Consider the following 60948-nt stretch of genomic DNA (forward strand, 5'->3'; position numbering starts at 1 on the left):
ACATTTGTAAAGCCTTATTTTACATCAGATTAATAACGCGTCGACCAGCATTATACCTCATCTGAAACACACATCAAACTAAACATCCATATAATAACAGTGAGCATTCGATGATCTGAAAAATATATAACAGTTTAAAGCTACTCCATCGCCGACATCGTTCGATCAATTACTCGTTTAATCGTTTATATATGTGTCTAATTAACACAAACATAAATATAAAATAATTCAGTTGGCTTTTGATGTGTGCGCAATTAGTACTGGATTCCATGCATGATATAGTGCCATGGATTTTTTTTCGGGACGCAATTTATCTTGAAGTAATATAAGAAGCTTAAAGCTTTCAATAGTGGTAATGATGTAAAGTAAGTAATTTTTGTAACATTTTTAACGTTTTGTATATTTGAAGAAAATTACTGATTCATCTTCTCTTTTATTAGAGGAAAATACCATTCATGAGCGGTGTACATGTAGCATCTTTAAATAGGAATCGATCATGATTGATGATTTGAAGAAAGAAAATACTCTTAAATGTGAAATTGTTAAACATCAACCATACACGTTTGTAAATGTCTCACACAAGCGAATAACTTGCTACATACCATTGCTAATGACCGATAACTAATTACTTTGATGTTTAACTAATGTCGAATATGATTCCGGGAGTCATAGACAGGCTTAATAGCATAATTTGGATGTAAACAAGCACCACATGGGAAATACTTCTGGCCGGTACTAAAAGTTATCCGTTTCGCCACTTATAAACCTGATTTGCATTGAATTGTTCCGGAAGTTCCTAAAGGCGATTAGATGCTTAGAATATCGTGACCGTTGCAAGAGTTTGGATAAACGCCGCTTGAAGTTTCCACAAAACGAATGTGTTTAGCACTGTGTTATGTCACTGTTGTTAATTTATACTAGAACATCGCTGGCGGGTATGTCTTAGTATATATTTTTTGAAAGGTTTGTCATTAAATCACGGCGAAATTTATTAAACGGTATGAGATAATGACTTCCGGTATCGCGTGCGCAGTTTGAATTTGCGCATAGCGGATGTTCACAGACTCCACACACTACAAAAATAATAGTACGAGCATACTAAAAATTGTGTTTTAAACCGCCAATTTAGTATGTGTGTAGCATATTTGTTTCCTCGGCTCTGAATGGTTCTCGGAAATAAATTGAACAATCAACGCTTAGAAAACTTGTAGTACACACGTACTAACATGGTGGCTAGAGGCAAATTTTTCAATCTGAAATTTTAAAGGGGTTATTGGGCAAATGGATGATATATAGATTTAAACTAACATACCAGTAACTTTGTTTTCTATTTAACTTTTATTTTTATTAAGCTAAAGTGTTGACATGCAGTGGTTTTTGTGCTATCCATTAGAGCCCTATCGGAAAACGTCACGATGTCCAAGGTTTTCACATATTTCAGTTTTCTGACGTTTCTAGATACCAAGTGACATTTATACGGCATGATATAAATCGTATCATATACAAAATTGAAGATAAATTTATTGTTTGTCGATTGATAATATTTCCATTGTAACATCTTATACATCTTATTAAATATCTTGTTAATAATCATACTTTTTCTGAAATTGTTATATGGTCGACCGAGTTACAGACCTTGACACAATATTACATACATAGAGAGAAAAATGCCTATAGAGCCAAACGATACAGTATCAAATATATATAGATAAAAAATGTCTATAGAGACAAACGCCTGTGATTGGACGGGGCACTAGTAAGCTGATGTGTATATAGACAGTATGGTGCACAAGGATTACTCTATAACGTTGAGGAATAGTTCTCTATGTAATTAGCGAGGTAATCATAAACACGACATATTCTATCACCAAGGCCGTAATTGAACTAAGCACATTTCATCACTCCCACACACTCTGATCAATATGAAACCCCGGCAGAGTAAAATAACAGTAAAACAGATATATGCATCAGAAAATGTCAGAAACAAACGAATTGAATCAATAATTGCTAAATGTTTTTTTTTTTTTTGCAAACTAGCTGAATAATTAAATACACTATACAGTCATGTATAATCGCTAGACGCAGAAAGAATATTGTGCGTATCTCAAATTATTTCAATTATAAAGCGTCTTCATGTTAAAAACAAAACTCAATTTGAGCAAATTCATTACAAAGCCATATTGTGGTTCCCTGATGTTTTCCAGTGATAAAAATTGAACTATTGCGTTAAACATATAATGATTACGTAACAGATTGAGTTTCTTTGAGGCTGTTATATGTTAATTTACCCTGAAGTAATAAAGTCTTTAAAATGTATTTATATCTGATTAATCACAAGTATTAGATGTTCTATTTCTTTGGTATGCATTGGTATTAAATAATAACTGGGTTACATACTAATTCAACAAAATGCGCTTTGAATTTGCAGGTACAGTGTAGTTATATATGTATGGACGTTTACAACAAATACATTTTCTTTTGTGTTCTTAATAAAACCTTAACAAAATTAAGCGTTATTCCTTAATTAGATTTGAATACAGGTATTTGCTGTCCTGTATCTTGAAACGCATTGACCATGTACAATTATTGGGTTACATATATATTCAACAGGATCCAAGTTGAATTTAAAGCTAGTCATATCTACGTTTCACATTAATGAATATCAAAAATCTCATTTTCATTTCTCCTGGTAAAATGAAGCTCCAAGAGAATAAGAAAACGAGTAAAATACTGTAAACCAACTTTCTTTCGCGGCTTTTAAATTTCGGGATTTCAATTATAAATTAGCAAGTTCGCGAAATTAAATATTTGTGGATTAAACATTTTAATGCAATATAGATATAGATAATGTAGATATTATTTCGCGGGGATAAATTTTCGCGAATTGACTTAGATCGCGAAATTCACGAAAGTTAATCGCACGCGAATAAGAGTTGGTTTACAGTATCCAGTTAACTCGGATCGAATTTCCTAACGTGATCACTTCGTTTTGCCGTATACACCGTAGTAAACACAGTCCATTACACTGGGCTCCTATCAGGTGTTATTTAATCCTAGTTCGTTCATGCTTGTTACATGTCAACATTACTCCTGATTCACAACTTTTGATTTCCACTTCCTTCCATATCTCTGTATCAACAAAATACATCAACGGGTTCACCATGTCCAGTGCTACGCTACTTAAGATATTTCTACCGGTTCTTCATATGAATTCTCAAAACTCTCGACGTCCGTCTCCGTGGTTGGAATACTCACTGAAGATGCCGAGTCTAGAATTGGGTTAGGATCGAGATCGGAATGTCCTCTTTCAGGCAACTTTCCACGTTCTGTTACTTCACTAACCGCCGGTGTAAATAAAGGAGATATTGATTTTCTCGGTTTTGTATTGTTCAATTCCTGCAAACTTGTGTGAAACATTTCATCAATACAAACAAACAAGTTGAGTTTGTCTTCCTGCAATTCGGTTTGCACTGTTTGGACAACAAAGTCCTGAAATGTTGTGGCAGTTTGGTTGTTGGAAGCAATGTTTGCGAATTCTACAAAGAAGTATGCTTCGTGCAGAATCTGTGCGGCAATCTGATAAAACCGAAAGTGAAGAATGGTTGTAAACAGGTGGAGCATTTCCGGCAATATCAACTCAGTCACTGTTCTGTCTATGTCAAACTCTCTACTGAAGACTTCCATATCCATCAAAATGCGATCAATCAGGTCGGTAGATTGATAACCATAGTGATCGGCCATAAATGTGATGGCAATGACTGGGAAGGTAAGAAGTGTCTTCACTGTCGTAGTAAAGTGTGCTAACTCCTCGTCCTTGAACCCATCGAGCATATTGTTCCCAGTAATGAAATAATTTGGAAGAAATCTTGATGTTAAATATGTTAATAGTACATTCAGTAGGTACAGCAGACACCCAGCCCTATTGTACGTCCACAATTCAACTGGAATCTTTTCGCAACAAAAATATAGCACTGTCTTCAAATGTGTTGTACTTAGTCTTGAAGTGGCATTGAGTAAATGATAGTCTATAAGGCTTTTAAAAACCCAGAAGCAGTTCCGCATATCAGACGTCAATGCATCTAAGGCAAGCATACGTTCTGCACATGGAAACACATACTGCCACTCGACATCCGGGAAGCTGCTCCAACGATGAGCTCGGCCAATTACCAAACATCCTTCAGCCATTGCCAATTTAATTCTTTGCTTGCCTGGCCAGTTACTTGGTCGATGCCGTGACGCCCACTCCAACGAAATATCTGGCCACCGCGGACATCTAAGACCCTTAAGCATCTTTCCGTCATTTCGTGGTTCATCAACAGAATGTGAAAGACACGTCTTTCCGTCAGGTGTTATAGAAAGAGAGATTGGCAGCCACATTTGGGTTGAAACCGGCAACAATCGAAGGTATCCTGGAGGAGAGATCGTCGAGTCTGCCTTCAAGTCATATTTGGAAGCTACACTTTCTTCAGGCCCTCTTACAACATTTTCCTCTCTAATAGATGCTCCAGTGACTACAGTTGATGACATTATACTACAACAGGATTGGTCTAATTGTACATGGTGTAGGTACAGCCGCAGATGTTCAGCGCAACTTCCAAGATATTCAATAGTAATATGGGCGTTGATGACGTCAGAGGCATGTATATAAATGCAACCCATTCTACCAGAACATGGCAACAGCCGAGATCTTAGAAGATATTCAAGGTGTAAAATTGGTGTCTCACTTTCTTTGTCAACAGCTCTTCGATCATACAAAAACTTTACAACATCTGAAACGACAAGTGATCGTTGCTGTTTTTTATTTCTAAAACGAACATGTATAAGAATTATAACAAATCCATGCGTCGGCAGGCAAGCAGAGGGTCAAGCAGCAGCTCAATAGTTAATTCATGCACCCATGCAACAAAAGGCAACATTCATATCGTGTCAGTTAATAGTTCTGGGATCGATGTAAAGCATCGGGAATATAGGTAAGTATACAGTTCTGTTCTTAGGGATGATAATGTGCTGCTGTGGTGTAAGCCCAATGTAGGATTGGCTTCGCATTCTGATTGACTGAGGTGGGTCATTACGCCCTTGTTCCGGATATAACCGAGTGTATGACACATTTTATAATCGGTACTGTAGAATATAGTATGAATAATGTCTTTCTTTGTATTCAAAAGGTGCATCAGTTACTATTTATTTGATACGATACCTTTCCAATTATCATAAATTCTATAAACACTAACATTACGATGCATTCAAAATTGGGGAGGGGAGGGTACTTTTCGACAACGTTAAGCAGTACTCGGCAGAATTTTTAAATCTGATATTGCTCGGGGTATTACACTCACGTCATCAAACAAAACGAAGCAAAACTCATGTAAATGATTCTATCATAAATATGATTTGTTATAGATAAAACACTGTTTGATTTCAATGCTCAAAATGCACAATGGCAACAATTCTGTAAGCAAAGCTATTTTTTTCATTTTCTAAGTGAACTATTAAGCTGGTTTCGTTTTTAAAAATCAACATTTCACGTTTTTATTCATTAAATATCTTAATAGTAAGAAGCCGAACACCGTATTATGTATCGTTCTTTTCTTTTCCATGAGATTCTGGTCTGATTTCAAAAGTTCATAGTCACCTTGTGAACTTTGGTTTTCAAGATTAATTTGCTAGTGTGGTGAAATAAAGCATTAGCTATCTCGAAGTAGTGCTTGAAATAACATTTATTTCATGTTTGTTTCGAGAATAAATAGTAAGACCACAGGACTTGCACAACCATTGATAATGTCATCACTACATAAATATCTCTCGACCACCATATTAAATATCACAACATATGTTTTACCATATAACCTAAAATTCGAATATTATAAATTATAATAAATTGGGAAATGTCTGTACATTATATTGACTCTCAATTCCATTTTATTTGTCTGATACACAAATCGTGGCTTTACACTAGGCACTAAGGTTTCTTAATGCTTTGGTCACAAAACCTTCCGATTAGACTTAGGATGTACTCCCGGCATGGTTTTTAGTCATTTTGGTCTGGATCCCGGACGGACACCATATTCGGTGGAAACATTGTTGAAAGGATTACCGTCTTACTTTGTTTTAAATTAAACAACCTAACCTTTTTCAAATTGTTTGTTTGAGTTTTATATCCTATCGACAGCCAAGGTCATTGAGGGCCAAACCACAAGTCAAAGCATCAGTCCGTTCAAATTGTGACATTTGATAATTTTCATACACCACACATCTATTAGCCAATGAAATTGGTGCTCTAAAATGAAGTGAATGCTAACCGTCGAGTTTGGTACAAACTAGACCACCTTCTTTGATTCCAGCATCTCTAAACTATGTAATTTATTTTTGATCGATAAGGTAACAGTTTATTTTTAATTCATTGAGCTGCCAAAGTCTTTAATTTCAACCGTTCAACATCTTCTAATTCATGTGCTTCTATATAATTTGTTGGAACAAAACTCTTTTCCCTGGAATCACGCATATACAATCTGCTTTCCAGCGTTTTGATAAGAGCACTCTCTGTGTCTGTAGACCTATCATTAGCACGCACATGCAATAATGGTCTAAGCAGCGAGGAACTGTGACTAGAGGAAGGATCAACACCGTCTGCATACACTACACACACACAACCTTCCTTATCTTTCTCCTCTAGCTGTTTCACGATGCACATCTGATGACAATAAGAATTGAGTGCATCAACACGATGAGTTACATAAAGGAAAGCAAATGTAAATGAATCCAAAATTTTCGCTTTTCCAGAAAGTTTCGGTGTTCCAGCCGGCACTAAGTCATACATTAGTTTTGCTTTCACAGCGATGCCACGCTGTCCCGGATTTAAACGCATCTGCAGTGTCTGTAGATATTTGCAATACTCCTGTGCACCTCTCAAATCTTCATCACAACACAATATAACGATATCGCCAATGTCTTCTGTCAAAGGAAGTCTGGCTTTCCACTTGTTAATCTGTGTTATGTAACGGGCATATTCCTTACGTTCTATCGATGTAAACATTTGTTGGATGAAACTGTAGGTGCCAACTGTCGAGGGAATTCCTGCAAAAGTCAATGAGCAAAATTGGCCTTTCCCTACAAATCTGCTATTCGTCGTCATGAAAATGTTTCAATAATTACACAACTTGATATTTATATGATATAACAATATAAAATAACCAACATTTTGAAGAATCTCAAAATGCAAATATTCAATTAGTCTCAATGTCTTTAAATCTTGACGTCACGTAATAGTTTGCTCACGTCATTTCATGACGATTCAATAATTTCCAGCCAAAGAAAAGCGCTCCATGTTATTCCATGTTAACGGACGGACGGAAGGAAGGACGGGCCACGGACCACGGACGAAAGGCGATTTGAATAGCTCACCATCTCATAATGGTGGGCTAAAACTCGCATATACGGCTAGTCCTCTTATTCGAAATCATAAACCAAAAACATTGTCATAATTCATATGTTTTATCTGTAAACTTTATATAATTTTACATCGATTGCGAAATAAGTAATATAACTTATACAAATCACTTTCGAAGGGGCGTTCGTAAGCGTGCAAGAGATTTAGAGTGTGGGGGACCCACATTATCGGAAAGGTGACCCCTGACCTTTTCACGTCGTGGTTCGATCCCAGCAATCATAACACCACCCTACTATTATAGTTTCTGTATACATGTGCATGAGATGATCGAGTTAATTTGATGAAAGACAAAATATAACATATCCCTGGTATCTCTGGTATTCTGTGAGTAATGATTTTTTGCCAGTCCAGGGGATTATCAGTTTAACGTCCTATTAACAGCCAGGGTCATGATAGGACGTGTCAGGTTTCTTGGTAGAGCCGGAGTACCCAGAGTAAAACCATCCACCAGAGGTCAGTACCTGGCAACTGCTTCACGTGGAATTAGAACCCGCGAGACAGAGGTGGTGGGCTTGTGGTAATATGTCGAGACATTTAACCACTCAACCACCGCGGCCCCTTTTGCCAGTCCACGATGAAAGGTTCATAGCAACATCTCAAGACTCTTTACTTTAGTCCTAGATTATCACCAGTTTATACGACACATAATTTTATTATATATGCAGTATGCTTTCTCGTAAAAGCAGAAAAGGTTAATTAAATAAAATTGGTTATGCTACGCTTACATTTCAGTTATTGTCGCACAAAATGATTTCTAACAATATTGTCATATTAATTTTATTTTTCAATTATAGATTATCATCAATAATTGGAATCAAATTACACGTGCACAAACATTATATAATCACGTGTTGAGTTTCCTTTAAATATGTAATAAATAACGTTACGTAGGCATTGATCAGCAGCGTAAAATAATCTTTAAAATCCTCTGGATAGGATAGAGAAATGTATTCCCATATTTAGATACCCTTGTGCAGAGATTCAACTTCACAATGGTCTCAGATCTGTCATAAATGCATTAATATTAGACTTCCTTCCAAATATTATCACACATGTGACATGTGTACTATCCAAACTACCGTCACATTATGAAATAAGATAGAAATATTCTTCATTATCAACAGTAGGAACTGAGGAGATGTACAAATTCAAGCAAACACACTATATCTAACAGGGTCTAAAATAAAAAGTATATTTCAAACTCAACTCAATGCAGAAAGCAATCTGAAAGGAATAAGCGAATTCCATAAAAAATTAGTCGGGAGAGAAAGCATTGCCACACTTTTCTTTAAGCCAGAATTATTTCTGTGTAATAAATTAGTGTCTACGAACTCCAAGATGCCTCCTGATAAATTTTATGGGCTTCTTTTTCCCATGCAGACAACTTTTGCATAATAGCGTCGGCTCTCTTAGGATTTCCGAGCACTCTCCAGAGGGACTCCAATTTTAAATACGATTTGAAGTGTCCTCCTGTTCTGTCACACGATTCCTGAAAGTCGTCTATGTACTCCTGGATAAGACTTATCTGTCCCATCTTGGTGTAGCAGGTCATCAGGTGGCTAAAGACCACCAGCAGAGTCGAGTGTATTGTATATGCATCAACCAAACGCCGCTCGCCATGCTCCCAGTAGAAATCATTAACGTATTCCTTGACAGCATCGCCGCCTTGGATATATTCTTTGCCCTTAGATATGGCACTGCGAAGAAATTGTGCGCAGTCTTCTAGCCTTCCTTCGTTGAACTGGACAAATGCGTAGTTATCTAGATATTGTATCATAGAAATAACGTTGTCTTTCACTTGTTGTCCAACAAATACATCAGCATGGTCACCAGCTTCGTACTGTCCAACGATGTCCTTCAGGGTCAGAAACGATCCTGTTTTCCGTTGAAGAGAAAGCAGATTCGTCCCGAACTTCTTATCTAATTTGTTCATCAAAGTCAAAGTAGAACTATCGTTATTGTTACGGAGAATTCGTTTGAAAAACCTTTCCATGCGTTCAGTAGAATTATAGTCTTCTTGGTATTTTTCGAACGACCACTCTGAGTAGACATCGTGCATTATAGTACAAGCAGCATCGTAGGCCCCATCAGTCACTCGTCGTTTGGCCAGATTTACTAGCGAGGGAATAAATGCATGCTCTATTGTATGTGTGATATCATGAAGAGCGACAAACCTTTCACAGTCTTCAAATACATAACTAGACAGCCATTCATACTGGATGCCATGGCCGTCTGCAAGAAGGACTAAAGCTGTTAGTGGAAATTCCCGTAAGGCTTTCAACCTGCCCTCTAGTGTTTTTCTGTCAGTTATTGAAAAGTGGCTAATCATGTTGTTCTGTTGCACGAAATAATTGGCTAGTACACCAGAACTTATTCTCAAAATCAGTAGGTCCAGTAGGTGGAGTAAGCATCCAGCCGGTGAATTTCTCCACGCTGTTACTGGTAAGGTTTCGCACGCGCCATACATGACGGTTTTCAAATGTGTGGTTTTCAATCGGCAATTCAAGCAATGGGTATGGTAATCAACTATTACTTTAAACAAAGAGAAACAGGATTTCATTTCGGGTGTTAAAGCGTGGGCCAACAATATTTCCGCAAATGGAAATGTAACCTGCCACTCCTTTCCTGGTTGTTCGGTAAAAGGGTGGCTTCGGGACAGTAACACACAAGGTGTGCTTCTGATTTGCTGTACAATGAAGCTTCCAGGCCAGACATCAACATTATGATGGATATCCCAGTCATTTGCACACTGCGGCCACTGCTCATGTACTAAGCCAGACAATCCTAATGCATCAAACTTGAAGTATACAGCACCATCGTCATCTTTTCCAAGCACCTGACTTGGATACTTCATCAGTACAAAGCTTTTCTCTAGCGGCCGCATTACGATATACCCTGGATAAGAACCAGTTGTGTCTAAATAAAAGTCATCGTATCCTATAGTATGTCCGAAACCTTTTACAAGACATACCACGGTTCCTTTTCCTTTGAGCTTCACATGACTCTGTGTATTACCAGAATGCCTTTGACTGAAAGCTGCCCTCTTAAAAGCATGCACCAGTGCATTTTCATTGAAGTTTTTAAGTTCTACACAAAGTCCTTCAGCGACACTCCCAATGATATCAAGCTGTACCGAGGTGCTATTACCTCTACAGAGTATAGTTCTGTCCGCGGCGTCCAGTTCTACAGTCCTAATGTACGCGGGGGGTATCAGGTGTCTGATGAAAAACTGTAGATGTGGGCAGGGGATACCACTCGGCTTGTCTATGTCACAGCCACTAAGTAGGGGTAAACCTCCTGCAAGAAAACACATTTATAAACTAGAGAAAAATAAAAACAACAAAATAAGTCAAAGAGAAAATATTTTATTGTAGAATACATAAATCACACAAACAAATTCGATTATTTCAACATTAATCACCAATCAATAAGGACAATCAGTGGATTTTACATCCCTTATTTCGTCAAATTCCTTTACAGATTTACTGATAATTAATAACTACTGACGAATTTCTTTAAAAGGTTACAGTGTCCTCAATAAATTTCAAATATGGCATTGATTTCATAAAATGTTAAATATTTCTTTTATTAGTATACAATGCATTAATAATGCATATCATCCAAAACGAAAAATGAAAGTCAAAACAAAAATGATCAAAATACGTCTAATAGCATTTCCTTCTACTCAAAATTATGTAGAATTCAATAAAGAAAAGCATAACGAAAAAATAAGACATTAATTGGAAATCTCAATATTCTACTATATTCAATAGGGCATATGGCACAGTTTGTTCTTTAGCTGTAATGTAAATCATTGATAAGTAGCAGATATCACCTGTATGACCTTAGAATAAGGAACCGCTAAATAACGAACCATTCGCTTCTAAGGTGAAATCTAGCGAAGTTTTCTCTGTGTACTCGGGTTTCATCCATCCCTTATCTTTCATTCTAAACAAGAGGCCAAGAAACCTAAACGCTCAATTGATCAGTTCATTATTGCTCTTTGACAATTACAAAACAAATTAGACATTATGATAAAGTATTGCTTCTTCTATGATATTAATATTCATAATTAACTTTTTTTAATACGCCATAGTGACTACATATTTCATTCCTGTATCAAGCTAAGCTAAACAAGTCAATTTCTATTTTGCTATGATTATTTGTCACAAACTAGCTCATAGTGACCTATCTTAACTGGTATTGTTCAGCTCTGTCAATTTTCTTCATACGGGGATGATTTTTGGTCACCTAGGTGACAATACATGTCCCGAATGATATCCGCCACATTGATGGTAATTGACACAGACATTATTTCAAATGACCAATGGCCGATTTTACCCAAAGTTCGTGTACCTTTATAGTTCAATAAAAATTGATATTAAAGTTCAGTGCTTTATTCAGTTTACTCGTGTTATAGTTTTTGCTCTACGATACCTTTTCAATAACCTGCGTAATACACCGGCAATTAACACAATGACATGTCAAACAATAAAACTCATCTCACTATATAAATCGAAATATTACATAGAGAAAATGATAGGTACTAACGCAGACACAGGTCCATATGGAAACAAATACATCCTACCCCCAACTTGGTTGCAATGGGCATTTTTCAGTTTTATTAGGATACAAATGCATCATGATTTGAAGCTTGACAACTATATACGAAATTTCAATGTTTCAATGCAGTGTACCTACTGTACTTGCATATGTTCTAAATTGCACTAGGCTACAAATAAATTGCTAGAACAATGGAACGTATGCTAAACAGCACTCGATCACATATGGAAACTAGTTACATGCGGAACATTTTACACGTGTTAATCACGTGCTACCACGAAGACAAGTTGACGAGAATGTACATATCAGGAAGACTAGATAATGCTGATTGTTTAATGTTTACATTTAAAAAATAATTCATAATGTTATAAAGCATATCACAGCTCTCGGATCATTTCAAATTATAGAAAATAAAATATTATTATGCGACATAAAATATGTGAAAGTTAGTTATACAAAGACGTTTACATCTTTGTAATATGCGAATGTAATCATATACAAATAACTTTTAAAAATTTCCATCATATCACATGTGTATTCAACCCTAAAAGTCAAGTATTGAAAATATTAACTGACATCAATTACCCATTGTTGGTTTCATTGATCTGAATGACTATCGTTCCAAAGTAATTGACCAAATTTTGTTGCTCTTTGTCTCAGCATATAAGAAAATATAAGTTTTAGCCTGTTTATCTTTTAAAACACTCAAGGTCATTAAGTAAAGTAGACATATTACCCCTTCATCAAAACATGAAAGGTATTCAATTTTCTGGCATTAGTGATTTGCAATAGATTTTGTAGTAAAAACAAAGTGACTAAGAGTGAACCTCCGTGTCATACATGTGAACAAACTTGATATCCTCAGTCATACAATAATGTTAATTGTAAATATCTTGAACAAAACGTCACCTTCATTAAGTTACCTAAACCGTAAATTGATGAGAAACAACATATATTCGTGATATTTCTGAACAAGGGGTTTAAGGGCCTTAACGGACACCTGAGCTCCGATATAAAATTAGGCAATCGATGACAAATAAAAACTATATACAGTATTGACCTATTGTGCCCATCAGACTCTTGAAGTCAGTTATTTTATCAATTAGACCTTTTAATTTATGGAGAGTATTGATTTCATCACATCTCTGATTTGAAAAAAGGCTTTTGATATTTTAGTCATTTTGACCTATTTAGGTCCCAACTCTCTGGTCCCTGGGGGTCAGCCAAGACAAATATTGATATGAGGTTAAAATGCTATCATAGACTAATATCTTCTATGAAAATTCAGCAAAAATGAACTGTAGATACCCTAGGCCCAATTTTTTCTGAAGATCTTTTTTTTTTAATTTCAGTCAATTTTACACCTTTTGGCCCCTACCACAGCCCTCTGTAATTGTTTACGGATATACGACGGACAAAATACGAAGACGGATAAATAAGATGATTAGAATAGGTTACTGAGGTGACTTCATTTAAGGAGACCTAATTAAACAAAACTTTGTTATGATGGACATAAGCAATTTATTTCACAAAAATAGAAAGGCTTTCAATTTACTGTTAAATTCTCTACCTAATCAATGTCATCGTTCATATTTATATATATATTTGAAATTTAAATATAACACCAGTGATTTCACAAGTGAACATGATTATTATGTAACTAAGATTATGTTTCCTATATTTAATTTCAATGATTAAAAGGTAATATTCATCACAAAACCCATACTTAAGAATGGAAGGAAAATGGATTTCTGTTTAGGAAAGTTCGCGGGCTTGGTTTTATAAGGGGAATAAATGGGTTGCGAATGAGTGTTGAAGGTTCGGTTTTATGAGGGTTTTAGTGAGTGGCGGAAGAGGGTTGGGTTTATGAGGGTTATTAGGGGAGGATTTGGATGTTGAGGTCTGGATTTTATTAGGGGTTTGAGAGTGTAGGGGATGCAGATTGAGGACTATGATGTTTAGAATGTAGGGGGAAAGAACGTGTATTGTGGAAGGTGTTGTTATCGTTGTGTTATTTGGGGACGAAGGTTGAGGATAGTTTTTTGTGAGTGGTGTTATTGGGAAATTGACGGTTAACTTCTGTGGTGGGCGTTGGAATTGAGAATGAAGGTTGATGGTTGGATTTAATTTTGAATGAGGTTAAGATGTGAAAGGTGGTAAATAAGGAGAAGTTGATGTCTATAACAGAATGTAAGACGCATACCGGTATATCCCTTAGACCATGACAACTAAATATTCCTCCAATATGGTAACTATTATTGAAATATGTGACGTTTCAAATTCACAGACAAGATCAATCCAACAGCTATTGAGCTTATACAACACCTAACAATTATTGTAACTTGCTACAACCGAAATTTTGGCAAGCAGAAACCTATACATGGTCCCAAACAATGGTGTTTTGTTTCACTGAAATTGAGGCCAGGATGCGTTGTCTTGACCTTTTTTCTACGGACAGAGAGACATACAGACAGACAAGTATTAGAATGAAATAAGATTTCTATCGAAATTTAATTTCACATATACCTTAATTGTTTTCTCAAAGGTTAGTGAAAATGAAGTATACCCTTGTAGTGTCATATTGATTTGCACTCAGACATTTTCTGAATGTTTATACATTATTCAATATGATCCAGGTGTCATGCATATACTCTGATGAACTTGACAGTACTTTTAATTTACGCTTGGCTTCGTCTGACCTTTGTTTATTGCCAAGTGTCTGCCATATTTCTATTACATCTTTATAGAAATAGGTGGAACCAATCATATCACACAATTCTTCATAGTCCTCAATGATGTCACTAAACAACTCCACACTATAAAGGTATTGATAACATATATAAAGATGATTGTACATGGTTCCTATCAGGCAGTTGCGGTTATGCATCGCGGTATATGTTTGTTTAGCGATATCTTTCTTTACATTACAATCCATGATATCGCTGACATCGATCACACTAGACTCCCGATCACGGTGTCCTTTTTGGATCCCAGCTCGTAACACACTGACAGCTTGTTCAATGTTATTCTCTTTATACAACCGATAGGCACATGAATCAATGTAGGACAACTCCTTTTGGATATTACCATATACTCTGATTGGTATCGGTGTCAAGGCCATAGACCCAGCAGCCTCATTACCAATTAGATCACCAATGGTCTTCATGTCGGTTCCTTCATAGAGTTCCTTCATTAGTGAGGAACCAAGGCCCAAATCCAGATGATATGCAAGGAAATGTCGGTAATCGCCAGTTTCCTCTTTAACTAGTTTTTGGAGGATCTTTTGAAATCGAAGATATGCATCTTTCGTTCCTTGGGTGAACTCTGTTGTGTTTCTGTCTGCTTCTTCGGGAATCTGCATAAGAAACTCACTGTAAGCCTCTTGTGCTACTTCGTACCCTTCTTGGAGTTTGTTATTGTAGAAATATGACTTGGCTATCTGAAGCACAGACGGAACAAAAGCTTCGCACACTGATCTACACTGCCGTCTGTGTTTGTAAAACAGTGGGACATCGTCTAAAACCATGTTAGCAATCACGGAAAGGTCATGGTGTTCCGTCATGTAATAAAATGACATCACTGGAAATGTCCTTATTGCATCAATATATTCTAGAATCTTCTGCAGTGTTTCACCATCTAGATGATCCACCATGTTGTTCTCGTGAATGAAGTAATTTGGGATGTTCCTTGCGTGCAATTTTTCACAAAGGCTATCGAGAAGATAAAGCAAACATCCTCCGCTGTTATTTGCCCAGCTAGCCTGAGGAATTGTCTCACATGCATGGTACATCACTGATTTCAAGTGAGTTGTCCTTAGTCTTACCTCATTGTTCCTTAGGCTAAAATCTATCAAAAGTTTGAAAGCATTGAAGCAGTTTCGTTGGTCATCTGATAAGGCTTCCTTAGCAAGAATTTGTTCTGCCTTTGGAAACACAAACTGATATTCTATATTTGGTGAAAAAGATTGGGGATGAGGTCTTGACATCACAATGCATTTTGTGTTTGCAATTTTCTGGTTGATTTCATTTCCTGGCCATCCACTTGGACGATACCTGGAGAACCATTCCATGGCGCACTCTGGCCAATAAAGACATTTGTGTCCAGTAAACGTCTTGCTTCGCATCAAATCATAAACAGGCCCCTTATTCTGTGCTACTATCCCTAAGTGCTGTACAAAAGCCTTTCCTTCTATGTATGTCACTGATGGATGATACATCCCTGTGTTGATGGGAATCAGATGTACATACCCAGGGCGTGTCAGTGTTGTGTCTGCAATCAAATCCATTTCACTGACTTTTCCTTCGGATTCAGACCGAACATTCCCATTGCAGACACCGATAACCGTTGGTGTGTTTAAAGCAGGCGTGGATTGTTTACGATTAGAATAATCTATTAATCTAATGCATAACCCATCCGCCACACTACCTGCGATATATGTCTCAATTTCGGTACCTGAGAAAGTGGTAACATTTTCAGGACTTCCCACAAAAATATAACAAGATTTGACAAACTGTCTCAGAAGGAAGCTTAGATGAGGAAGAGGAATACCACTAGTGGCGTCAATGGCTACCGGATTTAACACATCTGACATGAGGTCAAAGTCACCTGAAACAGATACAGTAAAATACGCTTTATAACTAACTGATAGTAGTTTCAAATCTATTTCAAGAGGAAGGTAAAAGAATTCTCTTACTGCTTTACATTCATAGATCAAATCACTGTTTTCCATTTCACCAGAATCAATTCCCAAATTTTCAATATAAATTAAAATATCTTAAATTTCATACGAAAACTTATACTTTTTATGGAAAAGAATACTAGATTATTCACAGATCCCAAATCTGCTGTGAATATCCTGATACAAAATTAACTTTTAGTAAAAAAAGAATTCAAATAATTTGAGAATAGCTTTCTACATTCTGCGGAAAACTGTTGATATAAAACGTGTTTTACTGTATCAGTAGCCAAGAGATTTCTCCATCATTCTGACAACAGCATATATAGTATGAAGTCAGAATGTTTATCATGTGACATAACAAGATATCCGAAGCGTTTGTGATAAATTCATGGACACCAATGACACATATAACGAGAAATATCTGTGTGACACAAATACGGCTACATGTACATATCAAACTTGGACAAGACACAATGAACCAAGTCGTGATGAGTCGGTATGAACAGACATCGCTCTGGATTCCACTATAAGTACCAACTAATTTCATTGGAATGAAAGTATATATAAAGTTGTCAGCAACGATCCTGCATGGATACATCCAATGGAGTTATCTCCCTTGCAGGAGGTAGGTATCCATATAGACGTCATTATTTTGTGAGTGAACATTGATGCATGGAGGCAGAAAACAAATGTCTTCCTATTAACAAGTCAATATATTTAACTTATTAAAGAAGATTGATGTCACTATTTTTTATCAAATATGGAGTTCTCCATTCACCACAATAGTTTAAATACCAATTTAGGTTCAATCAAATTTAAGTGCCGGAGTCATCAGTTAGATATCGTCCTAGGTGCCACAAATGATGGCAATATCCCCCACACTCTGCAGTAGTATAAAAATGTTTCGGCGATAACAAAAAAAAATATTGAAAATGGGAGGCCTCCAATATTAAAAGGTACAACGTTAGCACAAGACTAATATCAATAGAAAGATACAAGAAGCATAGTTGAACAGTTTTCAAATATACATACAATTCATTACTTATTTTGTGACGTGTTATTTTACTAAAGAAATTGGAAAAATTCCTCAGCAACAGGCAAATTCAAGTATCTATTCTCTATTGTGTTTATTCATCTAACCACCCTGACGCCCTGATATCCGACATTATTTCAATATCACCCATTCATCAATGAGGTGTAATTGGGTCGTGTAACTGGATATATGACAGAATAACAATAATATCTGCATTCTCTTAGTCTTAAAGGACAATTTTATCAATTATATGAAGAAAGAAAAGTTTGTGACATTATATGTGTTTACAATTAACAAGATATACCCTGGTATACATTTGTATATGAATCACTGACATCAATAAAATATGTAAACCGTAACATGTTTATTATGCTAATGTTATGTTGATTGTGTTCCACCATCTGAAAATGTTATATGTATATTTGACCTCTTGTTACACACAGAAGTGTGTCCGAGTGCAATAAAGAAATCTGAATTTGAATAATTTACATATATCGCAATGTATGAAGTATAATGCTCTTTTTAACAATGGGAAAAGACAGTACTTTCACGTAACATAAATAGAAATATGTCTGTTAGACATTAAGTCCACGCTAACTACTTCCTTGGTAACAGGTGTACTAGCACTTTCGCTCATTATCCTTGGGACTATTGCCAGGAGATGGTTTACGCCTTTGGTATACTGTAATAAATACTTTTCTTTACTTCATCAAAACTTTAAATGTGAAATTACTTTGAACTTTGTTAATTTTGTTCTTTGTTACATAGAAGTGTGTTTATTAACATATTGATATTGATACGCTAGACTTTATTTGCTGTTCAAAATAGTCGTCTGGTAGAACACTGTCCAATCTTTGTGCACGTGGTGACTTACATGTGTCATGCCTGAACACCTTTCTGGGGTACATTAGATCTAGACCTCAGAAACTCAGACTGATATTTTATAATGGTTTTTTTATCTGTTTCTCATACGCAAGGCTTTTAGAAATATTTATCAGAACTGTAGCAAATGTGGTCTGTTGTCACAGGGTTTAGTAAACGATAATGCAACGTACACCTAGGACCTAGGATGATGTGAAATAAATTAAATATGTGGCCGGTACTTAAAGTTATCCGTTTTGTCATTTTCTTTTCTTGACTATATAAACCTGATTTGCATTGTTTTGTTCCAGAAGTTTCCAAAGTTGACCAGATGCTTAGAATATCATGACCGATGCAAGAGTACACAAAACAAATGCGTTTAGCACTGTGTAATGTCACTGTTCTTAATTTATAGTAGATTATCGCTGACAAGTGTATCTTATAATATATGTTTTTGAAAGGTTGGTATAACTAAATCACGACGAAATTGGTATAAGACACTGACTTCCTGTATCACGTGCGCAGTTGGAATCTGCGCATAGCGGACGTACACAGACTCTACACCCGACAAGGAAAATTATACTACACGTACACTCGCACTAAAAATAAACATACTTAATGATCAATAATGATGCTATTGTATTTCAAAATGTTCATAATTCACTAGTTAGTGAGAATAAATTCTTGCTGTTTGAAAAATCTTATAGTCATCCTATGTACTCATTAGTTATGTATGTACAGAAATCATGAACTTAATAATATAATTATATACAGTATAACTTGTCAAAACTGGTCCTTGTCTAATCCAGATCCCTGTCTATTCCGGCATAATTATATAACATTACATATATCTTTTAATTCATAGTAATTAAAACCTGTATAATCCGGAAACCTTGCAATAGTGGCCAAATAAGACAAGTTACACTATATATTTATACATGTTTTATCAACTTTTATATAAAGTTTTTATTGGCCACCTGGTAGCTTTTCTACAACTATGCAAGAAGACATTATCTGCTAGACAACTTACAAACATAGAAACCTTCCCTTGTTAAAGATGCTCCACCGGCGACAGAGCTTACATGATACTCATCATTTGAACAATAATTGTGTATACATATTCCTTATTTGCACTAAAATATGATATAAAATAATAATTCCATAAAGGACATAGTGTCACAGAATTTTTTCAGGATGCAGTAAATTATTTTTAATATTTTTTAATCTTGAAGTAAAACTGGAAACTCAAACTTTTCAATAGTGGTAATGGTGCAAAGTATTTTTTTGTAACTGAAGAAAAATACTAAATAATCTGCTCCTGTTTTTGATAGTGAAAAAATACCATTTGCCAGCGGTGGAGCATCTTTGGTCTCAAACTAATGGCACCAATCCTTGATATAAATATCTTCTAATTAATGCTAAATATTGTTAAAGACGGAAGAATGATAGATGTAAGTACTAGCAATGCATCATCAAGAAACCCCTCTGATGTAGTAAATATAAAAACATTTGGTTAAGAAGTCATAAACATACATGTAGTCAGATTTCTGCAAAAGTGGGAAATTCTTTAATCGGCCAAAAGATATAGTAGGCCGGGTACGTAAATTCATTCTAAAGGGATTTATACTGGAGTAAGATCTTTATTGAAACTGTCAATCTCTTCCCAAACAGAGCAAATCTAAAAATGTTACCTTTTAGGTGGATAAACAAGGTCCGGCCTGTCACATGTGATAATGTCAAAATCATGTTACAGTCATTGTGATTGGTTGAGGGAGAAAGCAGGCAGCCAATTAAACAAATATGTTGTCTGCAGATTTTTCAATATTACCGGAAACACAAAGACAATAATTCTAATTGATAAAACCAAATTGAATAAAAAAAAACTGGCATAGTGAACCAGAAATCAAATGACATTAATGAATCACAATTCATCAATTATTCATCAAATCATGAAGAATCATTTCATTGCTAAGTATATTTTATTTGTATGTGGGGGTATTTATTAGGAAGGGGAGGTAATATTATAAACAATACTATTACTTAGTACATTGTACACAACTGTCTCAAAACAACAGATGCTGGCTGGGAGCAAGCCATTTTTTGGCATTGAAAATAGCTAGGAACATAAAGCTTTAAGCTCTGCTCAAATTCATATAAAAGGTTTGTAAATCGGTACACCTGAACCCCAGCTAGTGGGTCCGAGGACTCCTTATTACAGAGACACCTTCTGGTGTCAGTGGCAAGGATGCGAGACTTTTTAACAGATAAACAGAAGAGGAGAATGTGTAGGTCTTCAGCATCATAAGCATGCAGACCAGCTCTTACTCTGGTGGACATCCAATAGACAGCATGGAAAATAGTGTGAAACAACGAAATCCAAGGCAACCAAGTCATGTTTCAATCATTTCAATGAAACAGGAACCATTTAGAAATCAAATGACATTAATGAATCACAATTCATCAATTATTCATCAAATCATGAAGAATCATTTCATTGCTAAGTATATTTTATTTGTATGTGGGGGTATTTATTAGGAAGGGGAGGTAATATTATAAACAATACTATTACTTAGTACATTGTACACAACTGTCTCAAAACAACAGATGCTGGCTGGGAGCAAGCCATTTTTTGGCATTGAAAATAGCTAGGAACATAAAGCTTTAAGCTCTGCTCAAATTCATATAAAAGGTTTGTAAATCGGTACACCTGAACCCCAGCTAGTGGGTCCGAGGACTCCTAATTACAGAGACACCTTCTGGTGTCAGTGGCAAGGATGCGATACTTTTTAACAGATAAACAGAAGAGGAGAATGTGTAGGTCTTCAGCATCATAAGCATGCAGACCAGCTCTTACTGGACATCCAATAGACAGCATGGAAAATAGTGTGAAACAACGAAATCCAAGGCAACCAAGTCATGTTTCAATCATTTCAATTAACAGGAACCCATTTAGCAGAACATTAAAACTTATTTATCACATTCTGAAAAGCATCATATTGCATATTGAATAATACTTTCTCTTTCTTAAATCTATATTTTCATCTTTTTTATGTTTTTTTAAAGATTTTCCACCACTGACGAATGGTATCAAAAATAGAAGCAAAACGAATTAGTATTTTTCTTCAGTTATGAAAGTTACTTACTTTCTACCATTATCATCATTGAAAAGTTTGAGCTTCTGATCTTACTTCAAGATAAAAAATATCAAAAAAATAATTAACTGCATCCCTAAAAAATTCTGTGGCACTAATATATCCTATATGAAGTGCAGTACTGATTGTGTATGCACCGAAAATAGTATAAGTTATTTCAAATCATTTTGTGTGTTAAGACATATATATATGCACGATTAAACATCAATTCTTGTTCACATGATGAGTATCATTAATGCTCTGTCGGCGGTGGAGCGTCTTTAATGATATCACAGAAATCACATCATAAAAGATGACACAGAGTACTCATGAAATAAAGTTATTGTTTGACAGTGTTAAAGTCAGTGAAAGAAAAGCATGACTGGGGACAATGGTCCTACAGATAAACAAATATAAGGAAGAACAGCTTCTGATATAGTCATCATCCCAACTATTACCCCCCCTCCCACAACATACACACACACAATCTGTATGTGGCCTTATCTACTTATTTTATATTCCATAATTCTATAAAAGCACTGCATTTTGTTTGTTAAAGATGTAATTTAAACTTATATTTTTTGCTTATTATTCTGTCTCTATTGCACTTCAGAAAGTATTTCAACTGGATAATAAAGAAAGATTCTGAAAGAATGAATTATACTATTGTTTTAAAATTCAAAGAAATATTAACATTAAAATCCCTCCACCCATTAGCTGTTGCTACATCAATCTATCACTTCTTGTGAATTAAATATTTTGGTTGTTCTATTATATATTCCCTCCCCTCCTCTAGCAAGTGTCATACTGTTATTTCTGCCCAACTTTGGTAATTTCACACCCCTTCCCCTATTCTGTATTTGCCAATTACAGAGTTATCTGCCATTGCAAGCAGGTTTTGATTGTGACGTCATTTGTTTGCGAGTATAACGTCATCCTTTTCAGAGAAAAAAATGTGAATTTCGCTCATAAAATAATGACATTACTATGAATACCTACCCGCAAGGGAAGTAACTCTGTAATATGTAACCACGTAACATTAAAGATGTTCCATCGCCGACAGAGCATAAATGATATTCATCATTTGAACAATAATTGGTGTTTAATTGTATATATATATATGTCTAATTAACCCCAAAAAAATAATATAAAATAATTTATTTTGCCTTTGATTCATGCGAAATCAGTACTTCATTCCATATGATATAGCGGCACAGAATTTTTCGGGATGCAATTAATTATTTTTTCATATTTTTAACTTGAAGTAAAATTAGAAACTCAAACTTTTCATAGGTGGTAATGGTGTAAAGTAAGTAACTTTTGTAACTGATGCAAAATACTAAATCGTCTGCTCCTGTTTTTAATAGTGAAAAAATACCATTTGCAAGCGGTGGAGCATCTTTAAATGGTAATGTTCCCCCAAACTACAGTTGTGTGACATAAATAAGATCTCAAGGCTTAATTTTGCTATATAATCTTTGTATTTTCAACTTTTTCCTATGAATTATCATATCTTCACTCATGAATAGTTTTTAAGCTACCTTTGTGTATTGAAAAAGCAATAGTTAATGTTTTCTTTAAACAATATATCGTCATAAAATATTACATCTTTTATCATGAATTAAAGTGAACAACAACACAAAATACATCGTTGCTCTTTACACCTATACACTAAAACTGCATCGCCAAAAAATTTGCCATATATAGTTTCTTTCTTTTTTCAGATTACAGGCAACAGAAAGAAATTGAAATGTTTTGAATAGTTAAATATTACTTTTGAGTATGCAACATTTTCTTCAAATTGACATATTTGCAAGTTCACGAAAAGCTATATTGAAAGACAACTTAAATGGTATTATTATATAGTAAAAATAACTTTTGGGAACTCAATTGCTACACAACTGTTACTTTATTTATGGGATAGTAACTAATGCAGTGACCTGTTCCCCGCAGACTTGTATATCTGGCATGCACTTCAAATGTCATTAGCAACGTGAACAACAGTAAATTCATCATGATCTAGCGTAAAGTCTTTTTTTTTCAAATCAACAATTTCTTTATGACAAAATTGTTGTCATATCTGTTTCAGACCTGAAAAATTGGTACTTATGATTCTACACTTGAATAATTGATATTCACATAGAATAATCTAAATATAAAACAATAAAAATATCCCTAAGATAAAGACATTGCCAGATTATGAAGAATTTACAGACATTACCTTCATTAAAAAAGAACTTACCGTCAGTAGTCTTGAACTGGGAGTTGTTCTCTTCCTCTTCATCACCAGAATCATCTTCATCCTCCATCACTTTCTTCTCTTTGATTGTCTCCCCTGTTGCTCCTTCGGTCTCCTCTATCACTTCGGTTTCTTTCTCATGATCCACTGTAGATTCACCTTTTTCAGAAACGTCTGGAGATTGGTCCTTTCCTTCTTTGGACTTTTGTCTTTCAAGTTTTCTCTTTCTCGCTAATTTCTTTTTCTCTTTCATCCTTGCTCTGTGAGCATGTGCCTCTGTAAGAAGCCAAAATCACTACCTCAGTGTGGATCCCATATGACATCATAATTCATTTTTTTTTTCTTATGAACGATTATCAAAGATAAGCACCACAGACGTTAGTAGAACACTTGAGTGTGTACTGAAATTCAAACATTATTTCTAAACAGATGTTTGAATCATAATTTTAGTCCACCGGTGAAGTCACAAGTGATGGTGACGTCATTTTTAACAGCTGAAAAATGTTAACAAATATGCCTGACAGGCAGTTTGTTTGTTGGTCAACTTCAAAACAAAGAAGGACTGTCAATTTGGGCCCTCTGGTGGCTATTACCGATAAGCATTATTTTTTGTTTACAGATACCCTGGGTTTAGAACGTCATTATCACATATGATTTTCGCAATATATTTAGATATGAGATTCTTCTAAATGTAGGTTATTGTATCTATGTGATAAAAGGAGCTTAAATTTGTGTTCATTTCATATGAGATTTGGTGAAACTCGTCTAGAAGTTTCAATTTTTGCTTGCTCACAAAACAAGAGCTGTTGGAGAACAGCAAAGCTGGCCTTTTCAGAAGAAGTTGAAGCTTAAACAATTGACGAAACAGAAACTTGCTCAAAAACTTTAACGTGAAATGGGACGCCGACGCCGGGGTGACAACATTAGCTCCCCCTATTCTTCGAATAGGCGAGCTAAAAAACTGACTTTTGAAAACCTGAGAGAAAATAGACTTTTTCACCCAAGGCTAACACCCAGTAATCGTACTAACTACCAGTGTATAATCATACTAACTACCAGTGTATAATCACAATCAATTATTGGTTTATAATCAAAGTCATAAACCAATCAATAATCGCTTAAAGAATCAGTTTCTAGAGAATAAAAATTTAGAAATTAACATTTGCTTTTATACTTTTCAGTGTTATTTTCTTTCTGATATGGAATATTCACACAAAAGCTTGAAGTATTATTCAATTAAAGATGCTCCACTGCTAACAAATAGTATACAAAAACAGGAGCAGACAAATTAGTATTTTCCTTCAGTTACAAAAGTTACTTATTTTACAACATTATCACAATTGAAAAGTTTGAGCTTCAAATCTTTAAATTTAAGATAAAAAAAATCAAGATGATTAATTGTGTACCGAAACAGAATCAGTGGTACAATGTCCTATAATATGAAATTATTGATTGAGCAAACAAAAAAGGCAAAATAAATTATTTCATATTATTTTTTGTGTGAATTAGACATATATATATACACGATTAAAAACCAATTATTGTTCAAATGATGAGTATTGTTTATGCTCTGTCAGCGGTGGAGCATCTAAAAGATACTCAATCCATATGATATATATATATATATAAAATTGCAGATTTAATAACAATCAAGTAACGATTGAAAAGATATCTGTTAAGCTATATGTCAAAGTTAAATCTACCAAATACATTGTACCAATTGATAACTGATTTTCAATTCCAGATTTCCATAATCAATAATTGGAAAAGAAATATCAACTGATTTTCGATTATTATCACCACTACTATAAGGGCATAGTATACATACTGAGGGCCAGTCACACTAACCACAGTTTACATACTCAGGGTCAGTCACACTAACCACACCGTATACATACTCAGGGCCAGTCACACTAACCACACAGTATACATACTCAGGGCCAGTCACACTAACCACACAGTATACATACTCAGGGCCAGTCACACTAACCACACAGTATACATACTCAGGGCCAGTCATACCAACAACACAGTATACATACTCAGGGCCAGTCACAGTAAACACATAATATACATACTCAGGGCAAGTCACGCTAACCACACAATATACATACTCAGGACCAGTCATACCAACAACATAGTATACATACTCAGGGCCAGTCACGCTAACAACACAATATACATACTCAGGGCCAGTCACACTAACCACACAGTATACATACTCAGGGCCAGTCACACTAAACACACAGTATACATACTGAGGGCCAGTCACACTAACCACAGTTTACATACTCAGGGCCAGTTACACTAACCACACATATTATACATACTCAGGGCCAGTCACACTAACACACAATATACATACCCAGGGCCAGTCGCACAAACCACACAGTATACATACTCAGGGCCAGTCACACTAACCACACAATCTACATCTCAGGGCCAGTCACACTTACCACACAATATACATACTCAGGGCCAGTCACACTAACTACATAGTATACACACTCAGGGCCAGTCACACACATCCACACAATAAACATACTCAGGGCCAGTCACACTTACCACACAATATACATACTCAGGGCCAGTCACATTAACTACATAGTATACATACTCAGGGCCAGTCACACACATCCACACAATAAACATACTCAGGGCCAGTCACACTAACCACACAGTATACATACTCAGGGCCAGTAACAATAAACACACAGAATAAAGGTACATACTCATGGGCCAGGTAGCCTCCCAATCTGTGGGTCGTAGACTGACAAAGTGAGACTCCCCAATATGGCCGAGTGTAATGGTGTAGTCTAGCATTACTTCCTGAGCTGTGGGCACCAGCTCTGTCTTGTTTGTGTTGGGTTTGAACACGATGATCCGCTGTCCCGTCACCTACAATCAGAGCCATAAACTGTTATAGTTGTATTGATTACAACATTCTGACACACTTCAAAGATTTAGATTAGAATGGTATTAACGCCTTAAGTGTATTAATGATTCTAAGTTTTCTGCTCATGTCAGAAGCTTTTGTTAGTTAGTGTAACATATAAACAAACGAATATAGCTTTAACTTTATTAATCTAACAATGAGAAAATGGCTACACCATTTGTGTTAAGTATAATAATAAACAAAAGCTGTTAGAGAACAGCAAAGCTCACCTATTCAGAAGAAGTTGATGTTCAAGTAATTACTTTTTAAACATGGAAATACGACAAATTAACAGACTCAAAAAAAAAAACCTAAAGGGCATCAAATTGGTTGTATTATCACGTTCAGCATCCATACACATTAGGAAAATAAAATCATAAACATTTATGATGACTTATGCTTAAACAATTGACAAAATAGAAACTTGCTCAAAAACTTTAACATGGAAATATGACAAATTAACAGACTCAAAAACCCCCTAAAGGGCCCCAAATTGGTTGTATTATCACGTTCAGCATCCATACACATTAGGAAAATAAAATCATAAACATTTATGATGACTTAAGCTTAAACAATAGACAAAATAGAAACTTGCTCAAAAACTTTAACATGGAAATATGACAAATTAACAGACTCAAAAACCCCCTAAAGGGCCCCAAATTGGTTGTATTATCACATTCAGCATCCATACACATTAGGAAAATAAAATCATAAACATTTATGATGACTTAAGCTTAAACAATTGACGAAACAGAAACTTGCTCAAAAACTTTAACGTGAAATGATCCTGTGTGTGCATGTGAATTCTAGTTACTTAGCCAGGTAGTAGTTGAGTCCAAGTAGATAGCTTCTAATTTATCAAATCTTTACAAACACGCATTTGTGGTCCCCTCTGTATTTTACCCTTGTAAAGGCCTGTAACACCCTGTGATCACCCCCATGTGATACTCCTCTGTATTTTACCTCTGTACAGGCCTGTAGCACCATGTGATCACACCCATGTGGCACACATCTATATTTGACCTCTGTACAGGCCTGTAGCACCATGTGATCACCCCCATGTGGTACTCCCCTGTATTTGACCTCTGTACAGGCCTGTAGCACCATGTGGTTGCCTCCTGTGGTACCCCTCTATATTTTACCTCTGTACAGGCCTGTAGCACCCTGTGATCACACCCACCCTTCATGTGGCACACCTCTATATTTTGACCTCTGTACAGGCCTGTAGCACCATGTGATCACCCCCATGTGGTACTCCTCTATATTTGACCTCTGTACAGGCCTGTAGCACCATGTGATCACACCCATGTGGCACACATCTATATTTGACCTCTGTACAGGCCTGTAGCACCATGTGATCACCCCCATGTGGTACTCCCCTGTATTTGACCTCTGTACAGGCCTGTAGCACCATGTGATTGCTCCACCCTTCATGTGGTACACCTCTATATTTGACCTCTGTACAGGCCTGTAGCACCATGTGATCACACCCACCCTTCATGTGGCACACCTCTATATTTGACCTCTGTACAGGCCTGTAGCACCATGTGATCACCCCCATGTGGTACACCTCTATATTTGACCTCTGTACAGGCCTGTAGCACCATGTGATCACACCCACCCTTCATGTGGCACACCTCTATATTTGACCTCTGTACAGGCCTGTAGCACCATGTGATCACCCCCATGTGGCACACCTCTATATTTGACCTCTGTACAGGCCTGTAGCACCATGTGATCACACCCACCCTTCATGTGGCACACCTCTATATTTGACCTCTGTACAGGCCTGTAGCACCATGTGATCACCCCCATGTGGTACTCCCCTGTATTTTACCTCTGTACAGGCCTGTAACACCATGTGGTGGCCTCCTGTGGTACCCCTCTATATTTGACCTCTGTACAGGCCTGTAGCACCATGTGATCCCCCATCCTTCATGTGGTAAACCTCTATATTTTACCTCAGTACAGGCCTGTAGCAGCATGTGATCATCCCCTTTGGTACCCCACTATATTTTACCTCTGTGCAAGCCTGTAGCACCATGTGGTCTCCCCACTGCGATTCCTGACCCATACGTTTTAGATATTCCTCCCAGGTCTCTGTAGACAGGAAGGATTCTAGATGAGTTCCATCTTGGTTTTTAGGGTTATTCCTCAAGTAGCTGAAAAAAGAAATAAAGACTTTGTAGTCCTTATAAAATTTGGTAATAAAAATTAGCCATTAAAGCTAATATTTGTGCTGAAATACCGTATTTGACCTAAAGAGGGCGCAGGGCGCCGATAACTGGCGATTGGGGTGCCCTAATTAGTTCATTATTTCTTAAGTTATTTGAAACTGTCTTCTAAAGTATAGCCCAAAAGTTTGCAGCTAGACAGTCAACACTTCAAAGGGAACTGCTGTCACTTCAAATGAACTGCCGCAAACTTTGAAACGGAATATATAGCAAGTTTCCCTGCAAAAATCCCTTGAGGTTTTCTAGCACATGGACCCTGTTGTCTAGACAGAATACTGGAGTGAAAGGGAAAGTGTCAACCTGTCAGTTGTCACGATGAACCAATGTTTGAAGGTTTTAGTTAGAGCAATGTTGATGTTGCTCAAGCACTTTCTCAATGTGTATAAAAATTGAGCCATCTGAAAGCAGCGATTCTAACAGTGATTATGGATGATATGGCTGAGAACTACTACTACTGTGCTGGTTCAGGTCACTGACATTCAAACTATCTAATATCAGATATATATGTTGCTGTTATTTTATTCTGTAAATTGGATAAGAAAAAATTCTAAAGAAAGGTAACCGGTAAGAGCGTTGTTTATTAAAAAAAAGATAGTTGGACAATGCAGCATTTTATTTTTTTTAAGAAAAAAAGGCAGGGGTGCCCCTATTACAGCAGGGGCGCCCTCTTTAGGTCAAATACGGTAAATACATTTACAGTATGTAGGAAACTTACTCCACAGCAGTTCTTCTCAGTGAGTTTGGAGTGAGGTCAAAGTTTCCTTGGATACGGAGCTGATCAATTATGGCGCTGAACATACAATTGCCGTCAGGAGTGACATCTTTGATGAGGTAGCCGTTGTGATCTGCTAGTGACTGCAGTGACGCCATGTAACTTGTATAGCGGGGCGAACTATGATAATGACTGCTACCTGTAAATAGATAACATGCACATCACACTATAAAACACCAAAGCCAGTCACAACAAAAATTGGATTTCATTATTTTTAATTTAAGGGACTCCATTCAATACTTTCTTATACCTTGTAACGGTAAAGATTTTTTTCTGTATACAACAGTCAATTTTTAGATCAAAGATTACCTGTTGTAGTATAGTGTGTAGTTGTTTGTTGTAGTACAGTGTGTGGTTGTTTGTTGTAGTATAGTGTGTAGTTGTCTGTTGTAGTACAGTGTGTGGTTGTTTGTTGTAGTACAGTGTGTAGTTGTTTGTTGTAGTACAGTGTGTGGTTGTTTGTTGTAGTACAGTGTGTGGTTGTTTGTTGTAGTACAGTGTGTGGTTGTTTGTTGTAGTACAGTGTGTGGTTGTCTGTTGTAGTACAGTGTGTGGTTGTTTGTTGTAGTACAGTGTGTAGTTGTTTGTTGTAGTACAGTGTGTGGTTGTTTGTTGTAGTACAGTGTGTAGTTGTTTGTTGTAGTACAGTGTGTGGTTGTTTGTTGTAGTACAGTGTGTAGTTGTTTGTTGTAGTACAGTGTGTAGTTGTTTGTTGTAGTACAGTGTGTGGTTGTTTGTTGTAGTATAGTGTGTGGTTGTTTGTTGTAGTACAGTGTGTGGTTGTTTGTTGTAGTATAGTGTGTAGTTGTTTGTTGTAGTACAGTGTGTGGTTGTTTGTTGTAGTACAGTGTGTAGTTGTTTGTTGTAGTACAGTGTGTTGTTGTTTGTTGTAGTACAGTGTGTTGTTGTTTGTTGTAGTATAGTGTGTAGTTGTTTGTTGTAGTACAGTGTGTAGTTGTTTGTTGTAGTACAGTGTGTGGTTGTTTGTTGTAGTATAGTGTGTAGTTGTTTGTTGTAGTACAGTGTGTAGTTGTTTGTTGTAGTATAGTGTGTAGTTGTTTGTTGTAGTACAGTGTGTAGTTGTTTGTTGTAGTACAGTGTGTAGTTGTTTGTTGTAGTACAGTGTGTGGTTGTTTGTTGTAGTACAGTGTGTGGTTGTTTGTTGTAGTACAGTGTGTGGTTGTTTGTTGTAGTACAGTGTGTGGTTGTTTGTTGTAGTACAGTGTGTGGTTGTTTGTTGTAGTATAGTGTGTGGTTGTTTGTTGTAGTACAGTGTGTAGTTGTTTGTTGTAGTACAGTGTGTAGTTGTTTGTTGTAGTACAGTGTGTGTTGTTGTTGTAGTACAGTGTGTAGTTGTTTGTTGTAGTACAGTGTGTAGTTGTTTGTTGTAGTACAGTGTGTGTTGTTTGTTGTAGTACAGTGTGTAGTTGTTTGTTGTAGTATAGTGTGTAGTTGTTTGTTGTAGTATAGTGTGTGGTTGTTTGTTTGTAGTAGTACAGTGTGTGGTTGTTTGTTGTAGTACAGTGTGTAGTTGTTTGTTGTAGTACAGTGTGTAGTTGTTTGTTGTAGTACAGTGTGTAGTTGTTTGTTGTAGTACAGTGTGTAGTTGTTTGTTGTAGTACAGTGTGTAGTTGTTTGTTGTAGTACAGTGTGTGGTTGTTGTTGTTGTAGTACAGTGTGTAGTTGTTTGTTGTAGTACAGTGTGTGGTTGTTTGTTGTAGTACAGTGTGTAGTTGTTTGTTGTAGTATAGTGTGTAGTTGTTTGTTGTAGTATAGTGTGTAGTTGTTTGTTGTAGTACAGTGTGTAGTTGTTTGTTGTAGTACAGTGTGTAGTTGTTTTGTTGTAGTGTAGTTGTGTTGTAGTACAGTGTGTTTGTTTGTTGTAGTACAGTGTGTAGTTGTTTGTTGTAGTACAGTGTGTAGTTGTTTGTTGTAGTACAGTGTGTAGTTGTTGTTGTAGTACAGTGTGTAGTTGTTTGTTGTAGTACAGTGTGTAGTTGTTTGTTGTAGTACAGTGTGTAGTTGTTTGTTGTAGTACAGTGTGTAGTTGTTTGTTGTAGTACAGTGTGTAGTTGTTTGTTGTAGTACAGTGTGTAGTTGTTTGTTGTAGTACAGTGTGTAGTTGTTTGTTGTAGTACAGTGTGTAGTTGTTTGTTGTAGTACAGTGTGTAGTTGTTTGTTGTAGTACAGTGTGTAGTTGTTTGTTGTAGTACAGTGTGTAGTTGTTTGTTGTAGTACAGTGTGTAGTTTTGTTTGTTGTTAGTACAGTGTGTAGTTGTTTGTTGTAGTACAGTGTGTAGTTGTTTGTTGTAGTACAGTGTGTAGTTGTTTGTTGTAGTACAGTGTGTAGTTGTTTGTTGTAGTACAGTGTGTAGTTGTTTGTTGTAGTACAGTGTGTAGTTGTTTGTTGTAGTACAGTGTGTAGTTGTTTGTTGTAGTACAGTGTGTAGTTGTTTGTTGTAGTATAGTGTGTGGTTGTTTGTTGTAGTACAGTGTGTAGTTGTTTGTTGTAGTACAGTGTGTGGTTGTTTGTTGTAGTACAGTGTGTGTGTAGTGTTTGTTGTTGTTTGTGTTGTAGTACAGTGTGTGGTTGTTTGTTGTAGTACAGTGTAGTATAGTGTGTAGTTGTCTTTGTGTAGTTTGTTGTAGTACAGTGTGTAGTTGTTTGTTGTAGTTACAGTGTGTAGTTGTTTGTTGTAGTATAGTGTGAGGTGTTTGTTGTAGTATAAGTGTGTAGTGTGTAGTTGTTTGTTGTAGTACAGTGTGTAGTTGTTTGTTGTAGTAGTGTGTAACTGTGTAGTTGTTTGTCTTGTTGTAGTACAGTGTGTGTACAGTGTGTGGTTGTCTGTTGTAGTACAGTGTGTAGTTGTTTGTTGTAGTACAGTGTGTTGTATGGTTGTTGTTGTAGTACAGTGTGTGTTAGTGTTGTAAGTACCAGTGTGTAGTTGTTTGTCTGTTGTAGTACAGTGTCGTTGTTTGTTGTAGTGTACGAGTGTGTGGTTGTTTGTTGTAGTACAGTGTGTAGTGTGTTTGTTGTAGTTAGTGTGTAGTGTTGGTTGTGTTGTAGTACAGTGTGGTGTGGTTGTTTGTTGTGTAGTATACAGTGTATAGTTGTTTGTTTGTTGTAGTACAGTGTGTTAGTTGTTTGTTGTAGTAAGTGTGTAGTTGTTTGTTGAAGTTACAAGTGTGTAGTTGTTTGTTGTGTGTACGTTGTTGTAGTTGTTTGTTGTAGTACAGTGTGTAGTTGTTTTTGTTGTAGTACAGTGTGTAGTTGTTTGTATTTTGTAGTGGTTGGTTTGTGTTGTTAGTGTGTGGTTGTTTGTTGTAGTAGTGTGTGGTTGTTTGTTGTTGTACAGTTGTGTGGTTGTTTGTTTGCTAGTACAGTGTGTGGTTGTTTGTTGTAGTACAGTTGTGCTGGTTGTTTTGTTTGTAGTACAGTGTGTTGGTTGTTTGTTGTGAGTATAGTTTGTAGTGTTTTGTAGTAGTACAGTGTGTGTGGTTGGTTTGTTGTCTAGTATAGGTGTGGTTGACTGTGAAGTATGGTGTGGTAGTTGTTTGTTGTAGTATTGTGTGTTGTTGTCTGTTGTAGTGTAGTGTGTAGTTGTTTGTTGTAGTATAGTTTGTAGTGTTTGTTGTATGTAGTAGTGTGTGGTTGTGTTTTGTAGTACTCGTGTAGTTGTTTGTTGTAGTATTGTGGTAGTATGGTTGGTGTTAGTACAGTGTGTTGTTGTTGTATGTAGTATAGTGTGTGGTTGTTTGTTGTAGTATAGTGTTAGTTTGTTGGTTGTAGGTATAGTGCCTGTTGTTGTTTGTTGTGTATAGTGTGTGTTGTTTTGTTGTAGTACGTGTGTGTTGTTTGTGTTTAGTATAGTTTGTATGTTTGTTGGTGTGTGTTGTTGTTTGTTGTAGTACTGTATAGTTGTTTGTATGTTGGTACCAGTGTTGTTTTGTAGTACAGGTATTAAATGTGTAGTGTGGTTGGTGTAGTGTTGGTGTTTGTTGTAGGTAGTGTTGTGGTTGGTGTTGTGTGTTGGTGTGTGGTTGTGGGGTTGTATTTTAGTGTTGTCTGTGGTTGTTTGTAAGTGGTATTGTGTGTGCGTTGTTTGCTGTAGTATGTTGTGTGGTTGTGTTGTTGGTATAGTGTGTAGTGTTTGTTTTGTTGGTTGTAGTACAGTGTTGTGGTGTTGGTTGTAGTTCAGTGGTGTGGTTGTTTGGTGTGGTATAGTTGTGTGGCTTGTTTGTGTGTAGTTTATGAGTGTGGTTGTCTTGTTGTAGTGGTTGTTGTAGTAATAGTGTGTGGTTGTTGTGTAAGTAAAGTGTGTGGTTGGTTGTTGTTGTAGTAAAGTGTGTGGTTATTGTTATAGTGTGTGGTGGTGTGCTTGTAGTGTTTAGTGGTTGTGTGTGGTTTGTTGTAGTATAGTGTGTGGTTGGCTGTGCGTAGTGTTGTACAGTCATGTGTGGTTGTTTGTTTGTGGTAGTACAGTGTGTAGTTGTTTGTGTTGTTTAGTGTGTTTCTTTTTTTGTAGTTAGTACAGTGTGTGTTTGTTTGTTGTTAGTATAGTGTGTAGTTGTTTGTTGTAGTATAGTGTGGTGTTTGTTGTTTGTGTTGTGTTGTAGTATAGTGTGTGTTTGTGTTGTAGTAGTGTTTTGTTGTAGTACAGTGTGTGCTTGTTTGTGTGAGTTGTTTGTTGTAATTGTACTGTGTGAGTGGTGGTTTGTTGTAGTACTGTGTGGTGTCGTGGTTTGTTGTGAGTACACAGTGTATGGTTGTTTGTTGTAGTTAGTAGTGTGCTTGTTTGTTTGTAGTATAGTGTCGTGTCTTGTTTGTTGTAGTTAGTGCTGTTTGTTTGTGTGTAGTATAGTGTGTGATTGTTTGTGGGTGTATAGTGTGTGTGTTTGTTGTATTGTAGTTTTTACAGTGTTTGGTTGTTGTAGTACAGTTGTAGTTGTTTGTTGTTAGTACAGCTTGTGTAGTTGTTGGTTTTGTAGTACATGTGTGTAGTTGTCTTGTTGTAGTACAAGTGTTGTAGTTGTTTTGTTGTCAGTACAGTGTGTAGTGTTTGGTTGTAGTATAGTGTTGTAGTTGTTTGTTTTGTAGTACAGTTGTGTGTTGTTTGTGTAGTACATTGTGTTTGTTGTAGTAGTTGTTTGTTGTAGTGTGTGGTTGTTCTTGTTGTAGTACAAATTGTTTGTATGTCTAGTACAGTGTGTGTGTAGTTGTAGTACTGTGTTTGTTGTTCTGTTGTAGTATATGTGTGTTTGTTGTAGTCAGTTGTAGTTGTCTGCGCCCCTGTTGTAACAGTGTGTAGTTTGTTTATTACGTGTGTTGATTAGTTGTTTGTTGTAGTACGAGTGTGTAGTTGCTTCTGTTGTGTGTGTTGGTCTGTTGTAGTACAGTGTGTTAGTTGTTTGTTGTAGTAGTGTGTAGTTGTCTGTGTAGTACAGTGTGTCGGTTGTTTGTTGTAGTTATCGATCTGTGGTGGTTCCGTTTGTTGTAGTACAGTGTGTACAGTGTGTGGTTGTTTAGTTGTAGTACAGTGTGTAGTGTGTTTGTTGTAGTACAGTTGTGTGAGTGTGTATACTTTTTTGTTGGTTTGTTGTAGTACAGGTGTTGTAGTTGTTTGTTGTAGTACAGTGTGTAGTTGTTGGTGTTTTTGTAGTATAGTGTGTAGCTTGTTTGTTGTAGTACAGTGTTTGTAGTTGTTTGTTTGTTGTTAGGTATTAGGGTGTGGTTGTTTGTTGTAGTTACAGTGATGGAGTTGTCTGTTGTTAGTACAGTGTGTGGTTGTCTGTTGTAGTTTAGTGTGTGGTTGTTTGTTGGTACGTTTAGTGCTGTAGTTGTCTTGTTGTAGTACAGTTTGTTGTTGTTAGTTGCTAGAATGTGTGTAGGTGTTTGTTGTAGTTCAGTGTGTAGTTGTTTGTTTGTCTAGTTTTATAGTGTGTGGTTTGTTTGTCTGTTTGTTACAGTGTGTAGTTCGTTATGTTGTTTAGGTACAGTGTGTTGTCTGTTTGTTGAAGTATAAGTGTTGTAGTTGTTCTGTCTGTGAGTATCAGCTGTGTGGTTGTGCTGCGACTTTGTTGTAGTATTATCTTTGTAGTTGTTTGTTGTAGTAAGTGTGGTGTTTGTCTGTTGTGTACAGTGTGTAAGTTGTTTGTTGTAGAATACAAGTGTGTGGTTGTTTGTTGTTAGTACAGTGTGTAGTTGTTTGTTGTAGTATAGTTGGTGTGGTTGTTTGTTGGTTGTATAGCTGTGTAGGTGTTTGTTGGAGGATAGTGTGTGGTTGTTTGTATGTATTAGTATAGTGTTGTTGTTGTCTGTTGTAGTTTAGTGAGTAGTTGTTTATAGTAGTACAGTGGTGTGTTTGTGTTTTGTACATTATAGTTGGTTGTTGTTGTTATTGTAGGATAGTGTTGTAGTGTGTCTTGTTGTAGTACAGTGTGTGGTAGTTGTTTGTTGTAGTACAGTGTGTAGTTGTTTGTTGTAGTACAGTTGAGTAGTTGTTTCGTTGTAGTTCAGTGTATGCTTGTTGTTTGTTGTAGTACCAGTGTGTGGTTGTTTGTTGTAGTATAGTGTGTGTGTTGGTTTGTTGTAGAGTAGTGTGTAGTTGTTTGTTGTAGTACCAGTTGTGTAGTTGTTTGTTGTAGTATAGTGTGTGTTGTTTGTTGTAGTAACAGATGTGTGTGGTTGTTTGTTGTAGTACAGTGTGTAGTTGTTTGTTGTTGTAGTAGTGTGTAGTTGTTTGTTGTAGTATCAGTGTGTAGATCTTGTTTGTTGAGTTACAGTGTGTAGTTTTGTATATTGTAGTTCCAGTGTGTGGTTGTTTGTGTTAGTACAGCGTGTGTGTAGTTGTTTGTTGTAGTACAGTGTGTGGTGTAGTTGTAGTTTGTGGTTGTAGTACAGTGTGTAGTTTGTTTGTTGTAGTACAGTGTGTAGTTGTCTGTTGTAGTACAGTGTGGTTTTTAGTTGTTTGTTGTTTAGTACAGTGTGTAGTTGTTTGTTGTAGTATTAGTGTGTAGTTTGTTTGTTGTAGTACAGTGTGTAGTTGTTTGGTTGTAGTACAGTGTGTATTGGTTTGTTGTAGTATAGTGTGTGGTTGTTTGTTGTAGCTACAGTGTGTGGTTGTTTGTTGTAGTATAGTGTGTAGTTGTTTGTTTGTAGTACAGGGCGTGTGTAGTTGTTTGTTGTAGTTATACAGTGTGTAGGTGTTTGTTGTAGTACAGTGTGTGTTGTTGTTTGTTGTAGTAGTTACAGTGTGTAGTTGTTTTGTTGTTAGGTATAGTGTTTGGTTGTTTGTTGTAGTAAACAGTGTGTGTGGTTGTGGTTTACAGTGTGTACGTTGTTTGTTAGTACTGTGTGTGGTTTGTTTGTGGTTGTAGTACAGTGTTTAGTGGTTGTTTGTATAGTGTTTAAGTTGGTTGTTGTAGTACAGTGTTGTGGTTGTTTGTTGTTAGTACAGTGTGTGGTTTGTTTGTTGTAGTACAGTGTGTAGTTGTTTTTGCTTGTAGTATAGTGTGAGTTGTTGTTGTTAGTACAGTTGTTGTTGTGTGTAGTTGTTTGTTGTAGTACAGTACCAATATGGGGTCTTTAACAAAATAAGGTGTTTCCTTTTTTAAAATGTGAGTAAAATAATCAAAATATAAAAAGGAAAATTATCCTATGATTATATTCAAAATTATTCATTAATTATGAACTTGATGATTAGTGTAAATTAAAGATGCTATTTTTGTCAGCGATCGAGCATCTTTATTATTAATAGCTGAATTTGTTTTTTATACACAAAATATGTCACCTTCCCATGAATAGTAGGTAACAGCTACATTGTAATGGGAAATGGTGTACTTATAAAGCCCCACCAGTAATATAGTGGGCTTTTTCCATCTCTGTATAATTAGACCAGATCTCAGTTGGATAAGGAAGTATTGTTTCCAGAAGATCTGGAACTGCCACTCTCTACAGTCATCATTTAATAAGGGAAGTATTAATATGGAGATTACAATTTTTTTCCTTTTTTTGAAGATATGAAACATTTATTTTAAAGATTACACAATTTATTTCAAAAATAAACATAGATATATCGTATTCCCTGTAATTTGCGCCCAGGGCCTTTATATAATTGTAAGAAAACAGAGGGGGCATTATTCATTGTATGGTTGTGGACGAAAAAACTCAGCCAAAATTTTTAGATCTTTCTGTACTCATGGTACATAAATCTGTTACAGTAAACATGCATATGCCTTTAATCCTTTGAAATATATTATTATGTCTTGTATTCACCGACGTAAAAGGACTCACAAGTTCATGGTAATATGGGATAACAATGTTGATGTTAGAGGTATCACATGTTTTGTAAAACATTTTTTTTAAATCCAATGGATGGGTGATGTATATACAACTTCACAACTGTTCCCCCCCAGGAAAGAGGAGGGGCGCTTATTAGGGGAGGGGCATTAATTACTGTGAATACAGTATGGCATGGAATAAGTTCAGTTAATATGAGCAGAATGTTTTTCTAGACTCAGAAAAAGATTTTGAACATGATAAAATCTTAGGTCACAAGTTTTGTATAATAACACATTATTTTGCTAACATAAAGTGACTTACCTGTAAGTTTACTTCAGATCCTTCTTATAAGGATAACCTACCTGTGGGTTAACCAAATAGATCTTACTCATACAACCTAATAAGGACAGGGTGTAAAAAAATTTTCAAAGTTACTTGCCCCGGGCAAGTAGAGCCCAATAATTCACTTGCCCGAAATTAAATTCTACTTGCCCCAAAAAAAACACCATTTTTTATCGCAGTCTACATGTAACTAGAAAAATAAAAAAATAAAAACTTCAGAATTATCTAATAATCATTTCTAATTCTATTATAAGAAAAAAATAATAATTAACAAAGCAATTAATTTGAAGCATTTTTTGCATTTTTAACTTTCTTTTTTGTTTCTCTATCACTTTTAATAACCGGATTCCGGCTCCATTATTAGTACCCAAGTGCAGCTTCCTACCTTGAACAGAGATCGTTTTTTACAGAGAAAAAAAACTTCTTTCTGATGGCTAAAAATAATGGTTAGACAACTAATAATGTAAGTGAGCTCTAATGAGCAATTTGTATATAACTTAAAAGCAGTTTTAAATATTGGCTTTATCAAGCTTGAATGTCTGAAAAACGTCTCTGAACTGAAGGTGCACCTAGCGACCCAGTTTATGCCCATTTTCGATTTTTTAGCTCACCTGGCCCGAAGGGCCGGTGAGCTTATGTCATGGCGCGGCGTCCGTCGTCCGTCGTCCGTCGTCCGTCCGTCCGTCCGTCCGTCCGTCCGTCGTCCGTCTGTCCGTCAACAATTTCCTTTAAATCGCTACTAGTCATAGAGTTCTGCATGGATTGTAACCAAATTTGGCCACAAACATCCTTGGGGGAGGGGGAACAGAACTTGTATAAATTTTGGCTCTGACACCCCGGGGGCAGGAGGGGCGGGGCCCAATAGGGGAAATATAGGTAAATCCTTTAAATCGCTACTTGTTATAGAGTTCTGAATGGAATGTAACCAAATTTGGCCACAAACATCCGTTGGGGAAGGGGAATAGAACTTGTAATAAATTTTGGCTCTGACCCCCCGGGGCCTGGAGGGGCGGGGCCCAATAGGGGAAATATAGGTAAATCCTTTAAATCGCTACTTGTCATAGAGTTCTGAATGGGAATGTAACAAAATTTTGGCCACAAACATCCTGGGGGAGGGGAACAGAACTTGTATAAATTTTGGCTCTTGCCCCCCGGGGCTGGAGGGGTGGGGCCCAATAGGGGGAAATAGAGGTAAATCCTTTAATTCGCTATTAGTCATAGAGTTCTACATCGATTGTAACTAAATTTTTGCCACAAACATCCTTGGGGGAAGGGGAACAGAACTTGTATACATTTTGGCTCTGACCCCCCGGGGGCAGGACGGGGCGGGGCCCAATATGGGAAATAGAGGTAAATCCTTTAAATCGCTACTTGTCATAGAGTTCTACATGGATTGTAAACCAAATTTGGCCACAAACATCCGTGGGGGTAGGGGAACAGAACTTGTATAAATTTTGGCTCTGACCCCCCGGGGGCAGGAGGGGCGGGGCCCAATAGGTGGGAAATAGAGGTAAATCCTATAAATTGCTACTAGTCGTAGAGTTCTGCATGGATTGTAACCAAATTTGGCCAGAAACATCCTTGGGGGAAGGGGAACAGAACTTGTATAAATTTTGGCTCTGGCACCCCGGGGGCTGGAGGGGTGGGGCCCAATAGGGAAATAGAGGTAAATCCTTTAATTCGCTACTAGTCATAGAGTTCTGCATGGAATATAACCAAATTTGGCCAGAAATATCCTTGGGAGAATAAGAACTGAGTTTGTAAAAATTTTGGCTCTGGTCCCCGGGGCAGGAGGGGCGGGGCCCAATAGGGGAATTATAGGTAAATCTCTATAAATTGCTACTTAATTGTCCAAGAGTTTTTGTATGGATTGTAACTAAATTTTGCCACAAACATCCTTGGGGTATGGAGAACAGAAATTGTATAAATTTTGGCTCTGACCCCCAGGGGGCAGGAGGGGGCAGGGCCCAATAGGGGAAATAGAGGTAAATTCTATCAATCGCTTACTTGTCCTAGAGTTTTTACATGGATTGTAACCAAATTTGGCCACAAACATCCGTGGGGGTAGGGGAACAGAACTTGTATAATTTTTGGCTCTGACCCCCCGGGGGCAGGAGGGGCAGGGCCCAATAGGGGAAATAGAGGTAAATCCTTTAAATCGCTTCTTCTCATAGAGTTCTGCATGGGGGGGATTGTAACCAAATTTGGCCAGAAACATCCTTGGGGGAAGGGAACAGAACTTGTATAAATTTTGGCTCTAAGGTCCCCTGGGGGCAGGAGGGGTGGGGCCCAATAGGGGAAATAGAGGTAAATCCTATAATTCGCTACTAGTCATAGAGTTCTGCATGGAATGTAACCAAATTTGGCCAGAAATATCCTTGGGAGAATAAGAACTGAGTTTGTAAAAATTTGGCTCTGGTCCCCGGGGCAGGAGGGGCAGGGCCCAATAGGGGAATTATAGGTAAATTCTTTAAATTGCTACTTAATTGTCCAAGAGTTTTGTATGGATTGTAACTAAATTTGGCCTCAAACATCCTTGGGGTAGGAGAACAGAACTTGTATAAATTTTGGCTCTGATCCCCCGGGGGCTGGAGGGTGGGGCCCAATAGGGGAAATAGAGGTAAATCCTTTAAATCACTTCTTCTCATAGAGTTCTGCATGGATTGTAACCAAATTTGGCCAGAAATATCCATGGGGGGAAGGGGAACAGAACTTGTATAAATTTTGGCTCTGACTCCCCCGGGGGTAGGAGAGGTGGGGCCCAATAGGGGAAATAGAGGTAAATATTAAAAATTCCTTCAGAAAAGAAACAATGAACCTGTATTCAGAAAATTATTTGGCATTACAAACCAGGTGAGCGATACAGGCCCTCTGGCCTCTTGTTTGTTTATTTTTGTGAAATAAAAATTGGTTTCTAATCCTAAAATAAAATTATTTATTTTTTAGTAATATTTAGGCAGGTTTGTTTCCTCAGGTATTTAGTTATAAGTCTCATATAGCATGAAACTTAGATGCTACCCAGAAAAATTATGTCCAGAAATTCACTGAGCTTGTCCACTGTGCCCAGGGGCAAGGTGAACACAACTTTTTCTTACTTGCCCGAACCTCCAAAGAACTGGTTTGCCACCGGGCGTCGGGCAAGTGGATTTTTACACCCCCTTAAGGATGACTTAATTGTGATCTTTTTGTAGGTCAAACCTTACTTGTGACATTTTAAAAGTGACTTAACTGTGACCTTATAAAGGTGGCTTAGTTGTGACCTTATAAAAGTGACTTACCTGTGACCTTATAAAGGTGATTTCCCTGTGACTTAAAAAGGTGACTTAACTGTGACCTTATAAAGATGACTTACCTGTGACCTTATAAAGGTGACTTACCTGTGACCTTATAAAGATGACTTAGCTGTGACCTTACAGTGGTGACTTACCAGTGGCCTTAAAAAAGGTGACTTAACTGTGACCTGATAAAGGTGACTTACCTGTGACCTTATGAAGGTTACTTAACTGTGAACTTATAAAGGTGACTTACCTATGACCTTATAAAGGTGACTTACCTGTGACCTAATAAAAGTGAATTACCTGTGACCTTTTAAAAGTGACTAAGATATGACCTTTAAAGGCTGACTTACTTGTGACCTCACAAATGTGACTTACCTGTGACCACACTTTTGGTCACATAGCTTGTAAAGAGTACCAGTATGTAATCGACCATGTGACTTATATGTGACCTAAACTAGAGCTGAAACAAATAGCAGATTTTGATATTCGAATATTTGCTTGATGTATTTGAACAGTATTCAAATATTCGGACCTTAATGACAAAGATCTTTGAATCTTAAGAACTCTGAATTGTGGCAAAACTGCAATAAATAGATTAAAAGAAAGACTAACTTACCAGACCCCTTACTGTAGGTATTCCTATTGCTTTGGTTGTACTCCTGATATCCAATATCGTCTTCATCATACTCGGACACAGGGTTAGGATTTCCATCCACTGGCACTTCCTGGGACTTTCGCTTCGGGGGTAGCTGTGTGGCATGGTGTACACCAGTTGTAGGTGAATGGTCAGGATATTTCAGGAGTGGAAAGTTTTGAGGATTGGCAGAGTCACCAGGTGGTACGATAGCGGGACTGTTACTGCCTGAAGGCGATACAGCATCCCTGTCTGATTTACTGTCAGTCCTCACAGACTTGGTTGCACCCCAGGTGTCTTGTCTCTCATACTCGTAGCCGGGTGTTTTCAGGCTGCGTGTGTGAGGAATGTTAGGATTTAAAGGTAGTGTGACCTCTGTAATGTCTTCATGAAACTTATTTTCAAACACACCATCTTCCTCCATTTCATTGTCAGAATTTACATTTTCCTTCCATTGACTGTCACTCCTTAAGCTGTTGATGACTTCATCTGAAAATTGTTTTGGCCCCTGATGATTCCTATTTGATATCTTAAGTCCCTCAAACTTCATATCCTGTGAAACATTCAATCCGCCTTCCCGGGCACCTAATGGAGGACTAGACAACAAAGAATTGAGGAAATCTTCTTGATTGAATTCAGTTTTATTGTACGAATGCTTTTTGAAGAGTTTGGAAATCGGAATTTCTGGATTATCTGATTTTGCTGGGACTTCATTTGTTTCATTAGCTTGCAGTGTGTTGTTGATTTCATTCTTTGTGGTATTTTCTTCAGGATTTTTAGACACAACTTTGAATTCTTCTGAAATTTCACTTTGACAGGTCATATCATTTTCCGTGATTTGGTAACCTTTATTATCATTGTGTTTCTCCATCTGCTCTAATTTTGCCTGCAGTACCTCTATTTGCATTTTGATGTCCTCTGCAGTCTGGTTGGTTTGTTGCTGTCCTTGACCTTCATGTGATGCTGTCCTACTAACTGGATGAGGAGGTAATGGAGTTGGAATAGATGTGTCCTTCTGTCCATCCTTGATTTCTCTAACACTAAGACTTTCGACTGGACGACTAAAATGTCTCCTTGAAATTGTTAGGGAATTTGCATTCAATGGTACCATAATTCTAGTAAACCCATCTGTTGAGCTGCTTCCGGATGTGGTGAAGAGTGTGAAACTTGCCAGTCTGCTAGTAGGCAGTCTCAACCTACTGGAAATAGATCTGGGCTCATCTTCATCGTCATCATCATCTTCATCAATAGTGTTCTTGTCATAAGCGTCCATTGTTTTTCTCTGTGTTGATCTCTGTCGACTCTGTATGAACCCTTTTCAAGTCATTATAATTTATGTTACCATCATGGCGCTCTTTATTTTCTTCCCAGAATCCTAGTTATGGGCTTATTAACCTGAAGAGAAAACATTTTCTAATCAATTTAAAGAAGTAAACTAATTTGGGTAAAAAACTCAACAAGATCTGACAAGAATTTTGAATTACCAACAAGATCTGACAAGAGGTTTGAATTACCAACAAGATCTGACAAGAGGTTTGAATTACCAACAAAATCTGACAAGAGGTTTGAATTACCAACAAGATCTGACAAGAGTTTTGAATTACCAACAAGAAGCTGACAACAGGTTTGAATTACCAACAAGATCTGACAAGAGGTTTGAATTACCAACAAGAAGGTGACAAGAGGTTTGAATTACCAATAAGAAGCTGACAAGACTTTTGAATTACCAACAAGAAACTGACAAGACTTTTGAATTACCAACAAGAAGCTGACAAGAGGTTTGAATTACCAACAAGAAGCTGACAAGAGGTTTGAATTACCAACAAGAAGCTGACAAGAGTTTTGAATTACCAACAAGAAGCTGACAAGAGGTTTTTACCAACAAGAAGCTGACAAGAATTTTGACTTACCAACAAGAAGCTGACAAGAATTTTGAATTACCAACAAGAAGCTGACAAGAATTTTGAATATCCAACAAAAAGCTGACAATTAAAATAGTCTTGAATTACCAACAAGAAGCTAACAAAAGGTTTGGCTTACAAACTACAAGCCAACAAGAAGTTTGAATTACAAAGAAGAAGCTGACAAGAATTTTGAATTAGCAACAAAGAGCTGACAAGAATTTTGAATTACCAACAAGAAGCCGAAAAGAGTTTGAATTAGCAACAAGAAGCTGACAAGAGGTTTGAATTAGCAACAAGAAGCCTACCAGAGGTTTGAATTACCAACAAGATGCTTATGGAAAATATATATAAATTTGGCTCAGTATATCAATAGTATTTTTTTTTTATTTGTTGAAATTTTTTTTTAAGTTTGCTACTGTATGGTAAACAAAATCCATCTCAAATTGGCAAAGGCAACAATGTTTTACGTCATGTAGAGAAATATGGGCACCAAGATTAAATCCTAGACAATAGATACATATTAGATGTAAATGCAGGGATCAATTCAGGTTTTGGGGGAAACTACCCTTTTTCAAAATAGGGGACAAATTGGGCGAAATATATGGGAATTTGAATCTTCTTATTTTGGTCCAAAATTATATTCATTTTCACGAAAAAGTACCGTAAAACAACTAACTTTAATTTTAGATTTAGTAAAGCAAGATTTTAAGCTCAAAGTAAAAATTTTGAGTTGATCATAAAATATGCAGTAGCTGTGCGTATAATAAATATTGAGAAATATGCAAACAAAAGTCTAAAAAAAAATCAATGAAAAATAAGTAACAGGGGAAATTGTGTTACAAAAACGGTCATTTTTTAGCTTCTAATGGGAAATTTTTAAATCTTCTGGGGAATTTTAGGCCAGAAAAGGAATTCATTCCTTGAGGGGAAATTAACCCATAAACGGTAATAAATCAGAGCTAGGTTGTTCCCTGAAATGGTTGTTATATAATGGGAACAATACACGTACCAAGTGATACCCAATAATGTTTGTGCTGTACTTAAATCTCCAATGGCGATGGAATGTCATTCTTTGTTATCTTTCCGCTGAAACGATGTTAATTAGCGCTTGACGTCATCATACGTCATTTCATCACCAATAGATGCAATAGTCCTGCACAAACATATGTGGGTATCATGTGATACGTAGATGATTCTTAATTGCTTAACACGAATAAAAGCCAGTTGTTTAGCACTAATTTTGAAACAATGTAATAACAACATCCGAGTCAAAGGAGAATCGTGAGTCCATTACTCGTCTAGGCGAGTCCTGTAAAACAATGACACATACTATGTACGTAATTACTGTACACAGAGTTGAAAAAAATTGAAAAAATTGAAAGAGTTCAAGCAATCCTGAACATTAAGTAAATTGAATATCTGTTATACAAATAATGTCTTTCATCCATGTACATGTATCTTACCTCCCGCTTATCAATTTGTGTGTAGTTTAATCTCTTTTAACAAATAAAACTTTAGATTTTTCTAATTACCCACATTCGAAAATAAATTTGAAATTCATAAATGACCATTGCTTTTCACTGGTTATACTATCATTATGCAAAACGAAAACGAAAGTACCATGAAGGAAATACCAAATAGCAATATATAGGCCCAATGGATTTTCAGTCAGTGTTTGTTTATTTGTGCTTTTATAACATTATTTTTCATATTCATTTTTAATATTTACAACATACATTGTTTATGTGAATATTAAAACTTTAACTGTTGGTTTACTTAACAATTTTAAGAGAATAAAATCCGATAAAACTCCAATCAAAATTTTGAAACCAGGAAGAAATTCGCAACGGAAGTCCAAAAGTTTTTTTTATTATTTCAACAGATGTCTGTCATAATGACGAATAATTGTCGTTATCTAAATGGTATTTTCAAATAGAAAACGAGTATCTAGAATATATGATAGCTTATAATAATCTTCGGAATTCTTCGAAAGTTCGGTTCTCTAACCGGGTTATAGTTTTAACATTAACTTTTAATTTTTACGAGTAAAGAAACTACTACGAGATCGAACTTAATGATGAAAATTGATACCCGATACTCATACGAGGGATGGCATAGTTGTTGTTGTGCTGTTACATGTTGGGTTTGACGATTCTTCGCTTCAAAAATGCATCGTCCTCTTCCCCCTCTGTTCCAAACTGAAAGTAAATACAGGTTTTTCCGTCTAGTGGTCTGCGTCAGATTAACGTTTGCATTGCGCGCGTTTTAATGACCTACCATTAAAAGCGTAAAATCAACCGAGATCAGTATGGAATGCACTGGGGACCATCTCAAACGACGAACCACCACTGTAAAGGAAGGGAGGTAACTTACGCATCAGATCAGATAGTCCGCTAAACCTGCCTATATTATTAGGCTTTTTTTCAAATTGCCTAATATAGAGGCCAAAAAAATTAAAATAAAAAACAAATATTTTTGGCAGGTTTAGGCGGACTACAGATCAGATAGGTTATAGATTCAAGATTATCTGGAACATCATTAATCAGCGGCGTAGCAAGGTCTGGATAGGCCCGCATGCCTTGGGATGCAGGGGCGAAGCTCCGGTAGGGGGTATGGGGGGCGAAGCCCCCAGAATTCGCCCCCCAGAAGCTGACGGGAGATTGTTACAATGTAGTAACTATTTTACTTCTATGGAAACTTTTAACGTACAGTGTATATACAAATGGTTAAATGGAGGTAACGATATTTAGGTGATAACCATGCAAAACTATACACAAAATTAGAACAGTGGTGATTTTTTTATATACATATTATCGTACTATTCTAGACTCCTCTGACAACCGCTCGAACAAAAAACACGGATTTTGGCTGTAAAAATTAAAATAGTAAGCAATGGGAGAATTTGGTGTTATTTTAACTGATGACAAAACGTATGGCGAATATATTTTAAAACAAACTTAAATTAAGTTTACGTGTTGGTTTGTTTACGAAGACCACTGTCAAAATAGCAGATATTGCGTAAGAAGGGACCAGTCCTCAACCACCGCAATAAAAATTTAAAACACTGTATTTATGACCAAGTTTTCTACATTGTTCTGTTTCTATTTGTAACAAATGATTAACATTCTGTTCATAATCGACAAAACAAGTCAACTATTTCGTGAGTGGACACCGGATATCATGGGTTAACACGCGCGTTCTAACGCGACGGGAAGTGAACCAAAATTGAAAAATTCACTTTTTCGTTACTAAGGCCAAGAACATGTTGCAATTGCATATTTTAGATGGTTTTGCTATCATTTTAATAATCATTATATGTTTTTTAGAATATTTCTAACTTTTCATGCAATGTTGTTTATTTTGGTAATCGTAAGTGGTTTCCAGATTCAAAATCCACATTTGCTTGAGGGATTTTGGTGAAGAAGTCTAATGAATTCAAACGTAATCAAATTTAACAACTTGGTAACCGGAAATATATAGACTATTCTAATAAATTTCCAGAATATGACCAATCTTCAAATCTTCAAATGTGCATAAAGTTATGTTAGGCATACAGTCCGGACATATCATATGTATTTATACGTAATTTATATTCTGCAGCGTTATGTGTATTCAAATGTTATGTTTTTTTTTCTGCTTGTACAAAAATGTAAGTCAGATTATTTTTTGCATGCTTGAGCATGCAAGCATGCACGGGCGCTACGCCACTGTTTAATATGAATTAAAAATAAAAGAAGGCCAAAAATAGATGCTTGGGGAACCCACACTAAAAATTGACCTACATATACATAATAATGTAAATGAGAAGAATTATTTATAAATAGCTGTTATCCTCTGTCGTCTATCAAGGAAATACTTTTCGGTCCAATTAAAATTGAATGTCGGAACGATAATTACGCAATGGTTTATAGATCACTCTTTCAAAACTTTTACCAATAGCAGACATTAAAATTTATAGGCCTATACCTAATAGGACATTCAACCACAGTGTATCGTTATTCAAGTCCTTTGATGTACATCAATGGATCAAAGTGTCTGATCATCTGCTGTCGCACATTTTTTTCTATTTTTCTAGGAAAATATCCAATAATGGATATGACGACAATGATAGTAACCCCTGGTATGCCGAGGATGCTAGTTTGTGAATTCGAAACCTTCGTGGGGCAGTTTTCAGGTATTGACCTCAGGTCACTTTGCTTTCTCCAAGCATTTCGGCTGATATTTTAGCTTATAATCAGACAAGTGATAATTATTCAGACATGCGCGCAATATTATCACGAACATCAAACCAGTTCATATGCAAAGGGGAGCAACTCGTACATTGGTAACTACATTATCCATGCCTTTGAATAATTTTTAACAATCTAATAAATTTTAATAAGTTACAAAATTCCAAATATACCTGTAAGCGACATCGATCATATCTCAGTTGTAGAACAAAAACAGGGTACATCAATGTAATCGATGCGTAATTATAGGTGTGAAGGCAGATAAAACCTTGGACAGAAAATAAAAAAAGAGTCGTTCAGTATCAGGAAACGTTTTTATCATTAAGTATTTATCAGAAATTTTGTACTTTGTACGCTAAGTACATGTACATGTATCTCTGTCCAATATCATCTAGTAGTCCAGAGGCTTAGGCATACAATCGTGCACTTTGTGATACAAGTACATTGTATGAAATTTGGTACACCATTACTATGACCTAATACAAGGTATTTAATAACGGGACCCCAAACGCATCTTGCTGCTAACGGCAATGGCAGCCATTTAAAAAAAAAACTCGCGAAAAAAATGCATAATACACATTTGGAAACCATCTTAACTTGTTAGCTTGCCATGTCAAAAGGTTTAACGAATTTATTACGGTCTTAATGGCCATGTACAATTAATATGGGTTCAACCATTGAAATAAAAATCGAAAGTCGGGAACCATTACATGGAATTTCATAAATATATATTTGCATTTATTTTTGTAGTAAAAACGTAGTAAAACATATCACGTGCTTATACCTCATTAATGCCATTGGCCAAAATATGGAATTGTATTATGGGTAACTTGTGATCACGTGATTGTGCGTTTACTTCCAAATAATATATTTAATATAATGATATGATTAATTTGTTCTTTTGAATGAGATCTTATTTTCCTGGTGTTATATCTATCTATTCTGAAACAAAAAGCATGTACATTTTTTTGTAAGTATAAATTCAGAAATCTACGAATTTAGCCGAGAGTAGCCGATCTTCGTTGATCCTAGATTAGACGGTTAGACCGATTGAATTGATCAATTCGCATTATAGCATTTGTGGATAAAAGTGGAAATGGCAGTTTTATGACTCATTCCAGACATTTATCTACAGTAAAACAGTACATATGTGCAAGTAAATATGTATGCATCCAATATATTATTAACATTTTGGAGTCTCCTTATTTTCAAATAAATCAATTTTCCGACAATATGGCAAGCAAAACTATCACTATATTTGGAATTAAACACACACTCACGTGATCACTAGTTACCCATAATACAGTTCTATATGACAGAATGAGCTAGGTATAAGCACGTGACTTATTTGCTACGTATTTACTACAAAAAACTCGCGTGTTTTGTACCATAATACGAGAAAATCCCGCCCGGATCGTGGTTTTATTTCCAAAGTTGGGAAACAGATTGAATTTCATATCTTTTTCATCGCAAGGACATACAACATTTATCAATCATATAGCTACATGTATGTACACATGTATGTTTGCATTTATTTTTCGCCGAAGCGTTTGTTATGTAACAGGAGCGTGTTGGAGCCCAGTTTGAAATGACGTTAAACTACATTTTTACATATGTACCCCCAACTCGCCCCTTTTGTCAGCGTGTATAACAACAATTCAGGTTCGGTGGGTGTTATACACTGGAACCTTCGATTGTCTGCCAGCTGAGGGGAAGAACATTTATTACAAATACAGTACAACATGAAATATCTGCAACACAAAGAACACAGACAACCGCATAGGCCTATAGCTAGCCGGCAATACTAACGTACAAATATCCCCATATGTAAGCTAGAGATGGCAGCCTGATTGATTGATTGATTGATTGATTGATTGATTGATTGATTGATTGATTGATTGATTGATTGATTTATTTATTGATTGATTGATTTATTGATTGATTGAGAGATGGCAGCGCGCAGGCACTCAGAATTTATGCAATACCCGAGATCTAGACTAGACAGCCAATCACGACAAAGGAAACAAAAACACACATGTAGGACAAAGCTCACGAGAATAAATGTACGACAGAAACACTATCACAGTATATAGAGCCACTCAAAGCTCACGAGAATAAATGTACGACAGAAACACTATCACAGTATATAGAGCCACACAAAGCTCACGAGAATAAATGTACGACAGAAACACTATCACAGTATATAGAGCCACACAAAGGTCATAGTACAGGTACACAATACACATTGGGAAACCAGCTTAACTTGTTAGCTTGCCCTGTCCATATATATACATGTCCATGAATACATATGTACATATCCCATGCTACATTTATATACACACATAACGGATTTTTATTACGGTCTTAATGGTCATGTGCAAAATATAACATTAGTGTTACCTCCAAAGTCAGGATCATTTGCGTCTATTTTTGTAGTAAAAACATAGTAAAACAAGTCACGTGCTTATACCTCATTCATCCATTGGCCGAATTATGGGTAATTTGTGATCACGTGATTGTGTGTTTACTTCCAAATATAGGGATAGTTTGTTTGCCATTTCGTCGGAAAAAATGATTTATTTGATAATATTTAGACTCTAAAATATATTGCATACAGACATTTTGACTTGCACATGTGTACTGTTTTACTATAAATAATGGTCTGAAATGAGTAATAAAACTGCCATTTCAACTTTTTATTTATATATCCTATAATGCGAATTGACCAATTCAATCGGTCTAACTGTATAATCTAGGATCAGCGAAGATCGGCTACTCCCGGCTAAATTCGTAGAATTCTGAATTTATATTTACCTGCTTTTGGTCTCAGAATAGATAATTATAACCGAAAATAAGACCTCCGTCAAAAGGACAAATTGTAAATAAGAGGCCAAAGAAATAACTATATTTGGAAGTAAACACACAATCACGTGATCACTACTTACCCATAATACAAAGTCATATTTGGGTCAATGGCATGAATGAGGTATAAACACGTGACTTGTTTACTAGGTTTTTACTACAAAACAAAAACAAAACAAAAAACACGTGTTTTGTACCATAATTGGAAAAATCCTCCACGGATCGTGGTTTCATTTCTTAAATTGGAAAACAGATTGAATTAAATATAATCGAATATTTACATTTGCTTGTCACTTCTACTATATAAACTAACCAAGGCGAAGTGAAAAATATGACGGTATAACTGACACCCAAAACGTGACCATTGTGACGTCACTAATGTTGACGTGGTGACATCAACTGATCACCGTCAAAATGGCTGTTCCCTCTTGCGAATGAAATCATCGTTGATAAACGTTTTTTCTGGTCTAGCTTAAACAATGTTAACACAGAGACCATAAAATGAGTTGATAATGTAAATATAAATATTAAACTATCTTCCTATGGCATCTATGGTCTATATAGATGCCAGAGTTCTGCAGACAATCATTTCATAATGCGCTTGTCTGAAAAGCTCTGGCATCTATATAGACCATAGATGCCATAGGAAGACAGTTTCATGCTTAAATGACCTTGACATGCATTATGTGCATATTGATTTCATCATTACCTGTTCTTTAACTTTCAACTTTTTTCAGCGATGTTTTTTCGTCAATGTGTGCACTTGTATAACATCTATCATATAAAAGTCCCACATTTCGTCATCGTCTCCTCGTAACAATGGCTTCGGATATCAGCACAGAATACTAGTTCAAGTACTACTGCAAGTCGCCGACATCAAACGTCTGAGAATAGCTACGTTATACATGTCCTAGCTGATGTCCAAAAACTTCATAGACACGCTCTGTTTATGTTTTAATTTTAATTAACTCGGATAAGTCAGCAGAAAATCGTATAAAACACTCTCTAAAAAAATCGTATACATAAAATGTTTGAATGTAAGTTAAAACGGGAATATAAAGCGCAACAAATAAATATGTTGGATTTTATGAGAAAGCACAACCCAAAGGAATTACATTTTTTTAAATCAAAAAGAGAGGTAACGTTAAATATAACTTAGACGAAAAATTCTTTAAATATTTCCAAGATTTCTCTTCCACTGATTCACAAGAGAATGCAATAGTAACCAAATATCCTACAGGAATATAATACTAATATAACAAGTTATGCCTGTAATGAGTTAAATGTCGATATAACTGAAAATGACACTTTAAAAGCTGTTTATAAGTTACAGACATTAAAAGCATGTGGTCATGATTTGCTCATCAATGAATATTTTATTAAAGGCAAAGCTGTGCTTTTACCATGCCTTTTAATATTGTTTAACAACAATTATGGTAGTGAAGTGTGAGGTTTTCATAAAGCGCCAAATATAGAAAAGTTGCATATGAGTGTCTGTAAAAGATTATTAGGAGTAAAAAAAAATGCACGGCCAATTATATGATATGTCAGGATCTAGGAACAGCACCTATGAATAAGGCCAGGAAATGGAAGAATTTCAAATATTGGATTAAATTAAGGTATTCTGAAAATTGTTATAGTGAAATGCTTGAGAAGAGAAGTGAGTGGTTTGAAAATATAAGAAATGGATTATTTCGTATTGGGCTAGGGTATTTATGACAAGGTGATAATGTTAGCGGAAAAAATATATTGATGTTATAAAACTTAGAATGTTGGATAGTTTTAAACAAGAGTGTAGTGAAAAGACAAACACATTAATGAGGGGTTTAGCTTGCAGTCATATCTAAGAAAACCTTTAGGCATTCAAAATTTAAAAGAAATAACAAAGGTGCGTTTGTCGTCACATAAGTTGAATATTGAGGTTAGACGTTGTTTTAGAATATGTACATCATACAATACTGGTGACGTTGAGGATGAATATCATTTTGTTATTAAATGCGAAAAATTCAAAGATATTAGAAATACGCTTATTAAACAATATTATACTAAAAACACCAGTATGTTTAAATTTCTACAAATAATAATAACTACTAATAACAAAGATTTAGCAAAAATAGCAAAGTATATAACACTTTGTAACAAAAGGCGGGATGGCTGACCTATATTGTTGGTTTTTTTCTCCTTTTTATATGTTATAACTGGTTAACGTTGATAGAATTATGAACACTAATAGTACATATGTAGACGTAATTATTTATTAGATGATGGTTTTTGATATTACCATATTCACTGATATTATAATAGCATAATAACATTAATGTGGGAATGTCAGAATGTGCTTTTGAAAAAAACAACATACATTCTAATTCAGAAATGACTAATATGATTTGTCTAAATCTAGAAATACAAAATATGTGAACGTTTGTTTACATATTATACTTCGAGTGTAAGATGGATGTGATAAAGCGGTGTTTTAAGTGAGAATGAAAAAGACAAAGTTTGATGGAACATGTATATAGTTCTTCTGTTTGATATGTATGTATGTAATTGAATTTGTGAGATGTCTCTTTACACTACGTAAGGTGTGAGTGTGTTGTTTGTGTGAATCTGTATGTTATTGTGTGTACTGTACTGTATATATTCGCACCACTGATCATGATAAACCAAATGTTTCAAAGTAATACAGAACTGAGCTGGACTAAGGTTTCACGTACCAAATTCATAAGATTAAGTGTAATGTCTACAATGTTTCTCTACACTACAACGCTCTGTCACTTTTGCATATGAGGCACACATGCCATAATTAGATATATGCGTTGTTGCCTATACCAATGCAAACTTTATATATAAATTTGCTCTTTGAATCCCTACCAAAATTTTAAAATGAACACAGATCAAAAGCTGTTATTTTCTGCTGTCATCTTTACCTGCTTACAATCCAGTGAGGTACACTTTCATTGATATATAGTTATTATCATTTACATGCTATCTTGTTCCCTGCTGACTGAAGATAGATTGATGGCATGCATATGCATTAATAATTTAAGTTTCATATACATATGGAGAATTTTTACTATTTTCATTAATCTGACCTATATTCCAACAATAACGTCGAAATACACGTGTCGCGCAAAATTTCGCGATTATCACTTGTTTTTGATGTTATACTTTCTAGTCTCCGATGTAAACATGGCTTATCGACCGAGAGTTGGCGTTCTGTCCTGTCAGTCATGATAGAGGTTTTTATTATAGAAGATATAAGGTTCAGTGCTGAGTTGGAAACAAAATACAGACAACTACAGACGTTCTTTTGTTGTTGTTTTTTTGTGTAAATATTAATGGTGTTTTTATACGTTAAGTTTGGTCATTAATCACTCAATCAATAAGAGGATATTTCTATAATATTGTAACACATTATCGTACTGCTAGTCGGGGTCGCGCACCAAAAGAATGAATGTATCCTGTCGGTACCGTGAACCTCATATTTAAATATATTTTGTTGATTAATTGACGTCAATGGAATTAACACTGAGAGTCAGTCAGATGACTCATTAATAACTGGCAACACGTTGCCTTTATTCCAAGGCTGTAAGTCATATGAAAAATGTATAAAAATTGTATTGGTGTTTGAGTTACAAACACCTGCAGGACATATTTAGAAATCTACAAACATAATTTACTAGTAAAAAAGTCATGTAGTGCTATTTCAGTATGAGTTTTTTTCCTCTGTATATTTCCTCTGTAAGTGCCACCCGTCCTTACAAATGTCAGTAGCAGGTTTGTTTCTATTCCAGGTAGTAACCATTCAGCAAAATGAGAGCGGGACGACTGGCTACAAAATGAACATAATGACAACATAATGACAAATAAAATAATTAAAAATGCTGGAAAATTCCTCTCGCGATTAAATATCAAAGAGGAATATTGCAATTTGGGCAAGAGAAATTAAACAACTTACAAAAATATTGATTATAAACACCATTAGATGAATTTTTATCACATAATCCGCCTGATATCCAGTGATTTCGCCCATGTAATATTTTTGCGTATGTCACTGGTGTAATATGACCGGGAGCGATTTTCATTGTGACGTCAGACAGAAACAATAAAATGACGTCAGGATTAAGATTACAGCAGGACAAAATGGCGGCCTCTGCTGGATTTTCGGAATAAATTTTGACGTGAAATTCTTTGTTATGTAGATATTTGTAGTTATGTGATAAAAACTATTTTAAGTTTGTGTTAATTTCATATGAGATTTAACGAAACTCGTTGCGCCAAGGCTTGCAAAAATATGTTTTATTAAAGTGAGACATAAAAGAGAAACGAGAGGGGAAGAGGAGTGGACTAAGCGAAACAACAAGATTGATCCTCTTATTTCCAATCACTAATATGACTTATATTCATAGCTACATATTTTACGCCATCCAGCACAACATACCGTTAAAATACTAGCACACCAATTCGAAAAGTCCAGCTTTTTCTACAATGGTTATCTTATGCTTCCGGTAGCATTCTATTTTTTCATGTTTAGGTAGGTCTACCGATTTTAAAGATTTATAGATCAGACCAGGATCTCCAACTCCGAGTGAACCCGAGCAATGTTTCTATTTTACATCTACAACGAATCAACATGTGTTAGAATCAACCTGTCATTGATATATCCAATGGAATGTCCATCTTGTACTCTATACATAAGAAATATTTCCAATAATGTGACAGCATATTGAAAAACGAAACTGTTTTGATGTACATGAAAGGAATTGTATAGTGTTACACTGTGGTTGATTGTGTTGATTTGAAGTTGAACTTTGCTCTCTGTGTAATCTTCAACATCTCTACAACTAAACCACAAGTATGTGAATGGTCGGAAAGTTCGTCGGTCATTGTCTACAATTAAGGAGTCAAAGTCTAGATGAGTCGAACTTTTTAAGATAGTCCTTCAAGCATCTACTGAATGAATGTAAACTTTCATCTAAGTTAAGTTAAGTCCTTCTTTAATATTTGTCATGTTTTGAACCTGATATGATAGAAGATGTTACTGAGGAATCAATCGTTCTATCAATATTGTAAATACATGTTGAAAGGTTTAGTCAAGGCTCTCGTGTATTATTCAAGGTTCGTCAGGTGTAGGTGCTTTAGATGCTTTATAAATGCTCTGTACACATTAGTTTTAATGGATTCTTATCATATTTTATCTCTGTTGTATTTTAATTAATATGTTTCATTCAGTCAGTCGAAAAGCAGCGTCGTTATGTGATTGGCGAGAATCAAGAGTATCCTTTATACAACAATTCAGAATTACACGTCGAGGTCAGTAAATATATAACGTGAAAATGAAGGAAATCAGACCTGTATACGGTTGGTCGAAGTTAAGCTACTTCAGGGGGTGTTTATTATGGCCACATATTTACTTGTGGAATAACCAGCGCTATTTCCAAGATCAGCATCAGTCCATGGAGTGTACCACAAGGGATTTATTTTTGTAAAAGGTAAGAAACGCTGCAGAATCCAACAGAATTCTGATAACGAGTCAAAATATATTTATTAAATATTTAAAAAATATATATATAATAATTATATGTTCAAATTTATACCCGAACCTCCGTATAAAATTCAAAGCTCATGGCAAGAAACTTTTAATGTCAACATTCCCAAAGAAGTTTGGCAGACATTTTTTCTCATACCTCAGAATGTCACAGATGACACAAATCTCCAAAACTTTCAATTCAAATTTCTCCATAATATAATATATACCAACACTGAACGAAAGCAATTTAAAGACCGCTGAGTGAAACAGAAAAATGTACTTTTTATAAAGATTGTAGAGAAACACGCACGGACTTATTTTGAGAATGTTGCCATTCACAGTCAATATTGTCATCTCTTATGTTTTTATTTAAGAAAAAAATATTATACTAAGTTATATAGAGACCCACCAATAATAGTCTTTGGCATTGTAGACAATTGTTTTGAGGACCAATTGAATTTTTTAATTTTATCATTGAAATATTAAATACACCATTGTAAATTGAAATACAGTAAAAATTTTTAAAAAATCCTTCAATAGGAGATTGGAAAACCTACCTTTTTACCTAAATAAATGCAGATTTTGACTTTTTTTACTTATCAATTAAGAAAACAGAACAAATAAGCCAAAATGGAATTTTCTAAGCAAATTTTTTTTATGATATTTGATTATTGAAAATATGTAAAAGACCTCTTTAAAAGTTGGTATTAGGAAAATATATGTACAAACTGTGTTGACAGAAATTAAATTTAGGATGTAGTGTATGTGTGCAGTGGCTGTTTATATATTAAATGTAGAAAATCATGGCCATATGTTTGTGAATGTAACAACAAAAACCTGAATAGTAAAAAATGAAACGCTGCAGAGTAATTTATTATTAGTCGTACGTACTGCCCAACATTTAATGTACTGCCCAACAATTAATGTTATTATATTTTACATTTTCTTTCTAAGGCATGTACAATGTGGGATGAAGAATATACATTCTTTCTATTATTAATATATTAAATACTGGTTAATCCCATATTTCAATTAACATATCCACCTGTAAATGTAAAAAAATATTAGATTTATTGTTCGAAAATGTTCGAATTTAGCCAATCAAATTACTTCTTACGTTCTGATATTTCCCAGCTGATCAAATTGTTGATCTTACGATGTAATATGTGGGTTAAAAAGTGCGCTATTTCATTTTGTTTTGTTTTTCTATGAAGAATTTACAGATTAGATCATTTATCCATGCATTTATGGTCTTTCCAAGACGCATATCTGTGAGGAATAATGTTTGTCTCTAACATCGACAAAACGACCGAAATAGCTTTGGCCTAGATCACATTTATTGAGGCTTACGATATTTTCGAATGAATATATTGGGACTTACATAATGTGTTCTGGTAAAGGTATGAAAAGAATAAAACTATCAGCTAGTTATGTAAAAAAAAATTGTTTAGTCGTGATCGCGATGTGCTGTACCATGTCCAGTTTGTCAGCCGATCCCCCAACTGACCGAAAATTGTTGACAATGCTGCTAACTTTAACATGATTTACGTAGGCCTAGTTTGTCGCTATCGACCAGTGACTAGTTTCAGTTATCTGCTGTTAATGTTAGACTTAGGATGTACTCCTCTGAAAAGTCAAATTTTCTTGTATTAATTTTTTTTCTTGTATATATTTTTGAAAATAAGATTTCATACCATAAAAGAAAATGTAAGAAAAATCATATGTCCATGTGCTCGTTTTTTAGCTATTGTCACTTAAAGATACCTAGTTGACAAAATATTGGATTTAAATGGAATTTTGCCGTTTTGACCATATACACAAGAGATTATAGCCATAATTTCCTAATGATGTGTTTGATATGTATGGATGTTTGTAGAATTTATTTCCCAGTAGTCTTCTTTAAAAATATACCAGTTTTGATTAATTACACTGATATTTTTTCTCAGAATAACAACATATGCTACTCCTACCCCTTAATTTTGGGCTACAAATACACCGTTTTCAGCCATTTTTGCCGAATTATACCTTAAAAATCTACTAAAATAGAAATCTACTAAAATAGAAATGTATTTTTTTGCCAAAATTTGCAACTGGCAACGTGCTACAGATATTGTTAAATTGTATTTGAAAATCTCATAAATTCTTTGATCCATGTTGAAACGAGACTTCAAAGGGACTAAAACCTCAGAAGAATACATTCCTAATATACGAGTTTGGAGTCATCCGTTAACTATATGTTATTATATGTAATAGGTCATAAAAATTATATGAAATAGCTGCAGAATGAGATCGTTATATATTTATGTTTTAATTGTTTTTAGGAGATATTTGCAAATATATGTTATTCATGACAATATATACAAACAATATTTTATTACAGGTTCCCTATATTTGTGGAATAGTCTCAAGAGCTGTCTTTACAAGTATTTACGAGGGAACTATGGGAACTTTCCGACATGTAACACGTAAAAGTGTTTCGACATGCGGTTTGGTATACTGCGTGAGCCTAACGCTAATGTCCATCTGTTGCATTACAATAACCCTGGCCATGCTATGGTATGATTTATCAGACGATTATGTCCCATATTCACAGTTTAACTATCTGTTGGATATGGACTTCGTTAAAAATTACAAAGAATTCCAATCCACAGGAAAAAAACCTACAACCAAGGCAATCAATCCCCATCCTTTTCATTATATTCATTTAAAAAAGGAATGCAATCTCAGCGGAAAAAAATCAATTTTAATTTTAGTAAAATCTGCGGTGAACAATTTTCATTTACGCGAAGCTATTCGATCCACATGGGGTACATCGAGGGGGAAGAACGTTGAAATTGTGTTTTTGCTCGCGTACAACAAGGAAAACCAACTGTATGTTGATGCAGAAGTACTTTTGCATGGCGATATCGTACAGGAAAGTTTCCGGGATGCATACATAAATAACACCTATAAAACTATTATGGGATTTAACTGGGCTGTCCAATACTGTGACGAGGCGAGTCACGTGGTTTTTGTAGATGACGATTTCTACATTAATGTTCCGAATGTACTGGATTACATAGATTCATTTACTGCACTAGATACTGGTGACATAATGGTTGGCAAGTTGATTAACTCGACCCCATTTAGATTCTTTTCAAAATGGCGTATATCAAAAGAACTATACCCTTTTGATAAATGGCCGCCATATGTGACTGGTTCTGCATTCATAATGTCGCATGAAGCGGTAAAGAAACTGGCATTTGCCTTTCCGTATGTTAAGTACTTGTGGATAGATGATGTGTATATAGGATTGGTAGCACGAAAGGTAGGTATAGAACCTCTACACGAGTCCCGACTGGATGTACTCCCCTATGCTATGTATAAAAACCCGTTACAGATTGCTTACGGTGAATTCAAGACATTGCTAGACTTCCAGACAGTACATCGTTACCTTGAGCGTTACTCTAGGATGGAAATGTGCATACTTACGTGGAAATGCCAATTTGCGTTTTTACTCTGAGAAAAACTATCAAACTTGGTTGTTGATCTCATGTGGACAGTAATTAGCATTAAGGGAGTTGGACGACTGATTCGCCCGTTGTCATTAAATTATAATGTGACAGGATTGAGTGTGTTGCTTGGTGTCTTCGGCTGCATGCTTCAGTGATAAGGCACTATAAAAAGGGGAGTAGGGGCTGTCAGGCGCATCCATGTAAAGCGCTATAAAAAGGGGAGTAGGGGCTGCCAGGCGCATCCGTGACTGTAGCCGGATCTCTGCTGGTACCGGCCGCGGTCGTACTGGATATCAGTTACTAGACTGTTTCGGTGCATTCGAATGGCACCCTGTAGATAATGTAAAAAGAGAACAACGATCCCTGACGTATATAGAGAACAACGAAAAGAAAACGTATATAACTTACATCCCTGACTGTAGCATATACAACCATTTATTTAACCTCAAGACTTATATAATATTATCATGTCTGTATGTCAATTACATGAAATAACTTTTT

General features: G+C 35.8%; 2 protein-coding genes across 2 annotated transcripts; one reads left to right on the top strand and one right to left on the bottom strand.

Moving 5' to 3' along the window:
* Positions 1-7478: 7478 nt before the first annotated feature.
* LOC138317202 (uncharacterized) lies at positions 7479-46572 on the bottom strand. The gene is made up of 10 exons (XM_069258756.1): positions 46424-46572; positions 42411-43823; positions 29837-30032; positions 28908-29049; positions 26685-26850; positions 23956-24228; positions 14628-16615; positions 11880-11896; positions 11322-11395; positions 7479-10744 (listed from the first exon to the last, which is right to left on the bottom strand). Exons 2-10 carry the CDS (start codon positions 43699-43701, stop codon positions 8772-8774), a joined length of 6120 nt encoding a protein of 2039 aa, XP_069114857.1. The 5' UTR covers positions 43702-43823; positions 46424-46572; the 3' UTR covers positions 7479-8771.
* A 12929-nt stretch (positions 46573-59501) lies between these two features.
* On the top strand, positions 59502-60631 carry LOC138317203 (beta-1,3-galactosyltransferase brn-like). The gene has a single exon (XM_069258757.1). It carries the CDS (start codon positions 59502-59504, stop codon positions 60453-60455), a length of 954 nt encoding a protein of 317 aa, XP_069114858.1. The 3' UTR covers positions 60456-60631.
* Positions 60632-60948: the final 317 nt, after the last annotated feature.

Source organism: Argopecten irradians, chromosome 3, assembly GCF_041381155.1.
Source record: "Argopecten irradians isolate NY chromosome 3, Ai_NY, whole genome shotgun sequence".
In the NCBI taxonomy this organism is placed as follows: Eukaryota; Metazoa; Mollusca; class Bivalvia; order Pectinida; family Pectinidae; genus Argopecten; species Argopecten irradians.

Bases quoted from the DNA above. Each gene is read 5' to 3' on its own strand.
- LOC138317202 (XM_069258756.1), bottom strand. From the start codon at position 43,701: ATGGACGCTTATGACAAGAACACTATTGATGAAGATGATGATGACGAT. The intron at 30,033-42,410 runs GTAAGTTAGTCT...ATCTATTTACAG, and splicing joins TACCTACAGTAAGGGGTCTG to GTAGCAGTCATTATCATAGT. The intron at 29,050-29,836 runs GTAAGTTTCCTA...TTCTTTTTTCAG, and splicing joins CTGAGAAGAACTGCTGTGGA to CTACTTGAGGAATAACCCTA.
- LOC138317203 (XM_069258757.1), top strand. From the start codon at position 59,502: ATGCTATGGTATGATTTATCAGACGATTATGTCCCATATTCACAGTTT.